Below are 72,089 nucleotides of genomic sequence, written 5' to 3'. Positions count from 1 at the left end.
CTTATATTAACAAAAACATTCCACTGATATCTGCTTTAATGTCCATCCAAGAATAATTCTGCTGCCTGTTTCCATGGCTCCACATTCAGTCTGCAGCAGGACAATGACCCATGCTGCAGAATGACCACACGTTCTTCAGCGATAAGAGGAACAAAGAGTCCGCAGCAGATGGTCTGGCACCCACAGAGTGCAGTTGTGTATGTGAGAGTTTTTCATTTGTGTATGAGAAAACAGAATTTTTCACTTGCATATGTGAGATTTTTTTTGGTTACAGATGGTTTTATATGTGTATGTGCATGGCAATTCTAGATGATGTTGCTGATAAACCTCCATGCAGACACAGCACACACACCCACGCACATTGTATGTTCCACTGGACTCCTTTCTCCAGAATAAATCTTCCTAGTTGAAACTACAGTTTTTCATACACTACCAGCTTTGTATCCCAGTTTATACTGCTACTATATAAAGAGGTAACTGAGTTATACATTACTAAATACTAAAGACATGTAATAGCATTTAATGCAGAATATATAGAATAATGACTTTTAAGTAAATTAAAAAAGTCATTCTGCAGAATCAAGCTATCAGCTATAAGACTGGTACATTCCCTGGACATCAGAGTGTTTGCTGTGGTTTTCAATATTAATTTACTACATTATAGCAAAAACAGAAACAGGAATATCGACACTGTGCAGTTACCGTGTTGTGGCTTAATGTTAATATCATGGAAATATAAACATGATTTAAAATGCCAGCATGGCATTTACCCACAATGTTATTTCCCACCTTCCCCTCCGCCCCTCCTCAAGAAAAAAAAAAAAAATAGATCAAAGTATTCATGATAATGCATGACTGATTTACAACACAACACCAAAGCGAAAAGATATCAAATACTGCAGACTGACGGATTTAGCTGTGGAATCTATCTTCAACAAGTCTGTTTTCTTTAAGACTTGTTGGAGGACCTTTCACTGATATATTTATAGGATTGAGTTCTCTATGATAGAAGGTGCAAAGAAAAGCAGCTGATGGGGATGTGTGCTGCTGTGACTGGTATGACCCTGTCATCCATGAAAACACAGTCTTCACCCCCCTGCTCTCCAGAAGTTAGAGTAAAATAGAGATGATGAAAGATAAGAGTTCAATCTCAACCACTGTCAACCTGGCTGAGCGTAAAGCACACCCACATACATACATCCAATAATGTCTACTCCTAAAGTGATGCAGGTAGCAGCATTTCATTGTCACCACATTAACATCTGTTTACAGGTCAAGTTCTCTGTTGGATGCCTGAATGCTTAAAGTGCAAATGTTTATGCCTGTCTCAGAGTGACAAGACAGGAGTATCTAAGTGAAGCAAACACCTGTTTGCTGTCATAGCAACAGGGTGACTAGAGCGAGCAGGGATGTCACCATCCCTGTTAGCAGCGTCTCTGAGACTCCTCTCTGGCAGTACATGCCAGGCTCTTTGTCAAATGTCAAACTCCTCAAGTTATGAACTAAAGCAGTGGTTCCCAACCTGGGGGGCGGGACCCCCCAAGGGGGGCGCCAAAGATCCAGGGGGGGTCGCGAAGCCCTCTTGATTTTAAGGGGTTTAGTAATTTTAATGTAATTAAAATGTTAAATAAATGAGTAGGCTAAGCATTTAATTCATATATGTGACAAAATCAACTAAATTCAAGGGCCACATTAAACATGTATTTGTGTATTTAAATAGATAAACAAATAAGTTATAGGCCTATATCAATGATTGAATGTCAACAGTTTTAAAACATTAAATACATAATATACAGCAGGGCAATATCAGTCACAACAAATACTACTGATAATAGTGGGGTTTTTTTAAAGCTAAGCTAGCAGCAAAAAAAAGAATAAAACTGCTGATCATCCTATAAAGTTATGCAGGGAATGTCATCATCTGTAGCAAGTATGAGCTGAGTGATCGAATTAATAAAAAATACAAACACAATATTTCAGTTTAGCATTGGCTGATACATCAACTTGTTTAATCAAATACTGGCTAGCATGCTACATTATGTTCAGCATGCTTCTTTACAAGTTACCAAAACCAGCATCTCACTCATCACCCCAAACACTTAAAGCAGAAGTAAGCAATCCGGTCGTTTTGGCTAATGCTGCGTTCCAGGCAGGCTTTTGAAACCGTAAATTACAGCTTCAAGTCACGACTACGACTTTGTAGCGTTCCAGGCAACCCACTCGTGTTTTTCCGACCTGTTTTACCTGTGAAAGTGCACTATAACGGCCACTCGTAACTTCCGACCCGTGAACTCGTACCAGATCGAACTGGTACGACTTCACAGGTCGGAAAAACACGAGTTACAGGTTGCCTTGAACGCACCATAATGTCTTGTCAGCCGATGGAGTTAGCAGCCCCCGCCTTCGACCCTACGTCACCACATTCAGGCGCATCCCTTGGCTGCACCAGACTGGCTCTGGCTGCACACACAGCCCTTCATGCCGTTCTCTCTCCTCATTGGATAAAACTTGTAGGATACGAGAAAAGTTTTCTCCTCGGCTCAGAGCAGAGCAGAGTGACTGAGAGACCCGTTTCGGTCCAAACACTCTATGTAAGTGATTGCTGTCGGAAGATATAACTATTTAAGACTTATATTAACACAAAAATATCGCTTACTTCTGCTTTAAGTTATGTTACATGAATATAACCCCAGATCTGACTTGACTGTGAGGTCAAAGTGAAGAAAAAGGTTGGGAACCACTGAACTAAAGCTTTGTTTTAAAAAAAATATCTTCCGCTTCTGGTTTGAAATATTAATCTTCATGATGATTTTCTCAGGATTTAGGAAATCTCCCTCTGTGGCCCAGATAATACATCTGTTTGAAAAGGGTGAACAATACTGCTTGTCCGTTGAACACGGTCTCAGCTGAATGTCTGAAACACAGTGGTGAGGCTAGTGGCTCAGTTAAGGCACAGTAATGATAGGTTGTACACTGGCTGGACAGACAGATTGAGGGTTGTGAGCAACAGTGCTGCCAATAATGGCAAAACTGGAGGTGTTCCAGGCTCCAGGTGAAGCAAATTAGCATTTCAAGTCAATGTAAAGTTGAGCGTGAAAGGAAAACAAACGGAGGACGTTAATATGGAGTGAAGATTTTTGTGCTCATCCTGAGGCTTGATCTAGCTCCTATTTATAAATGCAGAGGAACAAAAGAAAGGTCAAGAATGAGAAAGGAGAAAACCTCTTTTAGTACACAGCCGCACTCGGTGTGCTGTGCTGTTCTAGTTTCTCATGACTGGAGATTCTGGTTCTCTCTATTCCACCTCCTCCTCCCCCTCCTTCCACCAGTCATGGTGGGGACACTCAACTCTGCCGCTCAGTAAGATGTCAAGATATTAGTGTCCCACTCCCTTCATTAGGCCGCAGAGACTCCCAAGAGTATAATGGGCACCTGTCTACGGTCCCATTTCTTGTTTGTTCTCTATAAAAAAGAAGAAAACAATCAGTCTTTGACTATTATTATTGGTGCCCTGGCCATGTGTCCCTTCTCCACTCACCCTATGTGAACTGGGACTGGCTCCAAAACTGTACGGATGAGTGATAGATAATGAATGGACGGACAATCACAGTGTACCTCAAACAATTTAGCATATTATACATTTCTGGAAGATATTGATCTTGTGGGTTCCCATCAGATCTACAGCCGTATCTCTTGGGCACTCAGGTGCAAACTCCAGAACAATTCCTCCTGCATCCAGCAGGAGGGTGGGGACATGGGGTCTGAGAGAGCATTATTCACTGCCTCCATCACAAAGGAAGCAAAGTCTGGACTTTGACGCCATGTGCTGCACATAGTGTGCCTCTAGACAATCCACAGTTTTTTGCCATTAACAAGACTTTAATGTTGCCTGATTTAACCAAACAGTACGTTGTGTTGAGTTATTATGTAACCAGCCCTTTTTGTTTAGTTGTAGGGTCAAATATTCTCTGGCTGGGTTCAGAAGTTCAACACATTTGCTCTGAGGGCATGAACATACCAGGACTCATCTCTCTTCTGTGTGTGTGTGGTTGTGTGTCAGGGTCTACAGGTTCAGACAGCCAATACGATGCTCGCAGTCTGCCAGGCAGATAACATGCCCAACTGGCACACAGTCAATCACACACAGATACAGATACAGATACAGATACAGATACACATACACACACACACACACACACACACTAACTGCCACTCTAGGTGAGTGCTCCCTCCCTTCTTCTGATCACATTGCTTATTTCTTCTCACATGAGTAATCCTGTGTAAGTGTGGATAAGGGTGACAGCTGCTACCCTGACAGCTCTGGAGGGTTTAATATAAGAGTTGTCATGAGCATTTCCATGGAAAGTAAACGGATGAGAGTGAACGACAGTGAATGCTATATGGAGAAGTGATGGCGCTCAGGGTGTGGAAAAAAAAAAGGGGGTGAGGTGACCGATATCTGAGGGACTCTAACGCATCTGTTCAGCGAGGGTCCAGTCAAGTGAGTTCATACACACAGATGACTGAGGTAGAAACATTGTGTGGAATGGAGAGAGAGAGAGAGAGAGAGAGAGAGAGAGAGACACAGAGAGAGACCCCTTGCCATTAAATCTTAAACTGCCTTTGACATTTTATACACTGCTGCTCAGATAATCAATACTTGTGATTGCAGTGCTCTTTGTCAAATTAACTACACAATTCTTCCCAGGGCCATTAATGTGGAACTTTTCATTCACTTCCTGCCTGATTGACCTGCATCACAAAAGGAGGTCTTCGAACAAAACACACTGATGCAAAAACCACCCACTGTGGCGTCCTGATAGTTCAGATGGTAACACACACTTGCAACATGCTGAACGCCTGAGTCTGGCCCAGGAAATGAGAAAACAGAAAACATACATCACTGGTTGTTTGTTCAAACACTAGAAGCTCCACTCAAAAATATAGTATTCATAATTATTGCACCATAATTGCCATCCACTTCTACAGTTGGATTCAGCTCATTGTTTGACTATTGTGCCTGCCAGTTTACTGCTTTGTCACAGTGTTAGCACATTCAACGTGAGAAGAGACGTTTTTGAAGTCAGCGCCGTCAAATGACTGAAAAAGCTTCTCAGTGTTTAATGGTTGTCATGGGTGGAGGTTAAGAGTTGGTGACATCACAGTTAGCTAACATGGCCACAGCTTTCTCTCGTCCCTTTATCTCTGAAAATATAAACCTTCAAAATAACCAGTTACCATATATTACTGGTAAGCCTGGGAGATATATTTCAACTGAATCTGTGTTTGACTTAAACTAAGCAGCAAAAATCACCATGACAACCTCTGAGTGCACGCGGCTGATGAGAGAAATCTTTGACGCCTGTGGCGTTTATCACCTACTTTACTGTCAAAGTGCAGCTACAGTCTAGTCCAGCTAAGACTGAATACAAGACACTAATTTACACACATTTCAACAGTTTCTACTGGAAATATTATATTTTCAGTATCGTTACAATTCAGGGAAACAATCAACAGTTAAAGGTTGTGTCCGTATGCCGCTGGCATTTCATAAAATGAACCCCAGCTACAGCCAATGATTCAGAAATTGCATTGTCTAGTTTTTTGTGTAGACTACTTGCAGGCATTTTTGAAAATCAAGTATTTTCTTGTATTTTAGTAGTTACTTCAAGAATGAGCAACAACAAGAGTCATCATGTGATGAAGTTGTTATTAACTGTCAAGAGTCAAAGAAGAAGCTGCTGATTGGATCAAACATCATCAGCTTCTGTGTTGCCTAGCAACATAGCATCCTGTCTTTGTGTAAAATATCTTCTTATTTTTTTATGCCACTAATTTGATAAGAAGCAGCAGCTCTTTGAGTAGGCTAATGCAACTTTTCCTGCTACATACAGTCCATGAACACCTGCCTGGTGTTTCTACAACACAGGATAAAATAACTGAGGCTTTTTTCTGTATAATGGTATGTTATACAGCTCAACAGCATGATCCTCCAAAATTACAATACAACTCCCTACATCAACTAATATTTCTAAAATTGCAGAACTGTTGGACTTAACGACATTAGTTTTAGCTAGATGTTCCTAAATGGCCAGTGATGCGTATATCTATATCTGTAATGCTCAGTTGGATGCCTATAGTTGGATGTCCATAGGGTGCCAAAGTGCTTCACTGAAATGTATTCCAGGAGGAAGGGAAGGGTTGCGTTTAAGGGATGTTTGCCTGAAATGATCAAATTCTTAGAAAGTGAGCTCCAGAGCTCACAATGAAGCACCTAGTAGCCGTCAGCAACCTCACTGCTGCTTCAGCTGCCCCTACTGTACCAGAGCTTTGAGTACTGCTGCCTAACACTAACACTGGCAGAGGAGGAGGAGTGGCTGCTATTTATCAGTCAAATCTGCTTATCAACCCTCGACCTAATAGTTCATATAATACATTTGAAAGCCTTACTGTCAGCCTCTCTCACCCAGACTGGAAAGCAGAAAAACCATTCTTACTTGCTGTGGTGTATCGTCCTCCTGCACCTTATTCTGAGTTCCTAGAAGAATTCCCTGACTTTCTGTCAAATTTAGCAATGAACTCAGACAAAGCCATTATAGTAGGTGACTTTAACATTCATGTGGACGTCAATGATGATTGTCTGGCTTCTGCGTTCAAGTCACTTTTGGATTCAGTCGGCTTCTCTCAGAGGGTAAACAAACCCACTCACACTTTTAATCATATCCTTGACTATATATTAGTACTTACTTATGGAATAGAAGCTGACCATGTCACAGTTCTTCCTCAGAACCCCGTCTTGTCCGATCATTCTTTAATAACATTTATTACACGGCTCTATTGAATGCTGCTCTCTGATTGGTCCAGCGCTGCGTTCTGCGGTCTGTTATTTCTGTATAACAGACCGTCGTCAAGTATAACAGACCGTTGCTAAGGACGCCGCTCTGATCAGCGCAGCACAGAAAAGAGAAACTATGCAGGATATTTACCTTGTGTTTAATTTTTACCGTCATTAAACAGCTTCGGACTATTAGTGATGTTAGATAAATGACTTGTAACTTGTTACAAGGAGAGTGGAGGCTCCTTTCACATCGCTGCTGGAAACTAAACCTGCTGATCAGAGCCTCTGACCCGGTGTCACAGCTCTCCTCCTCTCGTCTCGGTGGCACCGCAGCTCCGCGACACAAACGCACCCCGTAAACAGTAAAGTTAATCTCTTGTTTATGACAGATACGACTACACACAATACACACATTTTAACACGTGTATGGTAATCCATCGATCCACTGATTGATTATCAAAGGCTTCAAATGCACGAACGGGAGGAGGCTCGGCAAAACAGCGGAAGTGTCCAGTCTTGCAGATTCGCTAAATGCAATTTTTAATCGATGAAAGTCGGATTTTGATCAACATTATGTTTCAAACTAGAAAATTTCCTCTCGGGAAATTTTGAATGGGCCACGGGGCTACTGCCGGTTGTGCCATCTCTGTCAACATGGGAATCAAACCCACGATCTTAAGGTCAAGACAGAGCTGATCAGACAGACACATGATCATCTTTCTATAAGCACTGATATGGAGGAGCTGTAACCACATTAGGTTACCTGTGTGTGTGTGTGTGTGTGTGTGTGTGTGTGTGTGTGTGTGTGTGTGTGTGTGTGTGTCTTGTGTAATAGGGCCAGGACTCAATTAAAACAATTAATCTAATTAATTAGAGGCTTTGTAATTAATCAATCGCAATTAATTGCATTTTAATTGCATATAAATATTTGACCTGAGAACAGTGAGAAGCATTTTTTTCACATGGATTTTAGTATACCATTGAATGACTGAATAGCTTAAGCAACAAAACATTGTTTTTTTTTTCAAGGTGGTACTTAACCAAGACCAACATGCAAATTATCGATTAATTCATTAATCGATATTTGATACAGATTTAAATGGTCTTTCCTGCCAATACACTATGATGATTACTGTAGTATTTAACTAGGCTACATAAATCACAGTAGCAAAACTGATTTGTTGAACGGACCAGGTGATGGGCTGACTGGTCCTGTCTAACTTCTGTGTACTGGGTGCCATTGTGCAGGGTGTTAAGGCAGCCTTCTATGGCAAGCCGTTTGAGCATTTATTCCATATCCTTGATATCAGGCTTCAGTGTCATTCACTAGTTTGACTACTATCAGCACTAGTTGGATACCTGGCCACACTAGTTAGACATTTTGTCCAACTAGTTGAACAAAGAGTCTTACTAGTCACTCTTTTTCAGCAACTAGTGACACTTTTGTCAAGCTAGTAACAACATAAGCCTTACTAGTGAAGCCAGAAGCCACACTAGTGGCACCAAAATACAAACTATACAGCATTTTGACAGACTTGTGGCCCTCTGGGCTCAACTAGCAATGCTCAAAGTCTTACTAGTGAACTAGTGAGCTGCAAAAGTGCTGACTAGCTAACTAGTAGCGACAATTCACCTCACTAGTTTGCTAGTAAGCTCAAGTTATTTACACAAGTTACACTCGTAAGAGCCAAAATCATCACTAGTGTGACTAGATAGCGATTTGCCCCTTACTAGTTAAACTAGGAAAAGTCTCCTTGACCATACTAGTTAACTAGTGGGGCTTAAAATGTTTACTAGTTGAACTAGAGGAAGCTGAAATGCTCACTAGTTCAACTAGTAACACCTTATTGAGCTCACTAGTTAACTAGTGGGGCTTAAATGTTTACTAGTTGAACTAGTGACACTGACATGCGCACTAGTCACACATGTAACACATCTTTTGACCTCACTAGTTAACTAGCAGAGCTAGACTTATTTCTAGTTGAACTAGTGGAAGCAAAAATGTCAACTAGTCACACTAGTAACACCAAATGGTAATTAGGGGGCGGAATATGATTATAAATGGTTGAATCTTACTGGTTCTCCAACATGAATGCCACCTAGGGGAGCTTAACCCTTTAAAGCCTGAGGAACTTTTAATCCTCTGGTCCTGTTGCATATCTCCTGCTCCAGTTTTTAGCCGCAATTTTTAACATCACACCATGTCAAATTAAAAACAGGTATAATAGTTTTTTTTCTCTGTTACGTAGGGTTAGGTGTCTTCCAATGAATGATGTGTAATTGCATCAATATTTTTATTATCAAACCCTTTCATGGCCTATTTTAGTAAGGGGCTGCTATCTGTCATAAAAAATGTTGAAAAACGGCTTTCAATCAAAAAATGTAAAAATAATTAAATAAATAGTGTCATTTTTTCCAACTATCATGAAAAAAGGCATGTCTGCCTTTGAACAGTGCTGACATTGATTTGTTTGCTTATAGTTTGCTGGAGCATTTCTTTTCCATTTCATATGGCCATATAGCTACCATTCCGTTTCTTGTGACATGTTGGTTAAAAGGCATGATCATGTGACTTTGTGCACAAAAACATGACATCATGATACATATGGCTAGAGAAGAGTATCATATGTTTTACCGGACCTCAATTGACCAAGGGAAAGTGGTAGACTAATCTGATATTTTAGTTGGAGTTTTGAAAAAAGCCAGGTAAACTAGTGTTACTAGTGCTACTAGTGGCACTAGTAACACTTGCAACTGCTAGACTACTGTTACTAGTGCTACTAGTGGCACTAGTAACACTTGCAACTGCTAGACTACTGTTACTAGTGCTACTAGTGGCACTAGTAACATTTGCAACTAGTAAACTAGTGTTACTAGTGCTACTAGTGGCACTAGTAACACTTGCAACTGCTAGACTACTGTTACTAGTGCTACTAGTGGCACTAGTAACACTTGCAACTGCTAGACTACTGTTACTAGTGCTACTAGTGGCACTAGTAACACTTGCAACTGCTAAACTACTGTTACTAGTGCTACTAGTGGCACTAGTAACACTTGCAACTGCTAGACTACTGTTACTAGTGCTACTAGTGGCACTAGTAACACTTGCAACTGCTAAACTACTGTTACTAGTGCTACTAGTGGCACTAGTAACATTTGCAACTAGTAAACTAGTGTTACTAGTGCTACTAGTGGCACTAGTAACATTTGCAACTAGTAAACTAGTGTCTCTAGTGCTACTAGTGGCACTAGTAACACTTGCAACTGCTAGACTACTGTTACTAGTGCTACTAGTGGCACTAGTAACACTTGCAACTGCTAGACTACTGTTACTAGTGCTACTAGTGGCACTAGTAACACTTGCAACTGCTAGACTACTGTTACTAGTGCTACTAGTGGCACTAGTAACACTTGCAACTGCTAAACTACTGTTACTAGTGCTACTAGTGGCACTAGTAACACTTGCAACTGCTAGACTACTGTTACTAGTGCTACTAGTGGCACTAGTAACACTTGCAACTGCTAAACTACTGTTACTAGTGCTACTAGTGGCACTAGTATCATTTGCAACTAGTAAACTAGTGTTACTAGTGCTACTAGTGGCACTAGTAACATTTGCAACTAGTAAACTAGTGTCTCTAGTGCTACTAGTGGCACTAGTAACACTTGCAACTGCTAGACTACTGTTACTAGTGCTACTAGTGGCACTAGTAACACTTGCAACTGCTAGACTACTGTTACTAGTGCTACTAGTGGCACTAGTAACACTTGCAACTGCTAGACTACTGTTACTAGTGCTACTAGTGGCACTAGTAACACTTGCAACTGCTAAACTACTGTTACTAGTGCTACTAGTGGCACTAGTAACATTTGCAACTAGTAAACTAGTGTTACTAGTGCTTCTAGTGGCACTAGTAACACTTGAAACTGCTAGACTACTGTTACTAGTGCTACTAGTGGCACTAGTAACACAACTGCTAGACTACTGTTACTAGTGCTACTAGTGGCACTAGTAACACTTGCAACTGCTAAACTACTGTTACTAGTGCTACTAGTGGCACTAGTAACACTTGCAACTGCTAAACTACTGTTACTAGTGCTACTAGTGGCACTAGTAACACTTGCAACTGCTAGACTACTGTTACTAGTGCTACTAGTGGCACTAGTAACACTTGCAACTGCTAAACTACTGTTACTAGTGCTACTAGTGGCACTAGTAACATTTGCAACTAGTAAACTAGTGTTACTAGTGCTACTAGTGGCACTAGTAACACTTGCAACTGCTAGACTACTGTTACTAGTGCTACTAGTGGCACTAGTAACACTTGCAACTGCTAGACTACTGTTACTAGTGCTACTAGTGGCACTAGTAACACTTGCAACTGCTAAACTACTGTTACTAGTGCTACTAGTGGCACTAGTAACACTTGCAACTGCTAAACTACTGTTACTAGTGCTACTAGTGGCACTACTAACATTTGCAACTAGTAAACTAGTGTTACTAGTGCTACTAGTGGCACTAGTAACACTTGCAACTGCTAGACTACTGTTACTAATGCTACTAGTGGCACTAGTAACACTTGCAACTGCTAGACTACTGTTACTAGTGCTACTAGTGGCACTAGTAACACTTGCAACTGCTAAACTACTGTTACTAGTGCTACTAGTGGCACTAGTAACACTTGCAACTGCTAAACTACTGTTACTAGTGCTACTAGTGGCACTAGTAACATTTGCAACTAGTAAACTACTGTTACTAGTGCTACTAGTGGCACTAGTAACATTTGCAACTAGTAAACTAGTGTCTCTAGTGCTACTAGTGGCACTAGTAACACTTGCAACTGCTAGACTACTGTTACTAGTGCTACTAGTGGCACTAGTAACACTTGCAACTGCTAGACTACTGTTACTAGTGCTACTAGTGGCACTAGTAACACTTGCAACTGCTAAACTACTGTTACTAGTGCTACTAGTGGCACTAGTAACATTTGCAACTAGTAAACTAGTGTCTCTAGTGCTACTAGTGGCACTAGTAACACTTGCAACTGCTAAACTACTGTTACTAGTGCTACTAGTGGCACTAGTAACACTTGCAACTGCTAGACTACTGTTACTAGTGCTACTAGTGGCACTAGTAACACTTGCAACTGCTAGACTACTGTTACTAGTGCTACTAGTGGCACTAGTAACACTTGCAACTGCTAAACTACTGTTATAGTGCTACTAGTGGCACTAGTAACATTTGCAACTAGTAAACTACTGTTACTAGTGCTACTAGTGGCACTAGTAACATTTGCAACTAGCAAACTATTGTCACTAGTGCTACTAGTGGCACTAGTAACACTTGCAACTGGTAAACTACTGTTACTAGTGCTACTAGTTGACCATTTGCAGTAATACGACTAGTGTCACCTCTAGTCGTAGGGGTCGTAGGTCTATGCCTGGAAACCTGAAAAGGCGGCACCTGTGCTGTTATTCTACTGAAGTCAAGCCAGCCCACACTTTGAAATCTTTGGTCAAGCCAGCCCACACGTTGTTCTACGGCACATTACGGCAAAAGCTAGAAAGTGTCCGTGAAATAAAAGCGATGACCCCGGCCCGCAACGACTGACGTCGTATTTCATAATAAAATCCAGCCTTTCAAAATAAAAGCCTTAAACAATGCATTTGTGTAGCCTACATTTAGACTACAGTATCATTTCGAAGAAAAAAAAACTGCTAGTTATTACTGTACCATTCCACTTCAGATTGATACTGCTCGACATAAAGATGACATCCAAAAAAAATCAGACAAATCTGATGTGGAATTTCAGAATAAAAGCCCTCTGAAATATCATATTTTTGAAGTTTGTGTATATTTACAGTATTGTTCTAAAAAAAATGCTAGTTATTACTGTACCATTCCACTTCAGACTGATACTACTCGACCTGAAGAAGGCATCAATAAAAAATCAGACCAATTATATGTGGATTTCAGAATAAAAGCACTCTGAAATGTCATATTTTTGAAGTTTTTGTGTATAGTAGCATTGAAAAAAACTGCTAGTAATTACTGCACCATTCCACTTCAGACTGATACTACTCGACCTAAAGATGGCATCCTGAAAGAATCAGACCAGTCTGATGTGGAATTTCAGAATAAAATCTCTTTTAAATGGTCAATTTTTAAAGAACTGCTACTTATTCTGAAATTCTACATCAGATTGGTCTGATTTTTTATGGATGTCATCTTCAGGTCGAGTACTATCAGTCTGAAGTAGACTCGTAGGTAACCCTTTAATTTCCAGGCCGTTAATTACGTCATAATATCAAGAAATTACCCAGAAATAATGATTAATTGCGTAGTAATGTCAAGAAATAGCCTAGAAATAACAGTCAATTTCATAGTAATAATGAGAAATATAGCCAGGAAATAACTTTTAATTGTGTAGAAATAGCCCAGTAATAATGGTCAATTGTGTAGTAATGTTGAGAAATATAGCCCAGAAATAACAATTAATTGCATGGTAATGTCAAGAAATATAGCAAAGAAATGACACTCTAGTATATAGACAAGTTCTAGTAGTAGAATTGCAGTGAATTACTGCTAAGTATTGGGTAATTACAGAGTAAATAGCCTGTCGTTTCCATGATACAGTCAAGTAGGTACTTTCAGTGTGATTAACCTGATGTAATTGTAATTTCCAGTCTTACCTTACGGTTAGCTGCAATATCTGTTTCCCAAAAGCAAATGGTAGATCTGGCAACTGCTGGAAATGTCACCATAGTTAACCCATAATTACCTTTCTGCTGCCTGCAAAGTGTAGTGGACTTTGTTCCTTAGAAACGTATGGGTAGTTTCAGCATAACTAACATGGTTATGAGAACTTCCACTATAATAGTCTTGCCCAGTGGAAATGTCACCGTAGTTAACCCATAATTACCTTTCCACTGCCTGTAAAGTGTAGTGAGCTTTGTTCCTTAGAAACGTATGGGTAGTTTCAACATAACTAACATGGTTATGAGAACTTCCACTGTAATAGTCTTGCCCATAACCCATTTGGATCAAATGTATAAATATTTTCCAACAAAGATAAGCTACGTACCATGAAATGTCACATGAACTCTTTTTAGGAACATAGAAGCCATTTCCAAATAATGGAGGAGATAATTACCTTCACATTTTATATCAAGTGTACAATATTCCTGCTATAACCTATCCACCTTTTTCTGAACTTCATAGAAGAGTAGATTAGAGTACATGAATGGATTGTTGTCCTGTTAAATCTCAAAACTCATATTCACATGTTCCCATGAAGAAAATACAATGAAGCTGTTTTCAGTTGTTTTTTAATAATTTCCCTGCTTATGTCAGCGTATTGGAACATTCCCAGTAGAGTTATTCCCTTATCCATAGATACCAGTATTGGAAATGCCTCCGATACCACCAAAAATGTTGGCATCGGTATCAGCAGTCGGCTACTGGAGTCCAGGTGTAGCCGGGACGGTCTGCAGGCCCCGACTACTGCGTTGTGTTCTGTGCACAATAACACTGGACGCAGGGCTGGGTTCACACTCAGGTTTATTCCTGTATGATGGCAACATAAAACAAAAAGGATGTGAATTAAATGGTCATCTCCTCCATAAAAGTCCTCTCTCAGTCAGGAACAGTGCAGACTGACAAATGCAGCACTATTTCTCCCAAAAAACTATCACATTTCTTCACATGGTAAAACACACAAGTAAACATCTCTAACATAACAATGGAGGCTGAGCAACCACACACATACCTGTATGATGGCCACATAAAACTAAATGGATGTGAATGAAATGGTCATCTTCTCCATAAAAGTCCTACCACACAAAAAATAAAATACATTTAGCATGTAGGCTAGTACATGGAGGACGCATTGACACATGCACACCACACACGCACACACACGCACGCACACTACACACGCACACACACAGGGAGAAATCGCGGCAAAATAACTTTCTCTCTCTTGCTCAAAACAGCTCTTAAAACACACTACACGACAGAAAACACCATTCCAAACAGTTTTAGATTAACATTTGTTCATTAAATTGGCAATAAAACTCAACAAATGTAACTTTTAGGTCCCGGAGCCTCAACTACATACCTCTCTCAGTCAGGAACAGCGCAGACTGACGAGAGAGAAGGAAGCGACGTGCGTCATATCCGCAGACTTTCAAAATAAAAGATTGGGTTTGTAAAGATGAAAGAAATACAAAAATAAAACCACAACATTTTGAATTATACAGTATTAACAATAACAATAATCCATATTTGAAGTAAAAAGAAACCAAAACACATCATCTGATGGATTTTGGTGAAATTAATAACAATAAAATAAACACCAAAATGTGTAGTAGTTTCCTTTTTCTGTTTATCTGTGGCCCACAACATCATTTTAATTATTATTATAATAATTATTATTCTATTCTAGCTGCATGTTGTATTTATAACCCACAGATAAACACACGTGGTATCGGATCGGTGCCTATAACAGATAGAAAAAGGAAACGACACATTTTATTGTTATTAATTTCACCAAAATCCATCTGATGATGTGTTTTAAGTTCTTTTTTACTTTAAATATGGATTATTGTTAATATAATTAAATTTTTGTGGTTTTATTTTTGTATTTCTTTCATTTTTACAAAACCGATCTTTTATTTTGAAAGTCTGCGGATATGACGCACGTCGCTTCCTTCTCTCTCGTCAGTCTCTGTTCCTGACTGAGAGAGGTATGTAGTTGAGGCTCCGGGACTGAAAAATTATATTTGTTGAGTTTTGTTGCCAATTTAATGAACAAATGTTAATCTAAAACTGTTTGGAATGGTGTTTTCTGTCGTGTAGTGTGTTTTAAGAGCTGTTTTGAGCAAGAGAGAGACAGTTATTTTGCCGCGATTTCTTCCTGTGTGTGTGCGTGAGTGAGTGAGTGTGTGTGTGTGTGTGCGTGTGTGCGTGTGTCAATGCGTCCTCCATGTACTAGCCTACATGCTAAATGTATTTTATTTTTTGTGTGGTAGGACTTTTATGGAGAAGATGACCATTTCATTCACATCCATTTAGTTTTATGTGGCCATCATACAGGTATGTGTGTGGTTGCTCAGCCTCCATTGTTATGTTAGAGATGTTTACTTGTGTGTTTTACAATGTGAAGAAATGTGATGTTTTTTGGGAGAAATAGTGCTGCATTTGTCAGTCTGCACTGTTCCTGACTGAGAGAGGACTTTTATGGAGAAGATGACCATTTAATTCACATCCTTTTTGTTTTATGTTTCCATCATACAGGAATAAACCTGAGTGTGAACCCAGCCCTGCGTCCCGTGTTATTGTGCACAGAACACAACGCAGTAGTCGGGGCCTGCAGACCGTCCCGGCTACACCTGGACTCCAGTAGCCGACTGCTGATACCGATGCCAACATTTTCGGTGGTATCGGAGGCATTTCCAATACTGGTATCTATGGATAAGGGAATAACTCTACTGGGAATGTTCCAATACGCTGACATAAGCAGGGAAATTATTAAAAAACAACTGAAAACAGCTTCATTGTATTTTCTTCATGGGAACATGTGAATATGAGTTTTGAGATTTAACAGGACAACAATCCATTCATGTACTCTAATCTACTCTTCTATGAAGTTCAGAAAAAGGTGGATAGGTTATAGCAGGAATATTGTACACTTGATATAAAATGTGAAGGTAATTATCTCCTCCAATATTTGGAAATGGCTTCTATGTTCCTAAAAAGAGTTCATGTGACATTTCATGGTACGTAGCTTATCTTTGTTGGAAAATATTTATACATTTGATCCAAATGGGTTATGGGCAAGACTATTACAGTGGAAGTTCTCATAACCATGTTAGTTATGTTGAAACTACCCATACGTTTCTAAGGAACAAAGCTCACTACACTTTACAGGCAGTGGAAAGGTAATTATGGGTTAACTACGGTGACATTTCCACTGGGCAAGACTATTACAGTGGAAGTTCTCATAACCATGTTAGTTATGCTGAAACTACCCATACGTTTCTAAGGAACAAAGTCCACTACACTTTGCAGGCAGCAGAAAGGTAATTATGGGTTAACTATGGTGACATTTCCAGCAGTTGCCAGATCTACCATTTGCTTTTGGGAAACAGATATTGCAGCTAACCGTAAGGTAAGACTGGAAATTACAATTACATCAGGTTAATCACACTGAAAGTACCTACTTGACTGTATCATGGAAACGACAGGCTATTTACTCTGTAATTACCCAATACTTAGCAGTAATTCACTGCAATTCTACTACTAGAACTTGTCTATATTACTAGAGTGTCATTTCTTTGCTATATTTCTTGACATTACCATGCAATTAATTGTTATTTCTGGGCTATATTTCTCAACATTACTACACAATTGACCATTATTACTGGGCTATTTCTACACAATTAAAAGTTATTTCCTGGCTATATTTCTCATTATTACTATGAAATTGACCATTATTTCTAGGCTATTTCTTGACATTACTACGCAATTAATCATTCTTTCTGGGTAATTTCTTGATATTATGACATAATTAACGGCCTGGAAATTAAAGGGTTACCGAATCGAATCGTACAGTAATAACTAGCAGTTTTTAAGATTTTAACATTTTTAACAATTTTAGCAGTAGCAGGCTGCCCTCTTGTGGACAAAAAATTAAACAGCAATCATTAAACAAAGTGATTTGCTACACATACATAACAGTATACTGACAAACACCAACTCAATCCACATCATATTTAGTAGGACAAGCTGCCAGAGAACTGGATGTAAGAAAGATGGCAAAACCTCTGTAACTCAATAGTTAATGTAATTTAATCATGTTAATCAGTTAATCATGAATGTTAATCATGAGATCACCTACACAAGCCCATTAAAGCCTGAACTAACGGAGGGCCATCTACTGATGGAAGTTGGAACAGTGGCTGGGGAGTTTCAACTTGAGGAAACAGGTGAGAGCCACAGGGTATGTTGAGGTGACAGCCTCAACTACAAGTTTTTTCATCAGCTGCTCCCACCTGCGCTAGTGACACTACTTTACCAGTTGCAGTAGTTCTACTAGTGTCACTAGTGACACTAGTTTACCAGTTGCAGTAGTTCTACTAGTGTCACTAGTGCCACTAGCGCTAGTGACACTAGTTTACCAGTTGCAATAGTTCTACTAGTGTCACTAGTGCCACTAGTAGCGCTAGTGACACTAGTTTACCAGTTGCAGTAGTTCTACTAGTGTCACTAGTGCCACTAGTAGCGCTAGTGACACTAGTTTACCAGTTGCAGTAGTTCTACTAGTGTCACTAGTAGCGCTAGTGACACTAGTTTACCAGTTGCAATAGTTCTACTAGTGCCACTAGTAGCGCTAGTGACACTAGTTTACCAGTTGCAATAGTTCTACTAGTGTCACTAGTAGCGCTAGTGACACTAGTTTACCAGTTGCAGTAGTTCTACTAGTGTCACTAGTGCCACTAGTAGCGCTAGTGACACTAGTTTACCAGTTGCAGTAGTTCTACTAGTGTCACTAGTGCCACTAGTAGCGCTAGTGACACTAGTTTACCAGTTGCAATAGTTCTACTAGTGTCACTAGTGCCACTAGTAGCGCTAGTGACACTAGTTTACCAGTTGCAGTAGTACTAGTGCCACTAGTAGCGCTAGTGACACTAGTTTACCAGTTGCAATAGTTCTACTAGTGTCACTAGTGCCACTAGTAGCGCTAGTGACACTAGTTTACCAGTTGCAGTAGTTCTACTAGTGTCACTAGTGCCACTAGTAGCGCTAGTGACACTAGTTTACCAGTTGCAATAGTTCTACTAGTGTCACTAGTAGCGCTAGTGACACTAGTTTACCAGTTGCAGTAGTACTAGTGTCACTAGTAGCGCTAGTGACACTAGTTTACCAGTTGCAGTAGTTCTACTAGTGTCACTAGTGCCACTAGTAGCGCTAGTGACACTAGTTTACCAGTTGCAGTAGTTCTACTAGTGTCACTAGTGCCACTAGTAGCGCTAGTGACACTAGTTTACCAGTTGCAATAGTTCTACTAGTGTCACTAGTAGCGCTAGTGACACTAGTTTACCAGTTGCAGTAGTTCTACTAGTGTCACTAGTAGCGCTAGTGACACTAGTTTACCAGTTGCAGTAGTTCTACTAGTGTCACTAGTGCCACTAGTAGCGCTAGTGACACTAGTTACCAGTTGCAATAGTTCTACTAGTGTCACTAGTGCCACTAGTAGCGCTAGTGACACTAGTTTACCAGTTGCAATAGTCCTACTAGTGTCACTAGTGTCACTAGTAGCGCTAGTGACACTAGTTTACCAGTTGCAATAGTTCTACTAGTGTCACTAGTGCCACTAGTAGCGCTAGTGACACTAGTTTACCAGTTGCAGTAGTTCTACTAGTGTCACTAGTGCCACTAGTAGCGCTAGTGACACTAGTTTACCAGTTGCAATAGTTCTACTAGTGTCACTAGTAGCGCTAGTGACACTAGTTTACCAGTTGCAGTAGTACTAGTGTCACTAGTAGCGCTAGTGACACTAGTTTACCAGTTGCAGTAGTTCTACTAGTGTCACTAGTGCCACTAGTAGCGCTAGTGACACTAGTTTACCAGTTGCAGTAGTTCTACTAGTGTCACTAGTGCCACTAGTTGCGCTAGTGACACTAGTTTACCAGTTGCAATAGTTCTACTAGTGTCACTAGTAGCGCTAGTGACACTAGTTTACCAGTTGCAGTAGTTCTACTAGTGTCACTAGTAGCGCTAGTGACACTAGTTTACCAGTTGCAGTAGTTCTACTAGTGTCACTAGTGCCACTAGTAGCGCTAGTGACACTAGTTACCAGTTGCAATAGTTCTACTAGTGTCACTAGTGCCACTAGTAGCGCTAGTGACACTAGTTTACCAGTTGCAATAGTCCTACTAGTGTCACTAGTAGCGCTAGTGACACTAGTTTACCAGTTGCAGTAGTTCTACTAGTGTCACTAGTAGCGCTAGTGACACTAGTTTACCAGTTGCAGTAGTTCTACTAGTGTCACTAGTGTCACTAGTAGCGCTAGTGACACTAGTTTACCAGTTGCAGTAGTTCTACTAGTGTCACTAGTGTCACTAGTAGCGCTAGTGACACTAGTTTACCAGTTGCAATAGTTCTACTAGTGTCACTAGTGTCACTAGTAGCGCTAGTGACACTAGTTTACCAGTTGCAGTAGTTCTACTAGTGTCACTAGTAGCGCTAGTGACACTAGTTTACCAGTTGCAGTAGTTCTACTAGTGTCACTAGTGCCACTAGTAGCGCTAGTGACACTAGTTTACCAGTTGCAATAGTCCTACTAGTGTCACTAGTAGCGCTAGTGACACTAGTTTACCAGTTGCAGTAGTTCTACTAGTGTCACTAGTAGCGCTAGTGACACTAGTTTACCAGTTGCAGTAGTACTACTAGTGTCACTAGTGCTACTAGCATAAACCATTATGAACTTATGGACCAAAGTTATTTTACATTGAATTTTACAGTTTTTTGTTTAGAAAAAGGTAAAAATGCAACTTTGAGGCATAATCTCTCCAAAATGATACCAGAAATTTGCTTAATAATGACTGAGGAAGTAGTCTGGGTGGTCCTGAGGTTAATTGTAGCCTACCATTGTCTGAATTTATGGGCCAAAGTGATGTTACAATAGTATTAGAGCTTTTCTGGTTCAAAACAAACCAAAACAAGACAACTTCGAGGCTTAATTTCTCCAAAATGTATTTTGAAAATTGATTTATTTTGAAAACTGACTGTATTCTCTCGACTCGTGTTTCTTTGTGTGACTTCTTGTCAGGATTGAAGTGATCGCTCGCGGCTGTCAATGTTCTCATAGTGCAACACCTGCTTGGATTTATTTTTTAATCTCCACTATCGCTATGACTTTGAAGTTTATCATGATTGAAAACAGACCATATGCAGTGCACAGTAACTGAAGAAACCTAATAGGCCACCAGTACCAGTTTAATAAATACTCATGGTATGTTAAATGATATCAGCTGCATATTAATGTTTTTCTTTTTTGATGTGTAATTTATTTATTTTAAATCAAACTGTTAGAGATCTGTTTGATTTTCATGTGCACTACATTTACAGCATGCCCTCTAAATTAATTGCATTGCAATTGCATTTTATAATAATAAAAAAAAACATCTCCTGCAACCGCTGCCGCTCAAAGTCAATATCCAGAGCTGTCACTTTAAGGCTTTTCAGCACTCATTTGAACACTGACCAATAAAAATCTTTATCCCGCCCATTCATTTGCATGCTGTTTACTAGTGGAACATGTTGCCTTCTAAGTGGCACTTGCAACTCTACTGGCTGTGTGTCTCATCTAGCATGTTAACTAGTGATGGGCACCAACTACAAGTAAGAGTCATGACAACATTTTTAACTTCACCTGCAAACTAGTAGGGTTCAAGAAGTTCCTCCAGTTAACTTGTAAGAGACATAATGTGTACTAGTTATACTAGTATGTGTTTTTTTCCTAACTTGTCAACTAGTGAGTTTCAAAACCTGCCACTAGTCGACTAGTAAGACCCAAATTGGCCACTAGTAACACTAGTTGTTGTCTTTTTGACGTTACTAGTCAACTAGTTACACATGTTCTCTTACTAGTTAACAAGTTAGGTCCAAAAAGATTCACTAGTTGACTAGTGACACTCTTTCCGTGGCTCACTAGTTAACTAGGCAATGCTATTTGTTGTCACTAGTCAGATTCTGCACTGAGCATGTAAAGACTTTGACCAAACCTGTTGTAAGTTTGTCTTACATGTAAAGCTATTCTTTGAACTAGTAAGGACTTGCTCAGCACTATTGGGCAACTGTGCACAGCAAGTGAGACATTTCTTTTGCATGTAGGACTTTTTGTTGCACTAGTTGACATCTTCACCAAACAAGTAGATATCCTCATCTTACTAGTACAACAAAGCTGCTTACTAGTCATCAAGTTCATCCTACTAGTACAACTAGTACTGTGATAAAATACCACTTGTTTAACATGTATGTCAGTAGCAGCATTCACTAGTTAACTAGTGACGTGCTAATGTTAACTACTAAGCAGCTTTGTTGTACTAGTAAGATGAGGATATCTACTTGTTTGGTGAAGATGTCAACTAGTGCAACAAAAAGTCCTACATGCAAAAGAAATGTCTCACTTGCTGTGCACAGTTGCCCAATAGTGCTGAGCAAGTCCTTACTAGTTCAAAGAATAGCTTCACATGTAAGACAAACTTACAACAGGTTTGGTCAAAGTCTTTACATGCTCAGTGCAGAATCTGACTAGTGACAACAAATAGCATCGCCTAGTTAACTAGTGAGCCACGGAAAGAGTGTCACTAGTCAACTAGTGAATCTTTTTGGATCTAACTTGTTAACTAGTAAGAGAACATGTGTAACTAGTTGACTAGTAACGTCAAAAAGACAACAACTAGTGTTACTAGTGGCCAATTTGGGTCTTACTAGTTGACTAGTGGCAGGTTTTGAACTTCACTAGTTAACTAGTATAGTCCATGAGCCAGACCACCAATCGCAATCGAAAGGGTGGGCAAATTCTTGTTGCTATTTTATTATTCCTATATATGTCCAGATTATTAATTGGTATGATAACCTTCGTACAAGAGTAGCTTAACAATATTTATCATGCATTCACTATTTTGACCATAAAAATGCCATATACACCAATTATGGCCATTCTCCGATGTTGCACATTTCATAATTTGTGTGCCACTACTGATGATTTAGAGCGCCTTTGCAGTTGCAGAAAGGCCCTGCAGATAATATTTGTTTGCACCACTAGTTGGCGCTAATTCCACTGGGTGCATGAGGGAGCGGCTTTAATACTGCTGTTAGCAGGAAGTAGCAGAGGACTTTTGTGAAATCACATTATACAGGGAACATTTTTAATGGTTTATATATACATCCAAGGTTAAGAAGGCTAAGATGTAGTGAGTAAAGATGACATTAACATTATAGCATATTACATCCATAGGTTTAGGGTTATTTAGGGGGAACTGGGGCATTGTTCATTAGGCTAACTGCAGAGAGGAAGAAACTGTTCTTGTGGCGTGAGGTCCTGGTCCGGATGGACCGGAGCCTTTTGCCAGAGGGGAGGGGCTGGAAGAGTTTGTGTCCAGGGTAAGAGGGGTCAGCAGCTATTCTGGCTCTGGTCCTGGAGATGTACAGCTCTTGAAGAGATGGGAGGCTGCAGCCGATCACCCTCTGGGCAGAGTGAATGACACGCTGCAGTTTGGCCTTGTCTCTGGCCGTAGCTGCAGCATACCAGACTGACATGGAGGATGTGAGGATGGATTCAGTGGTGGCAGTGTAGAAGTTCACCAGCATCTTCACAGGGAGGTGAAATTTCTTCAGCTGAAGTATAGCCTATCCTCTGCTGAGGCTTCTTGGTGAGGGAGCTGATGTTCTGCTCCCATTGGAGCTCCTGGGAGATGGTGGTGCCCAGGAAGCAGAAGGACTCAACCAGGGTCACTGTAGAGTCACAGAGGATGACAGGGGGGAGGGCAGCTTGGTCCTTTCTGAAGTCCACTATCATCTCCACTGTCTTCAGAGCGTTCAGCTCCAGGTTGTTCATGCTGCACCGTGACACCAGAGGGTCCGTCTCGCTGCTGTAGGCCGACTCGTCCCCATCAGAGATGAGGCCGATGAGGGTGGTGTCAGCAAATTTCAGGAGCTTGACAGACTGGTGTCCAGATGTGCAGCTGATGGTGTACAGGGAGAACAGCAGAGGAGAAAGGACGCAACCTTGGGGGGATCCAGTGCTGATGGTCTGGGTGTCAGAGACATGCTTCCCCAGCCTCACGAACTACCGTCTGTCAGTCAGGAAGTCCGTAATCCACCTGCACATGGAGTCAGGCACAGCAGAGCTGGGATGATCGTATTGAAGGCAGAGCTGAAGTCCACAAACAGTATCCTGGCGTAGGATCCAGTCCAGGTGCTAGTGGAGGGCCATGTTTACAGCATCATCTACAGATCTGTTGGCTCTGTAGGTGAACTGTAATGTCCTTAAGGTGGGTCAAGACGAGGCACTCAAAAGTCTTCATGACCACAGAAGTCAGAGCAACAGGTCTGTAGTCACTAAGGCCAGTGATCCTTGTCTTTTTGGGAACTGGAACAATGGCTGAGGCCTTGAAGCAAGCTGGCACATGACAGTTCTCCAGTGAGGTGTTAAAAATGTGTGTGAACACCGGAGACAGCTGATTGGCTCAGTGCTTCAGGGTGGAGGGGGAGACTTATACCCCTTTCCCACTGGCCAAAAAACCCGTTTAAACCCACAAACGCACCGACCCGCGTCAACCCGGGACGTCTGTCTGACTACCCATTTCTCCGACCATACATTTCTTTATTTTTGAGTCCATTAGTCCGACCTCCCATTTCTCCGACTTAAGTAGCCCTAACCCTCAACCTTACCCTAAACCTAACCTTAACACTGTAGAATGGGTAGTCGGAGAAATGAGCTGTCGGACTTTTCAATCGGACTGATGTATGCCCCCCCGTCGACCCGCGTCAAATGACTCGGCAAGCAACGCGGGTTAAAATCGCCTTCAATCGGCTCGGCTCTGATCGGCTTGCAGTGGGAACACCAGACCCGGCTCAACCCGCTAATTTATGTGATGACATTGGGCGTTACGTGATGCCACATCATCGTACCAGTCGCGTCTCACGTAGGCTACCAAAACAAAGCTCTGCTTGCATTCAAGACTGGGATTTAAAGATCAAAGAACACTGACCAAAAAAGATTGAAAAAAAAGAAGCGACAGTCTGTTTAACTGACATGTTGTGCCGCGGACGTCCATCATAAGGCAGTCGCGGCAGACTCGCTGTCCTCCGTGGCGGGCGGCTGGGGCATGACACGGTGTTTCTCGCACTGCGAATGAAAGCGGGGCGACTGGTTTATGCGGGGGTTAGACAGACAGACCCGGCTCATTTTGGTCAATGGGAAAGAAGCCAAATGCCGATTGTTAGCGGGTCGACCCGCATTTAAAAAACCTGCGTCGACCCGCTGATGTTAGTAGGAAAACGGCTAGAGTTTGGGCCTGCAGCTTTGCACGGGTTCAGCCGTTTAAACAGTCTCTTCACCTCTCCTTCTTTGATTTGATTTGATTTCTATGATGGAGAGAGGTGTGAGAGGTGTGGGGGAGGGTGGCACTTGGGTGTGGGGCTGTGTAGGTGATCCAGGTTTGGAGGAGCTGTTGCTGATGAATGGCTGGTGGTTGGAGGTGTGGGGGATATCAGGTCTGTCCATTGTCTTTCAAAGCGGCAGTAGAACTCGTTCAGGCTGTTGGCCAGGCGTAGGTCGTTGACAGAGGGACATTTGAAATACTGTACTGGCAGTATGCTCCACATTATTTGTGACAGGAGGAGCAAGCTCTTTAGTTGATTTTAATTGTGTAAAAAAATATTTGTTTGTTCTTGTTATTGCATGAAAAGTAAAACACTCTAAAAACGTTGGCTATTTCATGTGTAGGCCTATGTTCTAATTTTTATCACATTTTCATTCAAATATTTCTGAGGTGAGTCTATTATTATTACAGTAGGGTCTTGATAAAAGGGAAAAACATCCTTGAAGTGATTTAGGCACTGAGTGGTCAACAAACAGCATAATACCGAACAAGCACTATACACAGTTTTCAAGTTTCCACTCTACCGGTCCACCTATTCAACACATGATAACCACCACTAAGCTACCTGTTTGCAATGGTTATCATGCCAAACTGTTCACTAGAGATGTCTACCAAGTCAAAAAAACAAACTAGAAATTGCCCACCCGTTCGATTGCGGGAGGCCAATTTTGGGGTCTTGGCTCATGGACTAGTAAGGCCAAATTGTCTTCTACTTGTGTAACTAGAAAACATTTTGGATTCTACTAGTCACCTAGTAAGCATTTTTAGCATCACTAGTTGGCTCTAACGAGACCTCAGCTATTTGACTAGTCACAGTTTTGCCTTGACAAGTTAACATGTAAGATGAAGCATGATGCCACTAGTTAACTAGTTGCATTCCTCAGGTCAACATGTTGAATAGTTAAAAGTAGTGGGTGGAGTAATAACAAAATTCTGAGTCCTGATTCGCAGGTATCTTTTATTTTGAACTGGAGAACAAATAGGAAGCCTCAATTTAACTTTATACCCGCCTCCTCATTTGCATTTGGTCTTACTAGTGTGACTAGTTGACATTTTTGCTTCCACTAGTTCAACTAGGAATGAGTCTAGCTTTGCTAGTTAACTAGTGAGGTCAAAAAGATAGTGTGACTAGTGCGCATGTCAGCATCACTATTTCAACTAGTAAACATTTAAGCCCCACTAGTTAACTAGTGAGCTCAATAAGGTGTTACTAGTTGAACTAGTGAGCATTTCAGCTTCCTCTAGTTCAACTAGTAAACATTTTAAGCCCCACTAGTTAACTAGTATGGTCAAGGAGACTTTTCCTAGTTTAACTAGTAAGGGGCAAATCGCTATCTAGTCACACTAGTGATGATTTTGGCTCTTACAAGTGTAACTTGTGTAAATAACTTGAGCTTACTAGCAAACTAGTGAGGTGAATTGTCGCTACTAGTTAGCTAGTCAGCACTTTTGCAGCTCACTAGTTCACTAGTAAGACTTTGAGCATTGCTAGTTGAGCCCAGAGGGCCACAAGTCTGTCAAAATGCTGTATAGTTTGTATTTTGGTGCCACTAGTGTGGCTTCTGGCTTCACTAGTAAGGCTTATGTTGTTACTAGCTTGACAAAAGTGTCACTAGTTGCTGAAAAAGAGTGACTAGTAAGACTCTTTGTTCAACTGGTTGGACAAAATGTCTAACTAGTGTGGCCAGGTATCCAACTAGTGCTGATAGTAGTCAAACTAGTGAATGACACTGAAGCCTGATATCAAGGATATGGAATAAATGCTCAAACGGCTTGCCATAGCCTTCCTCCACTGCCAACACAGTCTCACCCCTTTGCGTCAAACGGTTGACGCTTGGTCAAGGCCCCATACGTCAATATAGTGACGTGGAGGGGGTACCCTCGAGGTCGTTTCTCGACGAATAGGGCCACTCATAGACTTGAATGCAAATCCCTCATCGTCGGATTTTGACGAAGGGGGGCGGGACCGTTTCTCCCTCACTCCCAGTGCGTCAACAGCCTGACGAACGGTCACTGTCCCTCATCGTCACATGCCTGACTCATTAGGTGCCCGTTTTTCGTCAGGTTTTGACGCGCTCGGCTTTCAGTTGATTCCAATGCAGTTCCCTTCGCGGCGATATGTGACGCTCAGAGCAAGTGATCCAGCCGACCCGGCTGCGGCACTGACGGACGCTGTGAGCAGAGAATAACTTTTTTTTTTTTTTTTTTTTTTTAACTTTTCCTTAAATCTTTATTGAACCTGATGCTGCTGTGTCTGACGTAGCTTTCGGCAAGGACGTCCTTTCGGTTATTTAGTTATTTATTTATTTATTTATTTAGTGATCATGGTGTTTGGTGCAGAATAATCAATCAATAAATAAATAAATAAATTACGTCCTTGTCGGAAGCTGCGTCAGACCAGGAGGGGGGGGGGGGGGGGGTTGTGGATTCTACAGGTGAAGACCACTTCCGCGTTCAAAAAGCTGCTCTGTTTAATCAATATTCTGAAGAAAGATCTGATTATTAGCCATAACGCTGTAACCATCCAAGGAAGACTGTGTAACAATATTATGTGCTTCTGCTGAGTCCAAAAGCCCTTTGTAATATCAACTTTATTTTAAGAAAACACGCTTTGTTTCCAATGTCATATCACGGAGAAGCACTACATTACCCATAATCCTCATATTTATCAGCGACGTGTCTGATTGGTTGAGCTTGCTGTTACCAGCAAATGAAAAAATAAAACAAATTGAGCTTATATTATTTTCTTAGTAACTAAAAGGTCTTAACATCTTTTTTGTTTTCAACATTGAATAAAAAAAGGGTGCTATATTGTTAAAATTCAACAATAAAGTGCATAAAAGTTGGCTTGACTTCTTTCTTTTTTTCTTTTTTTTCATAATTTTCACCAGCATCTTTCTGGTCCACATCACATCATATTTATTGTAATTTTTAATTCAATGAGTGACATTTTATTTTTTATCTGAAAAACATTATTATGAATTCAAGGGTCAGAGGTCACTGATTAGTGTTAAATTTAACCTTTTTGACCCTGTTTCCTTGAATAAATCACTAAGACTTTGATGCGGGAAGCTGAGATTTTGATTTGATTTTGTTCAGAGCACTAGGGACAAAGTTTCTGTAGAATTTCAGACCTGTCGGACGTCCAGAAGGGTCACAGCTGACTGTCCAGGCTCGTTTCTCGGCCTTCAAAGCCTAGATTTAGAAGCCTTTTGTCTAATAACGTCTACATCCTTGGGGTTACAAGGCTGAAAGTTTCGTCCGGGGCCTAAGGCCATCCACCATGTGCAATTTCAAACCCGTGCGACCTTCACAAGTGTCAAAGGTCACTGATTTGTGACCTTTTTGACCCCGTTTCCTTGAATGAAACACCAAGACTTTGATGCGGGAAGCTGAGATTTTGATAGGTTGTCCAGAATGTCTAGTAGATTGTGTGTGCAAAAGATTCAGAGCTCTGTGACATTCAGAAGGGTCACAAATAGCCAAAAAGCAATGCTCCTTTCTCTGACCTCATATTAAAGGAGAAATGCAATTCTTTAATAGCTTCCAGGTGCTTTGGCCTATCAGGCTGAATTTTTAGCTAAAGGAGCTGGTGTACGATCAGGAAGTAGGGGAGCAGTGCATAAAGCCAATTGGTAAGTGTCAAAGGTCACAGGGGTCAAACATCAAAGTGAATCCAGCCATTCCTGCTTTTTCTCAACAAAACATACACGCTTTAAGTTATCATCATGAAATATTAATAGGTTGTATATCAGAGAGTCCTCTATCAGAATATTTTGGTCCCGTTGCTCTAGGGGCCCCAGGGGGCCCCGGGGGGCCACTTGGCTTTCCCATGCTCCCACAGATCACTTGCTCTGAGCGTCACATATCGCCGCGAAGGGAACTGCATTGGAATCAACTGAAAGCCGAGCGCGTCAAAACCTGACGAAAAACGGGCACCTAATGAGTCAGACATGTGACGATGAGGGACAGTGACCGTTCGTCAGGCTGTTGACGCACTGGGAGTGAGGGAGAAACGGTCCCGCCCCCCTTCGTCAAAATCCGACGATGAGGGATTTGCATTCAAGTCTATGAGTGGCCCTATTCGTCGAGAAACGACCTCGAGGGTACCCCCTCCACGTCAGTATATTGACGTAAGGGGCCTTGACCAAGCGTCAACCGTTTGACGCAAAGGGGTGAGACTGTGTTGCCACTGCAGTCCCTATGGTCCTGGACCCTCTGGCTGGTGGGGTGGGCTGCTTTCAGCTGGGTCAGCTGCTCCCACGAGAGGCATTTGACGCATTTGACACCAACAAGGTTTAACTTTAAAACCAGATTAAATCATGGTTTAAGTTTAAATTCTGTTGCACGTTAACTGTGTTTTAATCACGTGAAGGTGTGTGTGTGTTTGTGTGTGTGTGACTGTAATCACATGAAGCTGGCTCTAGAGTCTGTGTGTGTGTGTGTGTGACTGACTTGACACATAGTTAGTTAGTAGCTGCATCCTGTGTCAGTCTGATTTAGCTGTGTCTCTGTTTATAAACATTTAAACGAGCGCCAGGTGGATTGTTTATGAAGTTAACGAGCTCTGGCCTGAGGATCAAAGAGGTTACCACGGCGATAGGGGCCCCCGCAGGCTGAGACAGACAGAAACGTGGAGAAAAAGAGCCATTTTCTGCCTCTGCACCGGTCTCACATTTAGGCTAATCACATGAAGTTACCTGTGTGTGTGTGTGTGTGTGTGTGTGTGTGTGTGTGTGTGTAACTGTAATCACATGAAGCTGGTTCTAGAGTCTGTGCGTGTGTGTGACTATGAGCTGCATCCTGTGTCAGTCTGATTTAGCTGTGTGTGTGTTTATAAACATTTAAACGAGCGCCAGGTGGATTGTTTATGAAGTTAACGAGCTCTGGCCTGAGGATCAAAGAGGTTACCACGGCGATAGGGGCCCCCACAGGCTGAGACAGACAGAAACGTGGAGAAAAAGAGCCATTTTCTGCCTCTGCACCGGTCTCACGTTTAGGCTTAGGGTGAGAAAACGGTAACTCCTATCAGAACAAAACACAGATCACATTGCTCTAAGGACTTCCTGAAAATTTGGTACGATTTGGTGTTTCTACAGTAAATATTTTGGCGACGCTGGCAGTTTTAAAACATCAGGCCGTTCTGCTTCTCTCAGAAAATATTTGTATTGGACTCAATGAGGAGCAGACGTGGCTGCACTTAGAGGCTCAGAGTTTAAATTCTGTAAATCACTATGATATTTTGAGCAGATTAAGAGATCGAGGATGAGCTCGTCTACAAACTTGCCGGAAATTATGTGAGTAGAGTGTAAATTGTGGCCGTATGGAGGTTGCTAAGAGAAAAAATCTGGAGTTTTTCTGGCATCTCTCCCACTCTAACCGATGATGTCACCCACTCTGACACGAACATTCCGTCCAGTACACACCCATTATAATCTCATAATTTCTCCAAAAATGATCATGGTCATTGAACAGGGATTGATCAAAAACTATATGACCTATCAAAACGTGGAGTAATACGACAATACACAAGACTTGTGTCTACTGTTTAAAGTTTAAATGGAGTCTCTAGGTGAAAGTATGCCTGAGCAGTAGACGTTTGTTAAACTCCAATGATTGGTCTTTTTCGGTCTTTTTTTTCCGCCCGTCCCATTGACTTACATGCAAAAATTTTGCGCAGTTTTTCGCAACTTACGTCGCGAATAATTCGTACACTGTTGAGAAAAGTAATAGCACACCGATCCCGCTCGAACCGCACGTTTTGATATGTGAACCGAAAAAGCGGAAGATGAAGGAGAACTAGAAAAAGCATTTCCAAGAATGGAAATGGTGTGAATGCTGAAAGCAGCTGAACACTGTTGCAGAATTAGCAAACAGTGCAAGCAGTGATCACCATACAAATGTTTGACCGAGGTAGGAATCGAACCCACAACCTCATGGTCAGTAGACTTCCACTCTGCCTCAAAGCCACAGTATACACACAGTTACAGAGACTGTTGTCTGCTGATGAGCTGCACTCTGTCTCACTCTGAAGTTAACGAGCCCAAAGCTGCACCTGTTGGAAACACAGTGTGTCAACACCAAGAAAGCTTGAGAGTCAAGCTTGAATGACTTAGAACGAAAATGTCTGTGAATTTCAGGCTGAGAGCAGCAGTTTCAACATGAAGCAAGTTATCAGAAGTCAACAGAGGACGACTGGGAAAATAATTCACTATAATTGTTGTTGAGGCAAGATTTGAACCAGGAATCGAACCTACAACCTCATGATCACTAAACCTTTACTCTGCCGCTTTGCCACAGAGAGCACAGACATAAGCATGTTGCCATTGTAATGTGATGATGTGCTGCAAACTGTGGCACTAGGAATTAATGCGTCTCTTAACGAACACCTGTAACCAATTGAGGGTGGGGGAGGGGAGCAGAATTCAACATAACATAAAAAGAGTGCATAAAGTTGAGCTCCTGCTACTCTGCTGTGAAAAAAAATGCATTGGGCTGAATGGCAGAGAGAGCGCACCCAGGCTGCATTTAAAAAATATTTTAAATTATTCTCTGAGTCTCTGTGCATTTTTGACGGCATTGTGAGACAGAAGACAAGCGTGGCTACAAACTGTTTCCAAAATCATGAGTGTAGAGTGTCATTTGTAGCTTTGCTGGCAGTTTCAGAAGAAAAGTTCCAGTCGCTTTTTTGGATCTCCTGCACTCTACGATGACGTCACCCACTCTGACCCAACCCCATACACACTCATTGAAAAGTGTGAAATTTGTCAGAAATCCTCATGTGCTGCCATTCCGACGGCCCGCCGGCGGGCCGTCGGGGGGGTTTTAATCAGGGAGGTGTCATAAAGGATGTCACCAGTCACTTGAAATAGTCATGCCACATATCGTTGGAAAGCTAAAACTCTTGTGATTAAAGATATGCCGACCATTCCTAAATATAATCATCACAGCAACACTCGAATCAGACTATAAACATGCTAACAAAGTTCGTAAAAAGCCGATATAACTCACGATTTGTGTCAGGGCAGGCTCAGGATCACAGGGTTCCCCCACAAACGTGTCGTTACATTCAGAAAAGTCCAGTAAATCCAATCCAGTAAAGTATTTAGTCCAAAACACACGGTTGTACCGGTAGATAACCTCATCCCGCTGCTGCATCTTATGAAATTACGCATTGTATATCCAGTAAATCCGTTTATTTCTCCTCATAAGTCCGGCGTTTACATGAAAACAATGTTTATTTCACTTTACAAAATGGCGCTGCCCTCTGACCTTTCGATTGACAGCTCACTCGACCAATCACAAGCTCCCTCTCTCCGGCTGCCGCCTGCAATAGCGAATGAGTGGCTGTGTCTCATGAGGAACATCCCCTCCGACAGCGCTGAATGGCTTCAGCCAATAGAAACGGATCCCGATGACAACTGTAGCATTGAATAGCCAATGAAATTACGAAACGAACGATGTGCTGCATTCACGGTCCCTGGGAAAAGGCAGCACCGCCATTTTCATGCGTAACTTTGCAAAAGCTGCACTTTGGCGCATGTATTGTTTGTCAATGGCAACTTTAGGAAAACGCCTAGATATACACTTAGAAAAACATGTGTAAAATACTCATTTTTAGCAGGATTGTTATCAAATTTGAACTGGGGCCAGGTAAGGCTTCATGCTGTAGTCCCATTGTGTTTTCCAGCTAAAATTCTCAGCTACACTCATCTTCAGGCATCTGATTGCAACAAAAAAATTCAGGCGAGAATAAAAACATTCTAATTCAGTGTGCTCCCACTTAGATTACTCAATGATAGTAGCACTTATAGTGATTATTTCAGTTTGGGGAAAAACTTCAGAGTGATACCTTTCAAAAGAGACCAAGCCCATCCATATTCTCCAAACAGTTCAAGAACAGCATTCAATTTACTTTGGGTACGCCTTGGATAGGCGAATATTACAGAATTTATAGGAGTGACAAGGGGTTAAAGGATTTATCTCAAAAACGGTACAAGCTATGAAAAAGTTGTAAATACAGGATGAATACATTAGAAGTTTGTCTACAGCTCAGAATTTGAATGAAGTCTCTAGCTGAAATATGTGGACGCTTTAAAGGCTGAAAGAAGTAAGAAGATTTGAAGAGTTTCAAGACTGTTCCAATGCATTCTCTATGGGGAAAAAAAAATCAGAAATAGTTGAATATTGCAAAAAGTATGAATAGTTGAAAAGAGAAAAGACATAGCACACCTGTCCCGAAAAGGCTGAACATTTTGATATTTGAATTGTTGAAATAGCACAAAGTATGAAGGACTAGTTAAAGCTTCAGTTGGTAACAATTATTCAGTCATATTTGCTGGAACTGTCACTATATTCTGATGGTCAGACATTAAATGAGTAATTTAGGACAAAATCCAACTCCTCTGGCTCCACCTACAGCCTGTAATCGTATTTGCCAAAATCCACCGCGACCGACGATTCTCCACCTGTCAGGTAGAGGGAGCAGGAGGAGCAGCCAATCGCCACTCCTACACGTCGTGCTATGGATACGGTACATCGTCTGTGGGTGCGTTTATGGCTACTTTGTGTGTGTCTGTGTGTGTGTGGGGCGCTTGGCAGAGGTTCATAAAGGGACCTGACGGAGTATTGTCTTGAAATTTCCGACCAAGTCGCGGAGTTTACTTTCACTTTCGTCAACTTACCAACTGGAGCTTTAAATGCCGAAGAAAGGCAGAAAATGGCCGAACCGAATAACAATAGTGTGAATGCGAAAAAACATTTCCAAGAATGGAAATGGTGTGAATGCTGAAACAAATGCTGAATGAGCTGAAGAAATTGTTGAAACAATGCTGAATGAGCTGAAGAAAGAAAGAAAGAAGAAAAGGACAGAAGGAAAGAAAGAAAATGGGAAGGGTAGATGGAGAAAGAAAGAAAGAACAAAAGGACAGAAAGAAAGAAGACACAGAGAGAGGGGTAGATAGAGAAAGAAAAAGGTAAGAAAAACAGAATAATAGAACATAAAGAAGACACAGAGAGAGGGGTAGATAGAGAAAGAAAAAGGTAAGAAAAACAGAATAATAGAACATAAAGAGAATAGAGAATGAATGAAAGAGACAGAGGAGTAGTAAGAAAGAAGGAAAGATATTGGGGTGGATAAATGAAAGAGAGAGATATACAGAGAGCAGTAGAAAGAAAGAAAGAAATGGGGTAGAAACATAGAAAGAGAAAAGGAGTAGAAAGAAAAACAGAAAGAAACAAAGAAGTAAAAAGAAATGGGGTGAAAGAAAGAAAGAAAGAAAGAAAGAAAGAAGAAAAAGAGAGAGGGGGATGATAGATAGAAAGAGGTAGATGGATGGATGGATAGGGAGGGAAAGATAGAAAGAAGTTATGTAAAATACAAATGAAGGAGTAAAAGAAAGAAAGAAAAAGAGAGAAAAAAGAGACAAAGGGTTTATAGATAGATAGATAGATAGATAGATAGATAGATAGATAGATAGATAGATAGATAGATAGATAGATAGATATTAAAAGCTGCGTCCTATGTCCCAGGCTCCACCTGTAATTGTACTACTATTAATAGAGTTGGAAAGACTAAACGTCTGAACTTAAATTCATGAGAAAAATATAAATTGTTGGAGATGTTTACATCAAAAGTATAAAATAATTGAGAGGTTGATGAATGTGAGCTGAAAACCTGTGTGTGTGTGTGTGTGTGTGTGTGTGTGTCTGACGGTCTCTCTGTCTGCGTGTACATGTGCAGAAAGCCACAGAACTCCTCTCTCCCTAATGATCTGATTGATTGGCAGCCTGCCCTCAGAAGTTACCATGGCGACTCAACTAACTGCTTACATTTTACTGTGTGGAACAGTGTTGTGTTTGTGTGTTTGTGTATGTGTGCATGTGTGACTGTGTGTGAGTGTCTGTGTGTGTCTGTCTGTGTGAGTGTGATGCCTGTGTTTGTGCGTGGACATCCTCTGTCAGTCTGGTTTATCATGTGTGTGTGTGGGGCTGTGTTTAAAAACATCTTAACGAGCGGCCTGGCTGCGCCTGCACTGTTCTATTTATAGACTTTGATAACGAGCTGGCCGCTACAGCTGGACCAACTGCACACAGAGCAGAGCAGAGCAGAGCAGAGAGATTTGTGCTCTGAGCAGCTTCCGAAAACAGCCCAGAAAAAGAGAACCGTACCTCTTATCAGAATGTGGCCATGACTACTGGGGCAAGGAGACCTTCCTGAGCACATTGATGTGCATTAAATGTTTGTAGGGCAAAAACTTTTCTCAGGGTCGCAAGGTAGAAAAGGGGGGCATTTCTGTTTTTCTAAAAAAATCAGCTCCTACTTTTATATTGAAGTGGATGAGCCACTGGAGCGGGTCTAGCTGCACAATTAGGCTCATAGAGACAATTCTGTAAGTCTGTCTGCTGTTTTGAACACATCAAATGAGACACGACAAGTGTGGCTACAAACCAGTGAGGAAATCATGTGTCTAGAGTTTAATTTGTGGCCGTGCTGGCAATTTATCCAGAAAAAATCCTGAATGTTTTTTCGATCCCTCTCACTCTAGCAATGATGTCACTCACTCTAAGCCCTGCTCGTTAGACGCAACACACACCCATTATAAAGCTGGATTTTGTCAAAAAACTTAATGATTTTAAAGCGGCCAAATATCAGAAACTGTTGAAGATATCAATAAGCTGAGTCATAGAGGAATACTTAAAAAGTTTGTCTACAGCTCAGAATTTGAATGAAGTCTCTAGCTGAAAGTATGTGGACACTTTAAAGGCTGAAAGAAGTAAGAAGATTTGAAGAGTTTCAAGACTGTTCCAATGCATTCTCTATGGGGGAAAAAAAATCAGAAATAGTTGAATATTGCAAAAAGTATGAATAGTTGAAAAGAGAAAAGACATAGCACACCTGTCCCGAAAAGGCTGAACATTTTGATATTTGAATTGTTGAAATAGCACAAAGTATGAAGGACTAGTTACATGACAAAGAAAGGCAGAAAATGGCCAAACCGAATAACAATAGTTATATACTAAATAAAGTAGCATTTCCTGATGGAAATGCGTGTGAATGCTGAAAGCAGCTGAACGCTGTTGCAGAATTAGCAAATAGTGCAAGCAGTGATCACCATTCAAATGGTTGACCAAGGTAGGTATCGAACCCACAACCTCATGGTCAGCAGACTTTCACTCTGCCTCCAGGCCACAGTGTATACACAGTTGCAGAGACTGTTGTCTGTTGATGAACTTCACTCTGTCTCACTCTGAAGTTAACGAGCCCAAAGCTGTAGTTCCAGTGCAAATCAATCTTAGTGCAGTGGTATAAACAAGAAACATGTTAACACAAACCAAGATTGAAAGAGGTAAAGAGAATAGGTGGGGGCGCATATGCATTATCAAGTTTGATCATGTGACCAGACCAAGTGGTATTGGTTAAAGTGGCTGACACACTAACAAGACTGCTCAGGTGGGATTTGAACCTGTGACCTTGTGGTTGGATGGCAGGCACCTTATCCACTAGGCCATTCCAACACTTCCGATGAAGTAGAGGTTGAGACTTTGATGAATGTGAGATTTTTCAATGATGCTTAAAGTCCCACTCCCGCAACCCTTTTCGGCCATTTTAAAACCAGCTCATTAGCCATGCACATTAGCAATTCACCTCTGGGGGGTGGGCGGAGACTGCGCTGTTTTGCACCCGCCCAGCCACCTCCTTGCACCCCACCCCCCGGTTGCTGACAGCTGGACATTGTACAATTGACCCTTCGCGTAAGCCCCGCCCCCTTGGTTACTGTTGCTACGGCGGGCAAGCTTTCACTCCCAGCCATGCTCCTGGCAGTATTTGGTATCGATTTCAAAGGAAATATCAGCAAATTTCTGGATAAACTGTTCTGAGATAATAGAGAGAAGAAGTCACAAAGATCATTCATAGTTTTCAGTGACGTGACTCGCGCAGGAGGATAAAACATCTGTTCAACGACACGACTGGACAATGTACAGAGCAGCAGTAAGGGCTGGTCATTTTACCGTCTATCAACCCACGAAGACTTACGTCATCTCACTGGTCATGAAACGTTGTCAAACTGCAAGTTTTGGGGCGATTGTGAACCACATACAGCTTTGGCTGCTGTTTTTTTTTCTCCCACCGCTGTATCAGTCAGTGAAAGCAGTCCCTGCCTGGAGGATCCCTCGCCTAAAAGCCCAGGTAAAAGCCGTAAAAGTACAGCTGTCATTTCGGAGGTGAACATATGGTTATCCCCATATTTACACTTGCTCAAGTCGAAAAAAAAGTCCGCTCGTATCTGAACATCTCTATATTGCTGCCGCCGCCGCCGCCACCGCCATAGTAGCAGCAGCAGCAACAACATCCTTCTCTACAAACAAATGTTTTTCGTTTTTAGTCTCAAAATGTGTCCACAAAAGCAAACTTAATGACTCACTGCGGAAAGCTTGCCAGGCCTATAGTTACGGTTGCTAACGTAGGATTGGACAGCCGTTTGTGGGAGGAGTTGGCGAAGGGTCAATTACAGATTCAGCGCATTTAGTGTAAAACTCCACACTGGGATTCGATCCCAGACTGGAGCATAGTCCTTGCTCACAGTGCAAGCTGCTCTACCAGGTGAGCTATACCTATCATACCTTGACAGCTACACCGAGCTGCCAAGCCTTTCACCTCTGAGCCAGATGAAGAGCAGGGCGGGAGCTTGTAGCACTAGTGCCCTCCCCTGGAGCTGTGACACGTCAGCTCCAGTCTCCCTGAAACTGCCAGTTTGAGTCGGCCATTGGTTCACAGCAGTTTGAAGGCAGAAAAACTCAGAAATGCAATTTTGCACTTCCTTTTCTGCTGATATGTGCTCTAACACAAGAAAAATGCCACAGGAACATGTGAAAAGCTAAAAAAACACGATTTTCACGGGAGTGGGTCTTTAAAAAAGCATCATAAATGAGCCATTAGAAGTTTGTCTACAAATCAGAATTTGAATGAAGTCTCTAGCAGAAAGTACGACATGAATGAGGCAGGAATCGAACCCATGACCTCATGATCAGTAAACCTTTACTCTGCCACTTCGCCACAGAGAGCACAGACATAAGCATGTTGCCATTGTAATGTGATGATGTGCTGCAAATGGTGGCAGAAGCAGTTAATGCTTCTCTTAACGAACACCTGTAACCAATTGAGGGTGGGGGAGGGGAGCAGAATTCAACATCACATAACAAGATTGCTCAGCCTGGATTCGAACTAGTGACCTTGGGGTTGGCAAGCGGCCACCTTACCAACTGGACTACAGACAGAGTTGGGGAGAAGTTACAAAGTTGAGCTCCTTCTCCTGCTGCTGTGAAAAAAATGCATTGGGCTGAATGAGAGCAGAGAGCTCCCTGGCTGCATTTAAAAAATATTTAGTGTGACTGCTTCCAGCAGTCACACTATTGTTCTTCTGTTTGGCCATTTTCTTCCGCCTTTTTACGGTCTTCTTCTAGTCCTTCATACTTTGTGCTATTTCAACAATTCATATATCAAAACGTGCAGCTTTTTTTTAACTTTATCGGCATTACTTTTCTCTGTTTACCTATTTATACTTTTTCAAATATTTAACCTTTTCTGATTTTTTTCAGCTTTATAATGTGTGTGTGTTGCGTCTAACGAGCAGAGCTAGAGTGGTGCTAGAGTGGAGAGAGGCAAAAAAACATTCTAGAGTTTTTCTGGCTAAACTGTCAGCATGGCCACAAATTAAACTCTAGACAAATTATTTTCTCCAGTTTTGTAGCCACACTTGTCTTCTGGCTAAAATTCTGGTCAAAAATGCAAAGAGACTTAGAAAATAATTTAAAATTTTTTTTAAATGCAGCCAGGGAGCTCTCTGCTCTCATTCAGCCCAATGCATTTTTTTCACAGCGGCAGGAGAAGGAGCTCAACTTTGTAACTTGCTGTTAAGTGCTTTTTAATTCATTTTAATTCACCAAAAAATAGTCACAGGTCACAAAAAAGTCCTCTACTTACTTGGTGTGGCTAATTTATACTCATTTCTTTTTATTTTAAGCATCATTGGAAAATCTCACATTCATCAAAGTTTCCACAGCTCTCTTCTCCTCAACTCTGTCTGTAGTCCAGTTGGTAAGGTGGCCGCTTGCCAACCCCAAGGTCACTAGTTCGAATCCAGGCTGAGCGATCTTGTTATGTGATGTTGAATTCTGCTCCCCTCCCCCACCCTCAATTGGTTACAGGTGTTCGTTAAGAGACGCATTAATTGCTTCTGCCACCGTTTGCAGCACATCATCACATTACAATGGCAACATGCTTATGTCTGTGCTCTCTGTGGCGAAGTGGCAGAGTAAGACAACAGTCTTTACAACTGTGTGTACACTGTGGCCTAGAGGCAAGGTCAAAGTCTAGTGACCTTGAGATTGTAGGTTCGATTCCTACCTTGGTCAACCATTTGTATGGTGATCACTGCTTGCACTATTTTCACAAAAAAAGTCCTCTACTTACTTGTTGTGGCTCATTTCTTTTTTTTTAAAACATCATTGAAAAATCTCATATTCATCAAACCTCTACTTCACTATTAGTGTTGGAATAGCCCAGTGGATAAGGTTCCTGCCATCTAACCACAAGGTCACTGGTTCAAATCCCACTTGAGCAGTCTTGTTAGTGTGTCAGCAACTTTGAACTTTAAAGACCCGCTCCCATGAAAATCATGTTTTTCGTGCTTTTCACAAGTTCCTTTGGCATTTTTCTTGTGTTAGAGCACATATCAGCAGAAAAGGAAGTGAAAAATTGCATTTCTGAGTCTTTCTGCCTTCAAATTGCTGTGAACCAATGGCAGACGCAAACTGGCAGTTTCAGGGAGACTGGAGCTGACGTGTCACAGCTCCAGGGGAGGGCACTAATGCTACAAGCTCCCACCCCGTTCTTCATCTGGCTCAGAGGTGAAAGCCTTGGCAGCTCGGTGTACAGGTATGGCTCACCTGGTAGAGCAGCTTGCACTGTAACCAAGGCCTATTTTCCGGTCTGGGATCGAATCCCAGTGTGGAGTTTTACACTAAATGCGCTGAATCTGTAATTGTACAATGTCCAGCTGTCAGAAATTGCTATTTCAACAATTCATATATCAAAACGTGCAGCTTCTTTTGAACTTTATCGGCATTACTTTTCTCTTTTTAACTATTTATACTTTTTCAAATATTTAACTTTTTCTGATTTTTTTCAGCTTTATAATGTGTGTGTATTGCGTCTAACGAGCAGAGCCAGAGTGGTGTCAGAGTGGAGAGAGGCAAAAAAACATTCTAGAGTTTTTCTGGCTAAACTGTCAGCATGGCCACAAATTAAACTCTAGACAAATTATTTTCTCCAGTTTTGTAGCCACACTTGTCTTCTGGCTAAAATTCTGGTCAAAAATGCAAAGAGACTTAGATAATAATTTTAAATATTTTTTAAATGCAGCCAGGGAGCTCTCTGCTCTCATTAAGCTCAATGCATTTTTTTCACATCAGCAGGAGAAGGAGCTCAACTTTGTAACTTGCTGTTAAGTGCTTTTTAATTCATTTGAATTCACCAAAAAATAGTCACAGGTCACAAAAAAGTCCTCTTCTTACTTGGTGTGGCTAATTTATATTAATTTATTTTTGTTTTAAGCATCATTGAAAAATCTCACATTCATCAAAGTCTCAACCTCTCTTCTTGTCAACTCCTCTGTAGTGTAGGGGTTAGGGTAACTGCCTGCCAACCCTAAGGTCACTGGTTCGAATCCAAGGGAAGAATTCTTGTTATGTTATGTTGAATTCTGCTCTCCTCCCCCGCCTTCAATTGGTTACAGGTGTTTGTTATCTCCTTGATTACTAGTACCAGTTTGCAGCACATCATCACATTACAATGAATGACAACAGTCTTGAAGGCAGTGTGCTCTCTGTAGCCGAGTGGCAGAGTAAAGGTTTAGTGATCATATGGTCACGGGTTCGATTCCTGCCTCAGTCATTTCACATCATTGCTTGACTTTTGATTCCAATTATTCAGCTGTCATTGGACAGTCTTTGATTCCTCATAGTATAAAGCTCATTGTAACTCAGGTTCTCTGTGGCCATATGGTTAGTGTGTTAGGTGTTGTGCTATTTCAACAATTCATATATCAAAACGTGCAGCTTTTTTTGAACTTTATCGGCGTTACTTTTCTCTTTTTAACTATTTATACTTTTTAAAATATTTAACTTTTTCTGCAAATTAAACTCTAGACAAATTATTTTCTCCAGTTTTGTAGCCACACTTGTCTTCTGGCTAAAATTCTGGTCAAAAATGCAAAGAGACTTAGATAATAATTTTAAATATTTTTTAAATGCAGCCAGGGAGCTCTCTGCTCTCATTCAGCCCAATGCTGAGAATTCTCCACAACTCTGTCTGAAACATGCTTATGTCTGTGCTCTCTGTGGCGAAGTGGCAGAGTAAAGGTTTATTGATCATGAGGTCATGGGTTCGATTCCTTACTTTTTTTTTTAAGCAGAAGCCAGTGATCCTCTTATCAAAGGTTTTCTTTACCCCTCACATACTGTCTCTGTCTGTAGCCTAGTGGTTAGCTTGCTGGTCTGGAGACCTGAAGGTTGCTGGTTCAATTCTTGCCTCAACAACAATTATAGTGAATTATTTTCCCAGTTGTCCTCTGTTGACTTCTGATAATTTGCTTCATGTTGAAACTGCTGCTCTCAGCCTGAAATTCACAGAAATTTTCATTCTAAGTCATTCAAGCTTGACTCTCAAGCTTTCTTGATGTTGACAGTGTGCAGATCATTAACAGACAACAGTCTCTGTAACTGTGTGTGCACTGTGGCCTAGAGGCAGAGTGGAAGTCTAATGACCATGAGGTTGTGGGTTCAATTCCGACCTTGGTCAAACATTTGTATGGTGATCACTGCTTGCACTATTTGCTAATTCTGCAACAGCGTTCAGTTGCTATCAGCAGTCACACCATTTCCATTCTTGGAAATGCTTTTTCTAGTTCTTCTTTCTATTGTTCTTCTGTTTGGCCATTTTCTTCCGCCTTTTTACGGTCTTCTTCTAGTCCTTCATACTTTGTGCTATTTCAACAATTCATATATCAAAACGTGCAGCTTTTTTTGAACTTTATCGGCATTACTTTTCTCTTTTTAACTATTTATACTTTTTCCAATATTTAACTTTTTCACAAAAAATCTCACATTCATCAAAGTCTCAACCTCTCTTCTTCACAACTCCACTGTAGTGTAGGGGTTAGGGTAACTGCTTGCCAACCCTAAGGTCACTGGTTCGAATCTAAGGGAAGAACTCTTGTTATGTTATGTTGAATTCTGCTCTCCTCCCCCGCCTTCAATTGGTTACAGGTGTTTGTTATCTCCTTGATTACTCATACCAGTTTGCAGCACATCATCACATTACAATGAATGACAACAGTTTTGAAAGCAGTGTGCTCTCTGTAGCCGAGTGGCAGAGTAAAGGTTTAGTGATCATATGGTCATGGGTTCGATTCCTGCCTCAGTCTTTTCACTTCATTGCTTGACTTTTGATTCCAATTATTCAGCTGTCATTGGACAGTCTTTGATTCCTCATAGTATAAAGCTCATTGTAACTCAGGTTCTCTGTGGCCATATGGTTAGTGCTCAGCCTGAAATTCACAGACATTTTCATTCTAAGTCATTCAAGCTTGACTCTCAAGCTTTCTTGATGTTGACAGTGTGCAGATCATTAACAGACAACAGTCTCTGCAACTGTGTGTGCACTGTGGCCTAGAGGCAGAGTGGAAGTCTAATGACCATGAGGATGTGGGTTCGATTCTGACCTTGGTCAAACATTTGTATGGTGATCACAGCTTGCACTATTTGCTAATTCTGCAACAGCGTTCAGTTGCTATCAGCAGTCACACCATTTCCATTCTTGGAAATGCTTTTTCTAGTTAGTGTGACTGCTGAAGCAGTCACACTATTGTTCTTCTGTTTGGCCATTTTCTTCCGCCTTTTTACGGTCTTCTTCTAGTCCTTCATACTTTGTGCTATTTCAACAATTCATATATCAAAACGTGCAGCTTTTTTTGAACTTTATCGGCATTACTTTTCTCTTTTTAACTATTTATACTTTTTCAAATATTTAACTTTTTCACAAAAAATCTCACATTCATCAAAGTCTCAACCTCTCTTCTTCACAACTCCACTGTAGTGTAGGGGTTAGGGTGGATGCTTGCCAACCCTAAGGTCACTGGTTCGAATCCAAGGGAAGAACTCTTGTTATGTTATGTTGAATTCTGCTCTCCTCCCCCGCCTTCAATTGGTTACAGGTGTTTGTTATCTCCTTGATTACTCATACCAGTTTGCAGCACATCATCACATTACAATGAATGACAACAGTTTTGAAAGCAGTGTGCTCTCTGTAGCCGAGTGGCAGAGTAAAGGTTTAGTGATCATATGGTCATGGGTTCGATTCCTGCCTCAGTCTTTTCACTTCATTGGTTGACTTTTGATTCCAATTATTCAGCTGTCATTGGACAGTCTTTGATTCCTCATAGTATAAAGCTCATTGTAACTCAGGTTCTCTGTGGCCATATGGTTAGTGCTCAGCCTGAAATTCACAGACATTTTCATTCTAAGTCATTCAAGCTTGACTCTCAAGCTTTCTTGATGTTGACAGTGTGCAGATCATTAACAGACAACAGTCTCTGCAACTGTGTGTGCACTGTGGCCTAGAGGCAGAGTGGAAGTCTAATGACCATGAGGATGTGGGTTCGATTCTGACCTTGGTCAAACATTTGTATGGTGATCACTGCTTGCACTATTTGCTAATTCTGCAACAGCGTTCAGTTGCTGACAGCAGTCACACCATTTCCATTCTTGCAAATGCTTTTTCTAGTTTAAATTATTATCTAAGTCACTTTGCATTTTTGACCAGAATTTTAGCCAGAAGACAAGTGTGGCTACAAAACTGGAGAAAATTATTTGTCTAGAGTTTAATTTGCAGAAAAAGTTAAATATTTTAAAAAGTATAAATAGTTAAAAAGAGAAAAGTAAAAGTTTAAAGTTTAAAGTTTAAAAAAAAGCTGCACATTTTGATATATGAATTGTTGAAATAGCACAAAGTATGAAGGACTAGAAGAAGACCGTAAAAGAAGAAGAAAATGGCCAAACAGAAGAACAATAGTGTGACTGCTGAAAAAATCCACACAATAACAGTAGTGCCCGGGCTTTGCCCGGGCTTCGCTCGGGCACTGGTCCCTGCAGCTATTTCATAGCTGTTGGGACCAGTGCCCGGTGCGATTGCCCGTGGCCCTAATTAATAATTTCACTCGTAAACCGTGTAATAAGCGGGATAATGTACAGTTGGTCGGTTGTTATGTAAGGGATAATGCCCGACGAGGTGTCCATTATCAGAAATTAATGGACGACGCGGAGGCGTGAACCGTCCGACGCGAAGCGGAGGACGGTTGCTTCCGCGCTCTCTCCCCTCCTCGTTAGAATTCCGCTGTTGCTAAGTTACAAAACGAGTCCTCCGACACTAACGTGTTCCTGCCTTGTTTATGTAAACACTACAACGAGGGTCAGAAATACACAGCGTCAGCTTTTGACATGGACCCTGAGGTCGGTCTACCTTCAATACAAGTGTGGGTCATGATATAAACCGAGCCACGTCTCCGGTTGTGTTGCTGTCGGTCGCGTATGTCCCATTGGTCAGTGCAGGGAGAAGTGACAACGAGCATGGCGCTGTTCTAAAAGTTGAGCAGATTTCAACTCGAAGCGCTCTGAGCGCCGCGACAAAAAGAAGCAAGCGCCGACGGCGTTTTACCGCCGAGGGCGCTGAGCGCTTTGAGCGCCCAACTCCATAGGGTTTGTATGGAAAGTTGACGCCCAGAGCGCTAAAAACGCGTCTGGTGGACACGGCCCCTAAGGATGTCTTCCACTTAATTAACATTTCTTTTCTGAACCAAATCAATCTTTCCCTAGTCACAGGCTACGTGCCACAGGCCTTCAAGGTGGCTGTCATTAACCCTTTACTTAAAAAACCTTCTCTTGACCCAGATGTCCCAGCCAACTATAGGCCTATGCAACCTTCCTTACATCTCTAAGATCCGCGAGAAGGTTGTCCTTGAGCAGCTACATGAACATCTGCACAGCAACGAGCTCTTTGAAGCTTTCCAATCTGGATTCAGAGAACACCATAGCACTGAAACAGCACTGGTTAAAGTCTCTAATGATCTTCTTATAGCTTCAGACAGAGGTCTCGTCTCTGTACTTGTACTTTTGGACCTCAGTGCTGCATTCGACACCATCGACCACAGCATCCTGCTGCAGAGACTGGACCATGAAAAACATGGAGACCCGACGGCAGATTCGCCCCCCCTCCCAGTTACCGGGCTCCTTTACTGTGGAACCAGCTCTCTCCATGGGTCAAAGAGGCAGACACTCTAACTACATTTAAGTCTAGACTTAAGACCTTCCTTTATGACAGGGCTTTTAGTTAGGGCTGGTTCAGGTAGCTCTGAACCATTTTATAGCTACGCTGCTATTCATAGGTTGCAGTGACGTCACGTCGAAGGGACCGCCGCCATATTTGTGTCCGATTTGACAGGTCTCCTCATATGACAGCATGCAAACCGCAGGATGGAAATGACAGTTTCTTAACAAAATGACAGGGTTTCATACATCCTGTCTGGGTTTATATCTCTATAACAACAGACAAACTCTATATTATCCCACTTATTACACAGTTTATGAATTAATTAATTAATTTGAGACGTACTGTTGATCAAAGTCCTTAGTCCGGTCACTTCTCCACTGTTTGCTCCTCACCCTCCTCTCGGTCGACTCGTGTGTAGTTGTTTTTTGATAATCAATCAGTAGATTGATGAATTATCATGTAAATGTTACGATGTGCGCATTTATGTAGTGCTGTCTGTCATAAGAGACTACGGTTTGGGACACGTTTGTGTCACGGACTCGCGGTGGCACAGACACAGCTGGTCACAGCTGTGACTGCGCTGGCCTGTCTCTGTCCGCTCTGATCGCAGGTTTGGTTTCCAGCAGCGGTGAGGGAGGCAGAGAGCCTCCACTCTCCCTCTAACAAGCTACAAGTCATTTTTCTAACGTCACAATTAAGTTAGTCTGAAGCTGGTAAAAATGAAACACAAGGTAAAAATCCTTGATAGTTCTTCTGCCCTGCTCCGCTGATCAGAGCGGCGTCCCTAGCAACGGCCCGTTTTACTTAGTAACGGTCTGTTATACAGAAATAAAAGACCCTAAATGCAGAATCAGTGAGTAATTAATAAGAAAGTAATCAAAATGCAGAATTCAATATATCCATGTTATTAAAAAAAAAGTGAATCCCCTCTTTTTGTGAGACTTGTCACAGCCCATGCTGCCACTGATAGACTGCCTGCAGTCAACTATTTATTCCGCCTATAACTTTACGTCTTTTGGGATGGAATAAAACTGCAGTCCGGGGTTTCTTTGGCGACTGCTATCACAGTCAACAGCACAATATAATCCTGGCATCTTTCAAATAACGTCAATTTTCGGTCTCTTGCTGATTTCCTCCTACTACTCCACTTGTTCTGGTAACGTGACATGCTGTGATCTGTGCCCAGATTGCCCTGATTCGGACACAAATATGGCGGCGCAGAAACACAGTGACGTCATGTGAATCTAATGAATAGGCTTAGACTGCTGGGGGACACATCTGGTTACACAGAGCCCTCTCCTTTCTCCTCCTCTCCTCTCCTCTCCCTCCTCTGTTGCTCACCCTGAGGTTTCTCCGATTTTTCTCTGTTAAAAAAAAAAAAGTTTTCTATGGAGTTTTTCCTCAGTCGATGTGAGGGTCTAAGGACAGAGGGTGTTGTTATGATGCCATGTAAAGCCCTTTGAGACAAACTGTTTGTAAAAAAACGGGCTAATTACCTTGCCTTGCCTCCCATGGTTACAGTGAACCAGCTGCTATGTGGGAGGAGGAAGGTGTCAAAGGCGACAAGGACACACAGAAGCACAACCCAGACACAACAAACCAGAGTCAGACCACTTCAGCTCAGCATCAATTGATCCACTACCACCAGAGTGACTTAACCTGTGATCTTTTGTGAAGAGCCTGTGTTGTGGCCAGATATAAGGAAAGAGATGTCTAAAGCAAAAAGTTTCCAAAAAACAAACAAACATGAAACTTCAAAATAAAAACTATGGTGATGAGAAACAAAGAGAAAACAACAAATGCTGAGACTATTTGTGTCTATATCTCAGGACATTCTCAGTGAACTTGGAGTTTCATATTGTGTTATTATTTGCTATAATATATCAAATAAACAAACTCTTCCAGAGTTTAAAGTCGAGCAGTGACTGGTATGAGAGGTGGAGAGGCAACAAGAACCCACTCACATGAAGGAAGAGAGGACACAGCCGACCTCAGGAGCATGATTCAGGGAGGAGTCCTTCTTGCCACTTGTTGACACAGCACTTGATCACCTCAGTGGTGGATCCACCGGGGTGGAACATGTCTTTGCTCTGCGGTTCATGTGTTCAGTAGATAACATGAGGTGAAGGATGTGACACTGGAGCTTCGCTGCAGGAACATGGAGGACTGTCATTACCTGGAGTCTCAAGTCTGACCCGCAGAACAGAGTGGAGGAGAGCAGAACAAAACAGAAGAGCATCTTAGATCTGCACAGAGGAGAAGCGCCAAGCACAAAACAGGACAGAGTAAAGTAGAAGAGAGCTGAGCAGAGAAGCAGAACTCATTAGTAACAGTAAAACAGAAACACAGACACAATAGATCAGGTCAGCATCAAACAAACAGACAAGAAGTGCAGATTGTCTGTGTTCGTAGAGAATGGGAGGAGACCTGATGCTGAGCAGAGAAACTGTAAATCCCATCAGACTACACATCACGTCTACACTAACCTTTCTCTCACATAAACAAGAGAGTTTCACATTTTAAATGTTTCTAATCATTTACTGAAATATTTTCCTTTGGATGTGATCCTCTCCTCTGGTGCCGCTTTGATTCTCCAGCACAGAACGATGTTAAGACCGCCATCATCATCCAGCCGCCTCACTGACCTCCTCACCCTCTCACCAGGGTGGGGGGGCTGTGCGAGCGGATTGTCAAAATAAGCCTGATATACATCATACTCACACGCAGAGTTATGAACTTTGGATGTTTAGACCTAGAAAACAGTGTATTCTTTATCAAACACTGTGTAATATACTTTTGTTGTGAGATAATTTAATATTATAAATTTATAATCTTATTTATGACGCCGTTTTCTTCTAACTTTCAGACTGCCTGAAATCGTTTGCAGCTCTTGTGTGAACACTGTGACTAAGTGACTTCTTTCGTTTTGTTCTGTGTCTTTGTTAACTGAAGGGATCTGCTTCAGAAAAGTTTTTGTCCAACAACTATGGCTCCACAGGTCAGGTCAGGCTTTACACTGGTCTTGCATGCACATGGCCTAAGTGTTTTCAGGGCCAGGGGTTCACACAGTGCCTACACTATGTACAATATATGCAAGATTCAAGAGTCTCTTCACTGTCATTCTGCAGAAACATCAAGGATGCAGAGCAGAACAAAAGTGTGAGCATGGCTGTATAAAAACACAGATAAATACTAAAATACAAAAGTGCTCAATAAATAAAGAGACTCAATAAATACAGTGGGGAAAATAAGTATTTGATTCCCTGCTGATTTTGTAAGTTTGCTTCCCACAAAGAAATAGACAATCTATCATTGTTATGGTAAGTTTATTTTAACAGTGAGAGACAGAATATCAACAAAGAATCCAGAAATCATATCATCATATTCACCTTATTCTCCGGGGCAACCATGGAGTCAATGGAACGCTGTGAGATTGTGTTGGAACTTCCGGCGACGACCGGAAGTCGTATAGTACATTAGCGGTAGCTTGATTATTTGAGTCCGTTCTCAGATGTTTCTTGTTGGCAAATCCGGGGTTTTTTTCCCGTTGTCGATTGCAAAAAATGACGAGCATTATAAAGAGGAAGCTACAATCACTGGAAGAAAACGTGTGAGTTTTTATAGCAGTTGAGCATCGACGGTCCGGGTATAAAAGTATAATCCGTTTTTCCGTTTTAAAACAAAAACGGAAAAACGGAAACAGCGCCCCTTTTTCCTTTTTTCATTTTAAAACAAAAACGGAAAAACGGTTTTTGCTGGGTTTTTGCTGTCGGCTTAAAAAACGAGAAAACCAAAAAACCAAAACCAAATAACGGCCGAAATTTGTTTTTTTCAAATTCATTTTGTCGTTTTTCGTTTCTTTTTTTTAATGAATATGATATGACGGGGGACAGCCGGAAGCGGAAGTGAAGTGTAAAACCGTCAAAATAATAGTTTAGCGTGCTGGCGCTAACTTCTTAGCGTATAGACCGACTACCATCCTCTTTCTACACCTATGGTTCACCTTTTTTTTTTCAGCTGGTTGTTTGGAAGAACGTGGTTGTTTGGAAGAACGTGTTAGGCCTATTATTATAATTTTAGCCGATTGTGTGAAAGCACTTACTGTGGAAAAACGTTACTGTTAGCTTTAGTCCCCTGCCTAAATTAAGAACATCTATCAAGTCAGCAGAGGTCCCCATCACCCACAGTCAATACGAGGTGTCCTGACACTGCAGGTCTGCAGCCAGACTGTCTTGAATGATTTTGAGAACTTATGACTTAAGTGCAGTTGTTTAGCCACAGGGTGGCACAGTTTTTACATAGTAGACCTCAGTGCTACCACGGCGGATGATGGCCAACACAGCCAGGCTCTGTCGGCTCAACAAAAACTAAATCCCCGGACAGACCCAACTGGTGTCACGGCGGTGATGAGCTGCGTCTGTGATCACTTCATTTCAGTCGGGAGGAGCAGGTTGATTTACAGTGGAAACCGGATACAGTAATCAACCACTTAGCTAGATCAAAAGGCTTGGGACGGAATCATTTCTATAGGCTACAAATGCTGTTTTAGGCTAATTATAGTAGGCTAATCAAGAAATCCGCTTATAGTGTTCATTTTTGTTCATTTTATGGATGAAAACATGCGCAAAAACAATTTAAAAACTATGTGTAGCCTATTTATTTTATTTCCGGCGGTGTCCCTTTGATGTGCACTGCTGCAGCAGCCCGCACACGTCGCCGTGCTGTGTGTTGTTGTGCTGTGCGTCAGCTGGCTGGCAGCGCGGCTGTTTGTGTTGTCTGTCAATGAATGAAACCTATCGACTTTATATCGACCGCAGACGTCAGGAATAGATTATAGGCCTAACACGTTCTTCCAAACAACCAGCTGTTATAGTTTCACAGAAGTAAAAAATAAAATAAAATAAAATAAGTGAACCATGTGGTGTAGAAAGAGGACGGCAGTCTATAATATACGCTAAGAAGTTAGCGCCAGCACGCTAAACTATTATTTTGACGGTTTTACACTTCACTTCCACTTCCGGTCTGTCCCCCGTCATATCATATTCATTAAAAAAAAGAAACGAAAAACGACAAAATGAATTTGCAAAAACCAAATTTGGGCCGTTATTTGGTTTTGGTTTTTTCGTTTTCTTGTTTTTTATGCTGACAGCAAAAACCCAGCAAAAACCGTTTTTCCGTTTTTGTTTTAAAATGAAAAAAGGAAAAAGGGGCGCTGTTTCCGTTTTTCCGTTTTTGTTTTAAAACGAAAAAACGGATTATACTTTTATACCCGGGTCCGTGTACTTTGCGGCCATTCGATTTTTCCTTTAAACAGAACTGTCAAAAAACGAAAGTAAGCTGGTAATTTGGTTTTCCGTTTCAAACAAAAAACAAAAAAACAAAAATTCAGGCTGGTTTTTCGTTTTTCGTTTTTTGCTTTTAAAACCAAAAAACGAGGAGACCAAAATCAAATAACGGCCAATTTTTAATTTTGATTGTTACAAAATCTCTCTTTTCGTTTTTGATAATAATATTATCGCTGATGACAGACCGGAAGTGTCTGGACTTCAAAATAAAAGCCCAGTGCATTGACTTATAGCCAAGAAAAAAAAAGAAAACTTGTTTCCCCCTTGTAAATGTTGTGTTTTGAGCAGGTTTTGAGCATATGCATACATTTTCGCAACAATTTATATTTGATTGATTGATATTGATTGATATTTGACCAGTAGTATTTGTACTCTTACTCAAGTAGCCTACTGGGGTCGAGTACTCTGTCCATCTCTGATAGAACATCAAAGATTGAACAGGTAAAACTACGACCCCCAAGGGTATGCTCGCAGTGCGACACCTGCTGGTAATTCTTTGTAAATGCACAGCATGGATTGAGAATAAAAGTTGTTATTGGATCCCCGGGGTGTGGAGAGAGGATTTACACATAATGTTCAGTAAACATCACACTGGAAAGAAATATGTCACTGATGTAATCTTAACAATGATAATATAAATTGTATGCTGGCGCCGGAATGAGTTTTGAAATGGGCCGACATAGTGGGAAAACTGTGTAGATTCATCCGGCGAGGAGCTGTCATTACGCGCGACTATTACGCACAGCGGAGGTGATTCCACTAGTTCCCTGACTGTAACCGAGGTCTGGGACTGGATCTCATGTGGCTGAAAAGAGAAGAAAGAACCATAAAGGGTCTGCCACCTGCCAAATATGCCCGGGGTTGGAGATCTCAGGGTCAGAATGAGTCGGGAGTAGGAGTATGGTCTATCATGCACCCAGCCCCCAGCGGTGGCCTTACTGCAGCAGATCGTAATATATATTTATAAACAAACACACACACGTATCAGCGGCAAACAGCTGCGAAAATGTATGCATATGCTCAAAACCTGCTCAAAACACAACATTTACCAGGGGGAAACAAGTTTTTTTTTTTTTTCTTGGCTATAAGTCAATGCACTGGGCTTTTATTTTGAAGTCCAGACACTTCCGGTCTGTCATCAGCGTTAATATTATTATCAAAAACGAAAAGAGAGATTTTGTAACAATCAAAATTAAAAATTGGCCGTTATTTGATTTTGGTCTCCTCGTTTTTTGGTTTTAAAACCAAAAACCAAAAAACCAAAAAACCAGCCTGAATTTTTGTTTTTTTGTTTTTTGTTTGAAACGGAAAACCAATGGCCGCGAAGTACACGGACCTACCCGGACCATCGACCTCATCTTCTGTCCCAGTGTGTGTGGAGCTCTGTACGACCTGGATCAAGGTACGTTTTATCAGTCTGTTTTCTGGGAATAATTGACATAAGGAGAAACCAGAAACAAGCCGTTTTTTCGTTTTGGAAAAAAAAACGGAAATCAAAATTTCAGTTTGTTTTCTCGTTTTTGGTTCTTATTTAACAAAACGAATTTACCACTCAATATTTTGTTTCCGTGGGTGGGCGGGTCCTAGTGTGCTTCCTTGCCCTGTGCCCTTCAAAATAAAAGTTCCTCAATTTGATAATGTCGACAAAAATATTACTGTAGGCTAATAGGCTACAGACACTAGCAGACATAGAGGACCCCATCACCCACAGTCAAGACTGACGGCTTCAAATAACAATAATAGTAGGCTATTCATAATGAAAATGAGAACTTATGAAGTTATGATGACTTCAGTGTAGATGTTTAGCCACAAGGTGGCGCAGTTATTACCAGAGGTGGCAAAAGTACTCATATTCTGTACTTAAGTAGAAGTACAGATACATGTGTAAAAAAATACTCTGGTAAAAGTAGAAGTACTGATTCAACTCCTTTACTTAAGTAAAAGTAAGAAAGTACAGGCTCTGAAATGTACTTTCAAAGTAAAAGTAAAAAGTAAAAATGAATTTTTGCCGTTAATGAAACCTACATCATTTGATGATTTTGTTAAACAAAAAAAGTTCAGACAGAATAATCAAGATTGAACTGACCAGAGGTAGTGTTTCCCAACGTTTGGGCCGCCACAGACTCTCACTAAATAATGATAATAATAATTTTTAAACAGTGTTTCATCACCTCTCATCTCTGTCAGTCAGTCCACCTGCCGTCTCTCTCGCACATACACGTAGGCTACGCGCGCACACACGCACGCGCGCACGTACACACACACAGACACGGGCGCATGGACAGGTTGCGCTGTGCCGCTCGTAAACGGTAAATGCGCTATATTGCGCAGATTGTACAGTGTTCAAACCCCCCCCCCCGGACCACCATCGCGTCCTTCCTCCATGCTGCTGCCTCCATGTCGCTGCTACAGTACAAGTTGGTAACTCTCTCTACCGCCCCCCCCCCCCCTCCGTCCGTCTTCTTCTCCCTCTTTCCCTCTCTAGTTCGTCACGTCTTTTACCGGTGCTTTTAGCTACGGTGTCAAAAAAAAAAAGTAACGAGCCTGTTTTTACAATGTAAGGAGTAGAAAGTACATATTTTTGTGTATAAATGTAGGGAGTAAAAGTAAAAAGTCGTCAGAAAAATAAATACTCAAGTAAAGTACAGATACCTGAAAAATCTACTTAAGTACAGTAACGAAGTATTTGTACTTCGTTACTTGCCACCTCTGGTTATTACACGAAGAGTAGATCTGAGGGCTTTACTACGACGGAGGCTCACAACATATCGTGTGTATTATTGAAAGCGAGGGGTGTGCCTATAGGCTATAGGCTAGTGAGTACAGAGTGTCTACTCTGTACAGTGACAAAGACTGTACAGTAACTTACTGTACTGTAGCGAGATTCACGCAACGCGTGAAATGTGAGTGACAAAGTGATCACACACGAGAGCATTATGACTGATAGCTCCCCTGGTAGAACAGCTCCCTCAATAAGCTGATTCATCCGCTAGTGTGGGTTCGAGTCTCAGTTTAGGTTGTACCATTAATTAATGTGTTTTCTTTTCTCATCATCATTATGATCACATAAGGCTTAAGTTTGAGCAAATAAATGAGCAAATGAGCATTAATTCTCCGCCGGCCCGAGGCACCAACTTCCCTGCTTGTGTACGTATTTGTCTGCAACGGCTTATGACACGCGCCTTCCCTGCAGAGTGACAGCCCAGGACAGGTGCTGAAGTGTGGGAGAGGAGGGAGAGACTGGGCTCCGCGGGGCTCTTGCAACTTGCGGCGGATCAGGAAGGGTGGAGGACCGACATGACAGGGGGTCTTGGTCTCGTGGTACCTGTGCTGGCCAGGAAAATGCACATTGTACACGTGTACGTATTTAAGTACACGTTCACATCCCTATAAACATGTACACAAGCAGGGAAGTTGGTGCCTCGGCCCGGCGGAGAATTAATGCTCATTTGCTCATTTATTTGCTCAAACTTAAGCCATATGTGATCATAATGATGATGAGAAAAGAAAACACATTAATTAATGGTACAACCTAAACTGAGACTCGAACCCACACTAGTGGATGAATCAGCTTACTGAGGGAGCTGTTCTACCAGGGGAGCTATCAGTCATAATGCTCTCGTTTGTGATCACTGTCACTCACATTTCACGCGTTGCGTGAATCTCGCTCCCCGCGAGTGAAATGGCCACTTTGAAGTAGTATCTATATTGAACGAAGTTACTGTACAGTCACTGTACAGAGTAGACACTCTGTAGCCTACTCACTAGCCTATAGGCACACCCCTCGCTTTCAATAATACACACGATATGTTGTGAGCCTCCGTCATAGTAAAGCCCTCAGATCTACTCTTCGTGTAATAACTGCGCCACCTTGTGGCTAAACATCTACACTGAAGTCATCATAACTTCATAAGTTCTCATTTTCATTATGAATAGCCTACTATTATTGTTATTTGAAGCCGTGTCAGTGACTGTGGGTGATGGGGTCCTCTATGTCTGCTAGTGTCTGTAGCCTACTAGCCTACAGTAATATTTTTGTCGACATTATTAAATTGAGGAACTTTTATTTTGAAGGGCACAGGGCAAGGAAGCACACTAGGACCCGCCCACCCACGGAAACAAAATATTGAGTGGTAAAGTCGTTTTGTTAAATAAGAACCAAAAACGAGAAAACAAACTGAAATTTTGATTTCCGTTTTTTTTTCCAAAACGAAAAAACGGCTTGTTTCTGGTTTCTCCTTATGTCAATTATTCCCAGAAAACAGACTGATAAAACGTACCTTGGTCGACCTGCACCTACCTCCATCTACTCTTGAGTCTGGTTAAAAATAATTAAATAAATCCCCGTGTCCCCGCTGATTTCAGCCAAGGTGAGCAGCTTGTTTGGAGAGTAGGAGCGAATTTAAAAAAAAAAAAAAAAAAACGCTATCACAGCCCGAAGCAACATTGTTAATGCACATAAGAGGCTGCTTTTAATTTCTGACAGCTGGACATTGCGCTATACTTTTAATTATGAAGCTTTATCCATTTAAACAAAATAAACTAGAGGAACAACTTTCATGTTTAAATTGTGTTTTATAGCCTACTTTTATATATTTTACTGATCGCAATTCAGGCTGGGTGTGCGTATGAAAATATGCTACAGTGTTTCTCTTTTCTTTTCTCTTTTTTGGAGGGGGCGGGGGGTAGTTTAGGTGACAAAGACATTTTTAACTGTGAAAATAGAGATGTATTCAATATTTGCATTTGGGCAATACTGCTGTAGGCGAAACAAGTTTATTCATGGCCACATTTAAAGCAGATATCAGTGGCACGGCCGTTTCGGCTAATGCTGTGTTCAAGGCAGGCTTTTGAAACCGTAAGTTACAGCTTCAAGTCACAACTACGACTTGGTAGCGTTCCAGGTAACCCGTAGCTCGTGTTTTTACCGTCCTGTTGTCTGTGAAAGTTCCCTATAACGGCCACTCGTAACTTCCGACCCGTGAACTCGTACCAGATCGAACTGGTATGACTTCACAGGAAGGAAAAACACAAAGTACGAGTTTCCTTGAACGCACCATGAGTTAGCAGCCCCCGCCCTTGTCAGGCATCAATTGGTCCTCGTGCTACGTCACCACATTCACGCGCATCCCTTGGCTGCACACACAGCCCTTCATGCCGTTCTCTCCCCTCATTGGATAACACTTGTATCCCACAAGGAAAATTTTCTCCTCGGGTTACAGCAGAGCAGAGTGACGGAGAGACTCGTGTTTAGGCTGAAATACTTCATGTAAGTGATTGCTGACGGAAAATAGGACTATTTAGGACTTATATTAACAAAAACATTCCACTGATATCTGCTTTAAGTTACAGTAGTTGAGGGAGGGTTTTATTTCTAAATCCCTCCGTTTATTTCTTTTACACATTAGCGAGCAGGTTCACAGCGTGAACAGCGTGTCCCGACCTGACCAGGCTCTGGACACGGAGCAGAGACCCAGGTCCTGAAGCAGAGGATGAGGCCAGCTTCCCGTCAGTCTTCACAGACAGTCCAGAGTTGAACGAGTTTCTGATCATATAGTTGTCAGTTTGCTCCAGGTGACAGTCGACCCCATAGGCGGCGCTATCAATAGGCTAAGGGAAGCTTAGCTTCCCCTAGATTGTCACAGAAAATAAAATAAAATCATCACAAATAATAAAATGAAAAAATAAAATAATGTTTTTTTTTTCGTTGTTGTTTTTAAATTATATTTTAGAAAGAGGTGGGAAATACATTAAAACACACATTTTTAAAGTATTATCTATGTCGATGGTTTATTTATTTTTTATTTCAGTGGTATTTGACTGGTTACCTGCGTCATTACGTAGCCTACACACGGCGTAGCTACAACGCGCAGCGTAGAAGCTTACCCCTTTGCCTCGCTATGCTAGTCACTGACAGTCCAGCGAAATTAAAAGAAAAAAGCCCGGTAAAACGGACATTAGAAGGTTTTTGAATATCAAAATTGACGAGTCCGAGAGTCCCATGAAGCAGCAGCAATGAAGCCGACCACGATGCTTCCACGACCGGCTGCCGCCTTCTCTCCTGCCACTGGCCTCCATGATGACACCGGCTGCCCCCCCCCGGATACCGGCCACTGCCCGCTAGTCACCGGTCTACCTCCGGACAGCCGCGCCCCCCCGAACACCTGCGCACACCCTCCTCCAGTCACTGGCCTAAGTTACGTCCAGACAGCAGCCCCGACCGCCCGGACACCTGCTGCCTCCCTCCTCCAGTCACCGGCCTACCTCTGGACACCTGTGTGAGCGCACATTCTCACAGCAGTTGCGCAACTGGATGAGGACAATGGCACAGCAGATACTGTCAACTCTGTTGCTTCTGTACATCGAGAGCGACAACTAAGAGGATTTAAACCTGAAGAAATAGTTGAAAAATATGACACAAACGCCCCGTGGCGTGCTGCTTAGGGTAAGAACATTGATTAGGTTAATTATGGGCCACTACAACAGCAAAAAAAAAAAACAAGTAGAGAATGAAAGGAATCATTCTGCTGCATCTCAGTTTGATGAACATCAAAACTATATACATCTTATATATCTGCCTGGGTAAAGACTTTTTTTTCTTTTTCTTTTTTTTTTTTGTCCCGTAGCTTCCCCATTCCTTCTGCCCTAGCGCCGCCTATGGTCGACCCTCACAACAAACCCCCCCCCCTCCCTCTCTCAGTAAATAGTTCCGACGTCCATGCTGCAGCTTATATCCAAGTAATATAATAGCCTATATATAAATGAGCTCCTGACGCTCAGCTCAACAGTTGGTAAACAGCAGCGGATCAGCGCGATCTCTCCCTCCGTACTGGTTCTGCCAGCTCCACTTGGATTTCAAAGTAAAAGTCACGCTGTAAATGAGTTAAATTGTGAAACAGCGGCGCTTTTATAGCCGATTTTAGGATTAAACTCTGAATATATGAGCTAAACATCTGTTACCATAAGTTTCCATGGCGATCTAGCTGGGTTGAAAGAGAGAGTACAGGAAAGCCTGGCTTTAGACTCAATAAAAAATATATAATTATAAAATATAACCCACTAAACTCGCTTCGAAGTACACCCCTCAAGTGTTGTCCATGTTGATTTGATTGTCTGTATTGTAATTGTCCCGCAATATACTGCAAATTCAGTCGATTGTTTACATCAGTTTTTACTTCCGCATTTGACCGGAAGTCGTAACACAATCGCGGCCAAACCGGAAGTGGCAAAGTGGGCGGGGCTACATAAGGTGAATACTGTAAGGTTAAAAATAAATGTACATTTGATCAAGTGAAATAAGGGCAAAAATCAGCAGGGGATCAAATACCTATACTCCCCATTGTATATAAACGTACCTATCTATATCTATACACAAAAAAGGATAAAAATATCAAGTTATTTCCAAAGGAATAAAGCAAGGGGAGGTTATTGCAGATATAAACCTGTTATAATAATAAAGCCTGTTACTCAGAACACATCCCTAGGAAGAACCTGTGCTCAACATGATTCAGTGACACTTACTGTAACACAGATAACCAATCCACCAAAACCATGTTGTATTTTAGGCCAATTACAAGTTCCCTGGAAGATTTACAAAGTGTGTTGCAAACGCAGTGCGGCAAAGTGATGGGTGATTATGGCGACACATAAACAGTGTTTATCTTTAGATCCTCTGACGGCCACTGTTCTTGCCAGACATGATGCTTCATAATCTTGGCACTGAATTTTTCCTCTGTTTAATCCAATTTCCCTGAGATGACGGTGTCAGTCAAGAGTTTCTGCAGAAATAAAACAAACAACCACCAGTACTGTACAAACAAGTGCCAGATGCCAGTAGCTCATTTGTGCCATCCACTTTTAATTTGCACCAATAACACTCTTTTTCATCCTCATCCCATTACATGGGATAATTTGGGTAATTTTGGAGAACTCTTTGTCAACTTTTCCCATTTGCAATATCATGAAATTAATAAAGCTTTCCTCCAAGAGGCAGCAATCTATATGCTATAAATTAAATCAGTGATCAATAAAATATAGTATCTGTCTGACTTATGTTGTCCTTCCACCCACAGAGAGGATAATAGAAGTAGTGGTATTAATTGTAGTGGAGTTGTTTTTTCCAAAAGATAACATGACTTGATGACTATGATGCCATTATGCTACAGTGTGATTAAATAAATGATGGTGTGTGGTATGGATAATAATAATATAGGACATCTAAAGAATACCATTTGTACTTTTTTAAAGAATATCCCTTCGCTCCCCCTTTCCACCCTGATGAAAGGCACTAACAATATAGAGGTGGGAGACACTAAATAGTGTAGATGATTATACCCATCGTCATTGCTGGTATTCTCTCCAAAGTGCTGGAAATAATACTGCTGACAAGCCAGGAAATGCTTGTGCTTAAAGAAACTGTTGCTAAATATGGAGCAAACTTCTCCTGTATTCATGTGCCATGCTGATGCATAAGCACAGCATTTGAAAGAATTAATCAATAAAGAAATAAGTCTGAGATGTTCTACAGCATATAACTAAAATACTAGTATTCTGGTGTGCCCTTCTAACAGTTTTGGGGAAATGGGGGTATGTTAGGTCTGCTCCATTTCATCTAAATAAGGGTGGGACTCCATCTCCAGTTTACTGTAATTCAGTGTATGTGGACAACTTACCGAAACAACCGAGTGGGTCTAACACAGGCTCTTGGAAATTCTGTGATGGGATCCAATGATGGGATACCGCTCTAATGGATGGCTTCAGTCTCCTTCCCTCACATTTCATCAACCTGTACGCAAACAGACACACACATGCACTTATAAACAAAGGGTTACAACAGAGCATAAAACGCTGCAACAAGAAATGTCCATATGCAATTATGTTAATCACAGATTGAAATCAGAAGCAGTCACATCAAAACATGTGTACATAATGTGTGTGTGTGTGTGTGTGTGTGTGTGTGTCTGTGTCTGTGTGTCTGTGTGAGGTCCTTTGTGTATGGAGGCATCTGTTTTTGGACACAGCTGAGGCATTTTGATGTGCTAGAGAGCCTGAGAGGAGGAGGAGACAAACCTACTGTATGAGAGCAGGGAGTGGGAATGAGGGACAGACTTTAATCCTCATCATTATGTCTGGGTCACCCATCATTAATCACAGGTTTGTGGTCTGATCCCCAGCACCTCCTGTCTCTTTGTTGAAGTGTCCGTGGCTACACACTTAACCCCAATTCACCACCCATGGCCAGGCCACTGCATGGAAGCTCTACCACTGTGCGTGTGTGTGTGAAAAGGTGAAGGAAAGGTCAATTATCAGTGTGACTGGGCCAGGGAAAGCATTAATTTCGAGAAGAGTCTCCGGTTGCGATCGCCCTTTAACTTTACATATAAAGAACCAACCAGACCTGGTAGCCTACTACAAATCTGGTGTGTAACAAATGATAAACTGCAGCCATGAAGACAGCATAACAAAGCAATGTTGAGCAAAGCTACATCCAAAGGGTTTAAGAGCTAAAGCATCTACAAAAAGACAAAAAACACACACACAACATACTGGGCCACGCACCCACAACACAATGACCAATACATCATCAGTCTCATCTCTGTGGTAATGAATCAGTCTGAGGCAAGATGTGCAAGTTAGTATTTAGCATACTGTGTTGGGTGGCATAGCACTGACCTACAGTACTGGTGAAGAAACGGTTGCAGTGACATGAAGGTGAAGTGTGGAAGAAGCTGAAAGAGCAGCTAGCCCTACAATAGCTCAAAGGAGTTCACTGAAATACTAGCTCATTTTGACTGCTGGCTATGTAGGCTACTTTGTTGCTGAAACATTTTAACTTTTTTAACTTGTTTATTTCTGAACGAATGTTCAATAGTGTTAGAAGAGAGCATCCATACATCTGTGACAAGAGGAAGCACACTGGCTACAGCTTCAAAAACAAAAGCAAACAGATAATTTCATTGGATGAACAAAATAAGCCTCGTTGGTAAATTACTCTGGTTTGATTATGATTATGATTATTATATTATAGATTATGATCATAAAAAAAAATGTTAACCTGTATAAATTAAGTGGCAGGGTACTTTGGACAATTTAGAGTCACCAAACAAACTTCTCAGCCTTATAAGAAGGCCACTATAAACTCGAGAGGACAAGGATACTCTAACTGGGAATCGAACCCAGATCCTGCTTCATAGGAGGCGAGTGCTACCCAGTGCCACCGTTTTTAGACTCAGGCCATAACTGACACATTACCGAGCACTAACATGCTAACATTAGCCACTTTCTCACTTCATTAAACAGTTTCACAGCTGGTTTCAATAGTATTAGCATTACCACGCTGATATTAAAAATCACGTCTCTTGTTGTAAACTCTTATTTTGTTAAGTTATGTTAGCATTTGGGACATGAGCCTGAATTTATTCACACAAATAAAGCATTGAAAGCCAATTTACATCATGCGCTAGCATGTTAAGTCTGGGGTCATGCCTATGTTCCCACAGCCCTATGTTCCCTCAGCCCTTTGGTCCCACCATTGGTTGGGTTTAGGTAATGAAGAAAGGAGTTGGTTAAGTTTAGTAAAAAGACCAGGTAGAGGCTAGACAGGCCAGATAGGTAGAGTCCAGATAGGTAGAGAGAGTCCAGAGGGAACATAGGGCTGAGGGAACATAGGGCTGTGGGAACATAGGCACGCTCCCGTTAGTCTCACCAACAACACTGTTAGTGGCTTTGTTTACTACATATTTCTCACTTTAGTAGTTTCGTAGCTCGATGCTAATGATATTGATAGCATTAGCATCTCCCGCCATGTGGCTACAATTCACCACTAAAGACTCACTGGTCTCCGTTCAAAGTCACGTTGATTTCCCTTCACAGTCACAGTGGTGAAAACAAAGACATCTTTGGTGAAGATAACCCTTACCGCAAATGATCCTGGTTAGTCTCATCCCGCAGGCTTAACACTTGAGTTGGGGGAAAGGTCTGATATAGATAATGACCATGAAAACATTGTTAGCCTGTAGCCTATGAACTTTACAAACACAAATAATTGCGAAAAGGAGGGGAGGTTTCAGCCAGCCTCGTACATAGTGCTCGTACCGCCGCCCACCAGCGATCCCTGCGTACATACCGGGGCGACGTGCTTCATTACGTGGTGGGATCGCTGGTTTATAACAAGTACTCTGCTTCAGACTGCTGTTCACTCATCTCCCCTCCGATAAATAAGAGATGTTCGGCACGTGCTATTTAAATGGTGCTCACGCAGTAGCAGTCTCTGTGATGGCTCAAATTTTAAAATGAAGTCATATTTAATGCTGAGGTTGAGCTGCCAAAATACAAGTGTGTAGCCATCGTAAAAACCCTCGTTTTTCACTCTGTTCATTTTAATTCACGCTAATTTACCGGATAGTACACAGACACCTGTTGCCTGTTGGGAAATGGAATGTTATCAAAAGTGTCTTTGGAATGTTGTTTTTTTATTACGTTTCATTTAATTTCATTGGTTTGCTGCTTTTGTTTGTGTATAGATATTTTTTTTACAGTCTATGGTGTAGATGTACATTTTCCTCCAGCTCGTCTCCCTGATGTATCCCCTGGTGTTTATTAGACCACTACTTTGTTTTGATTTCACATGTTATACTCACACTCCTCTCTTATTTTTCCTACTCAAATTTAACAGACATTTGTTTAAAATAAAAACATCCACCTGACACCTACGCCAATCACATGTACTACCAATCAGTCAATTCATCCATGGCCATGGTTGACATGACAAGTTTATTGGTTATCAGAAATTGTCTTCTTCCTATGGAAACTTTGTGACTCAGAACATAACAGTCCAGTTTAGTCCAGTATAGTAGCAGAGTGCAGACGGTTTAGAAAAGTCATAGTAGAGTATTTTTGGTGACCGATCCTTTAGTATTAAACCCTGAACTGTCTGTCTACATTGTAGGGCATGTTTCAGCCTTTGACATGTAAACCTTCCTTTACTCCCAGAAATCTGTGAAGATCAATTTGCTTTTGCTCATCAGAAATATTCTCACATTGCTGTCATCCCTTGTTTCTGATTTGACCCTCATCACAGTCATGTCATCTGTCTTCCATAGAGCGTGGACTTGGAGTAACCGCAATGGTTTTTCTCCCCACTTTCTTTTTCCCATTGTGCTCCTTTCCTAGCTGTCTGTTTTACACATTTAGTTTTCGGTGGTTGACACTTTTCTGCCCGTTAGGTCTATTGTGTGCTTCTTTCTCCACAATATCTCCCAGTACTTGATCCTCTGCCTGTTCTTTCTTTTCCCACTCTCTCCACTGTTACTAGAGTCTTCAGTTTCTCCCTGCTTGTCTTTGGTAGGGTTGTTAAGTTTCATCAAGGTCAGAGTCATCTATCTATGGGGACTCGGTAACAGATACTTAAGATATTTCTAAATCAGACTCAGCAATGGATGTGAATGTCACAAATTCCTCATAAGAAAGTTTCTCTGTGATTACTGCCTGTAGTTCCCACTGTCTTGAGGAAGGTTTGGGGTGTTGCAATCACCAGATCCTTCACATGGGGTCCGACCTTCCAGGTAGTTGGAGGCCTACCACAGGCCTGACAGTCACTGGTTGGCTGGCAGAACCAGTGGTTGTGTCAGTCAGGGTCACATGCAGTCACTGGGTGGCAGATTGAACTGGTATGGTGGCTGTCAGGGTTGCCCATGGGATCACAGTTTTTCCTATAAAAGAAATGTAATTTTGGCATTATCATGATGTGTGTAAATCGTCTTGAAAACTTTATATCTCTTATCTCATCATGATACAGAGTTAGAGTTGTGACATGCTGTAATAACTCAATTTACTATGAATTGTGGTGGTATGGGGCTGGATGGATGCCATTCACATGTACAATTAATCAGGCAATTCATCTAAGGTCATCAATACAGTAGACAGAGTAATTTTATCTTTCTTTTTTTATTATAAAGTCAAGTCTTTGGAATGTGGTTTTTTAAATATGTTTCAGTTAATTTAATTGGTTTGCTTCTTTTGTTTGTGTAGATATACATTTTCCTCCAGCTCATCTCCCTGATGTATCCCCAGCAATTCTTCTGCTTTGTTCTGATTTCACATGTTATACTCACACTTGTACTCCTTTTTTTTTTTTTTTACTCATAATCCAATTTACCAGACATTTGATAAAGACAACATCCATCGGACACCTGCGCCATTCACATCTACTACCAATCAGTCAATTCATCCATGGTCATCAAAACAGTAGACAGAGTATTTTTTATCTTTTTTTTCCATTAGAAAAAGTAAACTCTGTTGTATCAATTCAGTATAATTTAGCAATGGCAATTTATGTGGCTCAGGGGTGGGCATCTTTCCTGGGGGCCATAAATGAAACTTAGATTGTTACCAGGTGTCACACAAATTTTCACCACCCTGTACCTAAATTCCACCATTAAGATTAAATATAGAAAACATACTGTGCACTCACTCTTCTTTTTAAGTATTTATTGTGTCAAAACAATGTCTTGTACACACAAAACAAAGGTCTGCTCTGGTAGGTCTCATTTTAGGTGGTCTTCTTGACAACAACACTTGCTGTTGGCATCTATGACAAGGACTTTTGTATGACAAACATCTCCTGTCCTGTTTGTTTGACGTCTACAATTCAGTGTCAGTGTCAGAAGTAAGTACCACATTTCCACAAACACTACGTTCAGTGATCCACAGACCTGCTTGACAAGTTTACTGGTTATCACAAAATGTCTTCCTCCTATGGAAACTTTGTGAGCCAGAACATAGCGGCCCTTGATGTCCTTGCTTCACTGCATGTGTTACACTTTTAGGAATAACTCGGTGGCTGCTTCTTTGTGTTGCACATCAAATTCATTCCTGTAGGAAAAAAATACATTTAGTCTCAGTCCTTAGTGTCCTTGTTGCTCTGCATCACTCCTGCTGTGACGTCTCACTCTGCTAGTGACTGCCATTCAAACACATCTTACAAATTAAACAAGTCATAAACATTGAAATGACAGTCATATAATCACGTAAGAAACTCCTATGTACCAGAAGGATTTATCTTAAATCAACTGCTTATCTTAAACTCTTATTTTGACAAACCCACAGGAAACTGCCTAACTCTTCCTGTCATCCAGCTATGTTAGCATTTGGGACATAAGCCGTCGTTTATTCACATAAGTAAAGCTTTAAAAGCCACTTAACACCATAAAATAACAAGTGATAGCGTATTAGTCTCAGATCAACAACACAGTTCATGGTTTGTTTACTGTTTCACATTTCTCTTTACATTTCTCACTTTAGTAGTTGTGTAAGTTAGCTAGTTTCAATAGCATTAGCATCTCCCGCCATGTGACTACAGTTCACCACTAAAGACTCATCGTCACAGCCACAGCCAAAGGCTTTTATACACTCTGTACTACATGTATATTTCTTTTTGGTTATTATTTCTGAGCATCTCACCTGTACGAACAGCAAGTAAAGGACAGTCCTCTGGCTTCACCTAGCTATCTGACGCCCTCTTCTTTTTCTTCCGCCGCCTCTCTGCTAGTGACTTAGCTGCCATGTCAAACCTCTGGTCAAACTCATGATACTGTATATGCAGGGATTCCTAGACAAATAACTAAGTCCAGTTGCTTTCGATTTAAAGGAGCTTGAGGCAAGATCAAGGAATAAAACTCATTAGCGATACAACGGCTGTAGCGGCCGTCAGGGTTACTGCAGCCATCAGCCAAGCTGGTGCGGGAGCGCGCATCAACCATAGACTGTAAAAAGAATGGACGTAGCACCCATGATGTCACCCATTGGTTTGGGGGAGTCTGTTTTGTGCCGCTACTACGGGGGTTTGAACCGCGCCATGTTGGATTCTACTTGCCATATTTGGAGCGGGGCGGCGGTTAGCCGGCCGAGAACCCGCCCACTGGCCTCGAAGCAGCGGTCCCCGGACCTGTCACTCAACGGTTCTGCGCCCTAATTGGCCAGAACTTTAAACCTAATAATAGTAAAACGGTAGAGTTAAAAAAAAATTCACCCCCCTCAGAGTGTGTGCGGGGGTAGAAACCATAGTGCGAAATACGGGGGGGTTTGGGGGGGTCGGACCCCCCCGATTAACCCCTTGAGACCCCCTGAAAGACTCAAAAGCAAAATCTGAGGGGGGTCTCAATCTTGTCAAAAAAATAAATAATATAATATAATACAATAATTGTATTGTGGTCAATTAAATGTGTTTAAGATCACCATGTCCAGTATTCATAATTCAAAACATTTATTCGTTTAACATTAAGCTGAACCATGTCACCTGCGCATTATGCAAATTAGCCATGTGCGCCAGCCCAGCGCAGGAGTCGAGCCCACTCGCTATCAGAACAGAGGATCCCGTTCCTCTCCACCCTCTGCCGAAGAAAGTGAAGTTGAGGCCGAGTGCTCTGAAGAAGTAGCCGCAGCCCCTGCTGCTAGCACTGGTGATTGGCCGCTTTTCTTTTTCTTTCTTTTTTTTTTTTTTTTTTACACCTAAGCAGGTGGGGTAATGGAAATACCGCAACCCTTGGCTTGACATTAAGGCAGGAAAATAACTTAAGGTAAGAGGCTAGCCTCAAACCCTTCAGGGGTCCGCCCGCTATTCAGACATCCCGCTATTCCGACATGTCACTATTTAGACATCCCGCTATTACGACATCCCTCTATCTAGACATGCCGGTAGTCCGACACTTTTTGATACCGCTATTCCGACACGTCTTTTTTATTTTTATTTTTTTACAGCTGCGATACCCAGGCGCGTCTCTCTCTCTCTCTTTTCTTTTCAGCATGTCTATCACTGGTTTGATGAGGGAGTGATGTTCTTAATCTCAACAACTCAACTATCAAGTCACAAACAAAACTGACACACATGATAAACAAACAGAACTATGCTGCAGTTTGTTTGTCAAGTTAACCTGTCACCTTCAGCACCACGGACAGCGCCGCGGATGAGCCGCGGAGCTGCAGCTGTGAGCGTCTGGGCTCTGGGCTCAGGGCCTGGGGCCTTATTTATCAAAACTGTAAGTAAGCAGTGTAAAACTGCTGCTACTAAATTTTTTGCTTAGGCCTACGGTGAAAAGACACCCAAAATATTTACACCTTTTTCAGATCTATCAAACTGTGCGTGCACAACTCTGCACCTCAACTTTGATAACTGGATCCAAGAATGGTGCGCAGTTGCGCACGTGAACACACCTCAGTCCCGGAATGCCTAGACAACCATATGGTCAGCACGTGCATATTAATTAGCCATGTGCGCTCTGTGGAGCGACAACAAAGTGACAACGAAGACAACAGGCGGAGTGGGGGGAGAGAAAGCTAGATACATGGCATCGGGCAATAAATCAGGCAAAAACCTCCCAAATCTCAACAAAAGGGAGCAGAAAAAAGAATAATCTTATGTAATCTGCCCCTTTATTCCAGACAATCTTTTTTTCTTCTTTTACCTATGTTAAAACGATGTAAAGCAGCAGGATAAACTCAGGTGACAGAATAATAACAGTCTCAGTAGCTGCAGATCAGTGTGCGCTGCTGTGTGCTGTGTGTTTTTAAACTTGGAGGGTTTGTTTTTTCTTCTCTAATAGGCCTATGTATTTGTGTATGAGAAACAGTGTCTCAGATGAAAAAATAAAAATAAATCAGAAGGACACGTCTGACTATAACGTAATCAATCAATGTCGGAAAAGCGGAATGTTTGAAAAATAGTAAAGTGCCGCTACTCCGACAATGAAAAAAAAAAATGTCGGAATAGTGGGATGCTTAAAAAATAATGTTAATGCCGCTATTCCGACAATTAGAAGTCAATGTCGAAATAGCGGCATGTCTGAATAGCAGCATGTAACCCCTGCTTCAGCATACTATGGCCTGAACCCCCAGTGGTGTTGTTTGGCCAGGCGCCTGTTGTGAGCTATTTGTCTGTGCTTTTTCAATTTTTATGATGGCCCGTTATACGAATGTGATTTGTGGATGTGTTCAATGCTGTGTTTAAACGTATTTGCTAGATGGATGGTTAGATAAGGCTACATGATCGGTCATAGTTGCAGGCTGAGGATCTCGTCGTGCACATTGCACGTCAGTCTCCGATCTCCAGATTTATACAGTTGGTTGTTATTCGAGTGCACGAGTTTGGTGTCTTTCATTCATTTTAATTGTTGTATTTTATTTATTGTCTATTCGTTTCTGCATTGCCCTGATCGCGCGCCAGTCTCCTATACCTGGCATTTATTCATTGTTCAAGTGCGCCAGTGTGGTGCCAATTATTGTCTTTTATTTATTTGAATTATCGTCTATTTATCGTCAATTACTTTCTGCATTGTAATGCACAACTTTGCCTCTCCTTTTTAGGCTATAGGCTAATTTTCTTGGCTTATTGTAATGTTATAGTCCTACTTTATAAAAAGAAAAAAAAATAACGGTATTGCACAACAATCGCGAGTTAGGGACCCCCCCGAATATTGATGGGTATTTCGCACACTGGTAGAAACTATCGGTTGAGACCAAAAAAATAAAATGTACCAGGCTGTAAATATGTTTTTTTAAGCTGTAAAATCGGCTATTTTAACATGGGGCTCAATTGGAGTTGCTCCCTTCTGGAGCCAGCCCCCAGCGACAGCCGAGGGGATTGCAGTTTTTTGAACGTGGAAGTGAGCTTCACTTCTCAGACCGACAACTGCCCCCTTGGCATCAACTCTCCACAGCAGTGCAGCTGATGCTGTGACAGTGACACTGTGGCTGAATTGGAAACGGCATAACGTTACTATACCAGTGTTTTCCATTAATCAGCCGCCACAGTTTCGTTTGGGTCCGCCGCAGCAGTCTCTCAGAAAAAAAGAACAGCTTTCACTATCTCTCATCTCTGCCAGTCAGCCCCTCTACCTGCTGTCTCTCTCACGACACACACACACACACCGCACACACGCACGCACGCACACACACACACACACACACACACACACGCGCGCGCTTGGCTGTTAATAAACAGTAAATGCGCCGTGCCGCGCTCATTGTACAGTGCTCAATTTACCGCGACACCCGGAGGTTGACCGCCCAGGCATCAGGTCAGCACCGGCTGGGCATCAGGTCAGCACCGGCCTGGTGCCGCTCGGCTGCTCTAGTGGCTCTGCACTCCTCCGAACACGTCGGAGAATTTCCTTACAGGCGTTGTTTGGATAAACTGACCGCGGATGAATCAATCGGCTCATTGTAAAACTATTTATTTATTTATTGAAGTAGCCTAAATATGGTGATTTTTGTATGTACAGAGCCCCAAGGCTGCGCTGCTCACACACACCTGAAGCTTCTTCGGAATGAAATGTGCTATATAAATAAAGTTTGCTTGCTTGCTTCACTTTTCATTCAAATGAACTAATGCGACTGCCACAGTGCCACTGTTAGATTTCATCAATGAGACCAGCATCCTATCTCCTAAAAACAATTCAACCAGCCGGCAGAAAACCTCTAAAAACCTCTTTTTACAGTCTATGCTAAAAACCTGTGGGGAAGTTACTCGGCTCGTTTTCTTCCCTGGGAGGAGGACAGCTGTTGCCCGGCCGATGAGCTCAGCTCCCCGGCTGCAGCCTCTGTGACGAGCCGCTGCTGCTGCTGCGTGTGTGGCTCTGCACTCCTCCGAAAAATGTCGGAGCAAACCTACTTACAGACGTTATTTGGATAAACTGACAACAGATTGGGACTCTAAACTGTCACTTTCTCGCATGAAAAAATATTAAAATGTAAGAAAGTGACGTTATTTCTCTACTCGCTGCTCACATGACTATTCAGGCTGCAAGACATCCGCCGACCGCTAGTCGCAAGCGGTAGAAAGCCGAAGCTGTCGAGGACGCGCATGCAGCGTCATTTGACGTCACATCCGCGGACAGCGCGGGAAATTCGGACCCAGAATTGCAGAGCATTATGCAGCACACAGCCTGTTCAAGGCAACGGAGAGATACGCAGGTGGGCTCATTCTTTTTGGTTTTGAACGCTTCATCGCCCATTAGCAGTAAAAAACTTAAAACGCATGTGCATTTCTTGCCTCATGAACCTTTAACCTCCTTTGAAATACTATGACCTGGGCAAATGAGAATATGCACCGGCTATATGCAGGGGTGAAAGTAAGCCAGTACGGTCCGGTACTGCGTACCACCAAAAGATTCAGAGGCGGTACGCAGTACCAGGAAGATCATGAGAGAGATTAAAAAAATAAAATAAAATAAAAAGTAAAAAATGTAATAAATCTAATTTCACATGAATTCCCTGGGGAGCATACGTCAGTCCGACTGCCCACAAGTCCGACGGCTCATTTCTCCGACTACCCATTCTACAGTGTTAAGGTTAGGTTTAGGGTAAGGTTAAGGGTTAGGGCTACTTAAGTCGGAGAAATGGGTGGTCCGAGAAATGGGTAGTCGGACAGACGTCATGCGCCCGAATTCCCTGTGGTTTGAAATGATTTCTGTGAAATTGTCTCGGTAATTATTATAACACATAGTGTTACGAGATCCCGACCCGATCAAAGACAGAGACATTTCTGTGCGCAGCAGGGTTACACCCCGCCTTTCCGAAGCCCCGCCTTTCCGACAATAGACTTCCATTCATCGTAATAGCGGGGTTTTCTATTTTTTCTAAAGACCCCGCTATTCCGAAAAGGCTATTGGGGGAAACCCCCAGCGCGCAGTGCGCATTGATCCTTTTTTCCTTTTTGGGGTCAAACGGATCATGTGCATAATTAACTGCAAAACAAGCAAATACTTCATATTAATGACATATAACGTTCATTATGCTTCTAGCCTGTCTAGCCTCTACCTGGTCTTTTTACTAAACTTAACCAACTCCTTTCTTCATTGCCTAAGCCCAACCAAAGCATCTCCCTCAGTCAGCTGGCAGTGCGAGCGGCGGCTGCAGCAGCCTCGCGCCCGTGTGAGCTCAAGCCGGCTTCAGCCGCGCTCGAGCGGAGCCGGGGGGGAGAAAAAGAAAAAAAGTGTATTTCTATTACCGTATTGATCCGAATATAAGACGATATTTTTTCCCTTGAAAAATGCCTGAAAATTACGCCTCGTCTTATATTCGGGGTCTAAGGAATAACTCATGTAAAACAATAGGTAGCGCCATATGAGCGCTTTTGTCTCCGTCAGCGTTTAGTGCAGTGTGACCCTAACGTGATCCTGTAAACATAAACAAGCATGGCTGGAGTGGGTGTGTTAGCCTTCATTTGCATAAGCTACTGTACTGAATGACAGAAAGATGCAGCCCGGACACAGAGATCCACTTGAAAAAAGTGCTTCCAAAGTCGGTCAGGTGAATAAAAATCAGAGGAGAAGTTATGATGCGAATTTTAAACTTATGGTTGTAAATGAAGCTGAGAGAACGAATAACGTGAGGGCAGGAAAAAAATATGATGTGACTGAGTGCAACGTGCGACGCTGGCGGTCCCAGAAAGATGAGCTAAAAAACGCTCACAGCCAGAGAAGGAGCTATCGTGGTCCACAAACTGGTCGCTTCACAGAAGTTGACAGAAGGGTGTGTGAATATGTGAATGAAAAACGTAATGAAGGGATGCCCATCACGAGGGCAGTGTTACAGCAAAAAGCACTTGAAGTAGCCACAGAGCTTAACATTCCCCGCGCCGAATTCAAAGCCAGCATGAGCTGGTGCCGCAGAATGATGAGACGTAATGGCCTGTCCCTCAGACGCAGGACAAGCCTCGCTCAGCATCTGCCCGCAGACTTCAGAGAGAAGCTGGTAAACTACCAGCGTTTTGTAATAAAATTGAGAAAGAAGCATGAATATCCCCTGGATCAGATGGGCAACGCTGACCAGACACCAGTTTTTTTTGACATGCCCACATCTGTCACGGTTCACAAAAGAGGAGACAAGTCTGTGATTGTAAAGTCCACAGGGAATGAGAAGAGCCGCGTTACCGTTATGTTAACCTGCCTCGCCGATGGGACGAAACTCCCCCCCTATGTGATTTTAAAACGGAAGACTCTACCCAAAGATCCTATGCCGGCTGGCATAATTGTGCGTGCACAAGAGAAGGGGTGGATGGAGTCCAGGCTTGTGGTGGACTGGCTGAAGGCTGTGTGGGCCAGACGTCCCGGGGGACTTAGACGGAGGCGAAACATGCTGGTGCTAGATGCTTTCCGTGGACATCTGACAGATGAGGTCAAGAAACAAGTTAAGGAGCTGAATGGTGACTTGGTGATCATCCCGGGTGGAATGACAAGTCAGCTGCAGGTCAGTGTAGTTTGAGTCATTTTATTGGGAGATTGAAAAGATACAGTAGAATTTATGATAGATGTGTACCAACAAGCTACTGTAGGCCTATAATGGTTTA

Source organism: Trachurus japonicus, chromosome 6, assembly GCF_045865225.1.
Source record: "Trachurus japonicus isolate A0001 chromosome 6, Traja_1.0".
NCBI lineage: Eukaryota > Metazoa > Chordata > Actinopteri > Carangiformes > Carangidae > Trachurus > Trachurus japonicus.
This window is presented reverse-complemented; position numbering follows the sequence as displayed.